Genomic DNA, 72,089 nt, shown 5'->3' with positions numbered 1-72,089 from the left:
TACAAGCAAAACTTTTTCCAATGTTTCCAACGTTTGCCCACGGATTCAGGTTTAGAGCCTTAGGAATACAAGATCTCTGCAGAAGAGTCTCTTACTCAGTCTTTAAGGTGAGGTATGGCAAAGTGCTATTCTGTGCTTATCACTCAGCTGAGTTTTGCAATTATGGATCACCAAGCCATGTCAAATCAACAAGCAAGATACCCCCAGAAGACCCCCGAGTTGTTTTACAACTATAAGCATGTTACCACCGCTTTCAAAACATATCCATCCCTATAACTGATTATAAAAGAGCGGGTAATTGTCTCTGTCCTCTTTTCTATTATATCCAGCATCTGATTATGGATCCTCTTAAAAGATGAGCCCCTTTCCCCTGCAATGATGTAATTAAGTAAAGACAGTTCTTGAGAATTTCTGTTTGTTTTCTTCAAAATCCCACAGGTTTTTTTTTGACAGCCTTCTACTTCTACAGTAAAAGAATTACTTGTAGTTTACAACTCTTTAGAAGCCTCATTCTGCAGTCTAACTCCTCCATTTTGTAGCTTTTTTTTTTTTTTTTTTTTTTTTGGCAAAATGGGTATCTCAAGTTCTCTTTGCGTAGGAGAAAACAGGAAGGGAGAGGAGTAATCTTCTGAAGTCTGCTGATTTCCTCTTCTCACACCACCACTGAACTACCTCTTGCACAGTTTCAAGAGAATCGTGTGCAACTGGTTCCGAGTTCACTGTTACCAGCCTTTGGCTGGCAAAAAGAACTGGGATTTTCCAACACGAGTAAGGTATCTCCTCTCCCACACCATAAGGAGCAGAACAGATCATCGCTATCTACAGCTGGCCAAATGAAAACTACCTATATTTATCAAGAGATCCAATTAAGGTTTTGGGCCTAGCAGCTTCCCAAATTTCTCCTAAAACGGAGATAAATTCATGAAGAGCAGGTAAATCCCTATACCATTCTTTCTGCTCTCTACTTAAAAATGAATTATGAAAATGGCTTAATTTTGTACTTCTGGATGTAAAATGGGCTCGAACAGTAATGAGTGAATAATTCAGATGTACAACTATAATGAACAGAATTCTGAGATTCCCAATTTAATGCAAATTTGAATCACATTCTAAATGGCACTTGCTTCCTGCCTATTTCCTTTAATGCACTTTTTTTTTTTAAGTGGATAGCAGTTCTTGTGCAAAAACAGTGTGAAGCAGCTGCAGACAGTCTTGATAAGAGCACTCGAAGTCAGGCAGGGCCCACCTGTGCAACACTAGCAACAGACCCTAAAACATTAGGATCAAGGGGTTTTTGGCCTTTGTTTTTGTGGTTTTTTTAACCATACATCCCCAGAAATCTGTATGCATAATTATATTTTAACACACATTCATACTTCTAAGAAAACCGAAGTTAGTTAACTCATTCAAAAAAGGCTTGATAAATCATTACCCTTCCTCTCAAGATCAAATACCTGAAACAAGCCTCAATGCAAAATGAGATCACAATTGCTGATACAGAGGACCAACCCCCCAGCATTAAGCAGCTGGAAAGCTGGCCTACATGCAAAATCAAAATTTCCTGGTGAAGAGCATTTATACATATTACTAGACTAAAACAACAAAACTCACCAAGAACACTGCCGACTCCAGCATCTAGTCAGGTTTCTTATCTTAAAGTCTATAAAAATCCCTGCAAATTCAACACCTCCTTTGCTAAAAATAAAAATCCATAGTACAGCTCATGTTCAAAAATTCAAACAGAACACATACATTGAGTTTTGTGACAATTCAAGAACTTACAATTTTAAATCTGCTCACTATTCTGGCAGAAAAAGAAAAAAAATCTAAAAGGTGCTCTCATATAACATATGAATTTTAGCTGACACTTGGAAAAGAACATGCATCATCATCATCAGCAATAGATACTATTCCTATATTCCTATCCGTGCAATAAGAATTCATGTTTGCAAGCATAATTTTGCTACAGATGTCTATAGTCAAATATAGAACCTCTGAATCCAAATCGTGAAAGATATGAACAGAAATCAACACAGCGATCAGTTAGGCATTTTGCTCCACCAAGCAAGCTATTTACTGCCCTATCAATCTGAGAAACAACACATTGTAGCTGCATTAAAACCCACAAAACCGTAATTTCAGGCTAAACATTAGCATGCTATTTTCACTTTTCTACAATTAATATCTAAATACCTTACGTAATCTACTGCAGTCAGAAATAAGAAGGTTCCCTTGTACTGTCACTCTCTGATGCAGGCACCCTGCCTATCATCATCAGCCACCATACAACTTACCCACTGTCCACAAGCTTTCAAGGCTTTTAAGACTGTCTACTTTATTCTGCTAAGCACAGAGGAAAAGACCCTCATTTCACACTACAACAGGTAATTTTCAATGTTTTGCCTCCATATTTATCTTGATTGTAGACTACCAAACGAGCTAACACAGCCAGGTTTGGTCAGACGTTTTTTAAAAAATCATACTGGTTAAGATTCTAGAGTTGCTGATGTCCTGTTATAGGAAGTAACAGTTCTAGCAAAAGAATCCCCAGGGCAAAATGTTTAGTGTTCCAATGTGTAAGCTCTAACAGCCTTTGTTCTTCCCTTTGCTATATTCATTACTGCTTTCTTCTCTCTCCCCCTCTTCATCTCTCTGAATCCTTCAGCTTTCACTAAAAGATACCAATGCCAGCTCAAATCTAAGTACATATTTCTTTTTTAGATGAGAAGGGGAAAAAAATATCTTATCCATTATCCATTGCTTTGAGTTAAAAGTAGTCATCTCTCAAGAGCTGATGCACTGCCCATCCGGTTTCCTATTCTTATTTCATTACTGCACAATATTATAATTCATGCCACTAATAACCCACTGGACCTCCATCAAACCTTTAAAATACATCTTTCCACTTGACTGCTGCAAAATTCTCCCTGGGTTACAACAGTTTAAGAAACACCATCCATACTACTTATTTTGTATGGTGGTTTGTTGGGTTTTTTTTTTCCTGTGTAGGCTATATTAAGTACATGTTTAACACTGACGACCTTAATTCAGAAGTAAGTATCGGCTTGCTCAGATATGGCCAAACAAACACCCTTTGAATAATTAGACAGCAAATTCTGAATGTGTAATGCTGTAATACAACACAGAACAGTTCACTGCCATGTGGTCCATGATTTATGATTGTCACTCAGAGGCCTATCCTGTACCACTACATTGTGAAAAAAAAGGTATACCTGGATGTATATTTCAGTGAAAATACTGTATTTAGCCAAGATATCAGTAAGTCTTTATAAACAATAGCTTTAATCCTATTAAAACTGGAGGACATTAATAGCATTCCTTTACTAACACTCACAAACAATTGTCTCCTTACTGATGTGCAAAGTGTGCAATCAGGAGGCAGATTTACTTTTCACCCGCATGTACCTTCATGCTATTGTTAAGATTCATATCCAAAACACCACATCTCACCTTGTGAACCTTGACCTTTGAAAGATATTTTTTTTTTAGCCAATGCTTAGTTACTGCCACAGATGCATTACCTCTGCAAATATGAAAGGGTTAAAGGCAGCCCCAATCAATAGGCCTACAAGGAGAGAGAGAAGAAAAAAAAAAGGGGGGGGGGGGACCGAGTATGCCTTACAGCATCTTTGCAATGCTTTTACACACAATTCTACAACAACATTGTTTCCTTTTGGCCTTACAGAAAGGCACAGCATACCCCCCCCCCCTTAACATCTCCTAAAGAAGAAAACCACAAGACAGTACCCTGTAAATAAAACAGCATGCAAAGCAGCATTCTTCAGTCACAAGCATAACTACAATTACAAATCATTCAGTCAATTTTATTTAGTTTAGTTTTAAAATAGACTGCATAGCCAGTGTCCCACCCTTGCAAAGCAAAAATATTTTATATAAGGGTCATAAATCTCAGCTCTTGCCCATTCCTTAAGCATAAAAAGGCATGAAAAGCCAAAGTAATCTCAGTTACTGCAAATATGTACATTTATATACAGAATCCTTTATGACTATATTAGCCACATACCAGTGCTGTGTGTCTAAAGTGTGCATTCACATACTGTTTTGGGATGGTATCTTTCTGCAAGCTCCTCTGCTTTTGGCTGCCATGAAGGGAGGAAGCTATCCCACTGTAGTAGCTCAGTGACTGCATTGTGTTCAGGAGCTGATCTGCCTCAAACCAGTTCCAGCCGGTTCTGGTCACCCTACATAAAAAGCTATGGCAACCCTCGCTGAGTTGCCAACAAGTCACTGAAAATCGCTGGGGCTCTTTTTTCTGTGGTTGCGGGGACGGCCGCAGCCCTGTCCCCCTGCTCCCCTGGTGCCCGACCCACACAGCCCCCTTGCTCCCCAGTGCCGCCCACGCGCTCCCTTCCTCTCCTCCCCCACTTACCTCCCACAACCTGGCTGAAAGCTGTGAGTGTGTGCGTGCCTGTCTGTAGCTAACAAAGAGACCGCAATAAAAATCCTCACAGGATCTCTCTTGCAGCACCAGGCAGACTTGGCCACAGCACTGGGAGACAGACTGCTAACCAAGGGCTGCTCCCCACAGCATACGGGGTGGCCGTGGCTCAGAGTCACATCTGCCCCCTCATGCCCACGGCCGTGGGGTGGCTGAGCAGGGGCTTCTCTGCCTTGCTGCACCTGGGGCCGCTTGGGTGGCATTTTCTCTCCTCTGCACGGCGTTACCACAGAGATTACCCACACACCTCCCTACCCTCAAGAAATCCATTTCCACAGCAGCAAGATGCCTGCAAAATAGTTCCCTTGCCCCCTCCTCAGGGCACCGAGTTGGCTACTGGGCTTCAATTTATTTTTTTTTCCTCTTTAATTTTGCTACTCAACTATCCTTGAGGCGCTGAAAAGAAGAAAGCTGCAGACCCATGCCTGACCAGCCCCCCTGCCTTCCCACACCTGCTGCTGCGGGGGAGGCCAGGACACGCTCTGCGCAGCCTGCTCGGCTCCAACCCTGCAAAGATGGCTGCTGGCTGCAGCTGCTTGCTCGGCCCCACACCTCTCTCTGGGGCAATTCCTGAGCAAGGTCACGACTCCCTGGCAATGCCCGAGTCCCTCGAGAGCAGGGGACCGCGCCCACCTGTGCCATGGCAGCTCTGTTCCTAGCCCGCTCCCCCTCCTTCTCTGCCACCCAGGGCCTTTCTCCTGCATGGCTGCCCAGTCACCCCAAACCGAGACATCGTTCGCCCCGCTCTTCTTTTGGCTACTCACCCTCACACTGGCACAACCAGTAACTACCTCCGCCTACGCGCCAAGCCCCATCCTCTCCAGGATCAGCCGTGAGATGGCTCTTCTGCAAGGATTTCCTCCGAGCCAGCTGCCAGCTAGGCTACACCAGCCAGCCCCTCTGCTCTCCAGGCTGCACCTGTAACTGTTAGCAGAGGTCTCGGGCACAACCCTTCACCCCCCCTTCCCCTGTGGAGAGAGTAGAGATCTGGCACTTTCTCCACATCCCTCATCCCCACCCCATTCTGGGGAAAAGGACCATGTTCTTCCGCTGCCTCAGCCACGTCTTCTCCACACAGGCAGCTGAGGCCGGCCCTCCCTCAGCCCCTCAGCCCGGGTGGGCTGCTTCCGCCTCTGCGGGCCGTCGTGGCCGCGGGCACCTCAGTGACGGACCACGGCCCCCTCCCCTCAGCGCGGCGCCCGCGCCGCCCCCGCCGGGCCCGCCAGCCCCGCGGCCCGGGCTCGGCCCTGCCCGAGCGGACCCTGCCGAGGCGCCGACACGCGGGCGAGAGAAGCGGCCCCCATTACGCGCGGGGGGCGCCCGGGAAGGGGAGGCCGCGGCCCCGCCGGCGACAGGGAGAGCGGCCGGGCGCGGGAACGGGATGGGGGGTGGCGGGACGGCCACGTCCGAGCGACACCCCCCACCCACCCCGCTTCCCGCAGAGCCGGGCCGCGGGCCCTGCCAGCCCCGGGGCTCCGGCGGCCGCCGCCCGGGCAGCGCCCCAGCCCCGGAGCGGCCCGAGCCGAGTGAGCCGCGCCGAGCCGAGCAGGCCCGGCAGGCCGCTCCGCCGCAGCCGGCCCGCGGCGTGGCGGGGCCTGCGCGCAGGCGAGGCGGGTGCCGGGCCGGCAGGAAGGCGACCCCCACCGCATGCAAACTCCGCACCCCCATGCAAACACACCTGCTGCGGCCCAGCGGCCCGGCCGCGGCTGCTCCGGCCGGCAGCCTCAGGCGAGCATGGCTAAGGTCCGCGCTGCCTCGGCCGCCCGCGGAGCGGCCTGGCTAAGAGATGGTGGAACATAACGGCAGGGAGGCTCTGCCGGGACTGAGGAGAAGGTGGGGGTGGGGGTGCCTTGGCTTGCACAGATGGGGGAGACGCTCCCGTGTGATTCCGTGTGAAACGGCTCCCTAGAGTGTGCCGGGGGCGGGGAGGGCTGCCGCTGCCGCCGAGCGCTCCGCAGGCAGGGGCCGGGGCCGGGGAGGTCGCGGCCTCCCGCAGCCCGGGGCGGGGGAGGGGGTTCCCCGCTCAGCCGGCTGAGCTCACCGAGCCCAGGCGGCCGGGGGATACCGCCCCGAACGGGAACGCGCCGGGCCGGTTCCGATCCCTCCTCCGGGTCCTTGCCGCGGCCCTGCGGGTAGGGACGGGGCAGGTGCCCGGGAAAGCCCTGCCCGGGTGCCCTGCGCCTCGGGGCCCGCCGCAGCCGCCGCGCCCTCCCCGGCCGCCGGCTCTCCGTCAGCAGCGGCAGCAGGCAGCGCTCGTTGCCGGCTCGGGGGCTCTACTTGGTTCGGCAGGGCGGCCGTGCTGCACGGCCTCTGTGCGGGCTGCGGGCTCTGGGCGCTCACGCTATGGCGGCCACAGGTGTGTCGGTCTGGCCTCCAGACGGGCCGTGGCAGGCCGACACCTTCCCCGCCATGTGCTTCAGGGGTGCGAGTCATAGTGTAGCACTAAAAAGAAAATAAGTATCACTGCCTAGGACTTTGTCCGCTGCTGCTGCTCTTGTACCTCACTAGGAATGATGAACATGGCATGACTAGGGCCTTCCTGGGGGTACTTTGGCAGTTTGGGCTGTTGCCTCTTGTGAGAACCTACATTTGGTAACAGACTTCTGTGTGCTGCAAAGCAATCTGGTATTAATGCCATTGTCACGAATTTTAATAACAAAATTTCTTCCCTTTCTGCTGTGAGACAGCATATTTGACAGGTGTGTGGCAAAATACCTAGAATTCAGAGTTTTGGATGTGAATTGCTTTATTGGCTCACATCAGTGGCTTTGAATATGTTAACACCTACCTCAAGTTTATGCTATTAGCTTGTTTTTTTACAGACCGTGTAGACAATAACTACATATTATGGTTGAAATAATGATGTTTTATTCACATTGCTTAGAAGCCTGTTGGTGAGGCGGCAGAGGCCTACTGCATTGCCGTTAACACGGCCCCCCATGGGCGTGTGCCCTGCTAGTGGCTGTGTGTGCAAGTATGGGCCGGGCAGGCCTGTGCCCTGGCTCCCCGCGCCCCAGCTCCCACACCCCGGCTCCCCGTGCCCCAGCTGCTCACACGCCAGCTCCCTGCACCCTGGCTCCCTGCACCCCAGCACCCTGGCCTGCACTGGGGACCAGGCCCATGTGCTTCCAGTTAACCAGAAGAGCAGCAAACTGCTCTGCTGCCTACTGTGACAATTGGCAAGTCTGACAAGTTTATGGAATTTGAATATAATAAATTGATTTGGTAATTTATATATAAACAAATGGATTTGTGGTCTGCACCAATTTTAATGTTTAAGAAGGGCCATGAAATTTAGCTCGCACAAGTCTAGGGCTCATCCTGCAAGTGACTTGTAGAATCAGGCCGTAATATTTGTAACACCCTATTTCTTCCCAATTAACTAGTAAACTGATTTGACTTAAAAAGTGAAAACTACAGTCTGTTTTCTTACAATGCGTTTCTGTGGTCAGCTTGCACAATAGTATAAAGAAGATGGCAGCTGCTGCTACTACTTCGGTAGTAATATCTGAAATGTTAATTGATTTCACAGTTTATACGTGGCATAAAGGTCCTTGTGCATGCTGCCTTTCAGGCAGATTTACTTGTTTGCCTTCCAGCCAGGTGCCCCTGACATCTCCATGGCAGAAAAAGTCTGTCACCCTAAGTATTTGACTTTCAAAAACTAAAATGAAGAGAATTTTAAGTATTTACAAGTGGTGCCAGGCTGATAGCTTTTCTCCAATGGCTTTTTAGTTCAAACACAAAATGACAGGCAATTGCAATGCAAGTGTCCCTACAATGTCCCTTTTGCTTTGTGAGGGTTTGGTAGGTTTTTTAGCATGTTGACCGTACGTCTTAGATCTCAGAATTTAGTCCTTAAGTGATTTCAAGAGCGTTTCAAGACTGCAGGTAAAGCTGTTTCACTTAGCTTCTGGGGAGGCAACGGGTGGTTTTATGTTACTCCAGCATTTCCAGAGGTCAAAGATGATTTTGCAGGTGGATTGACACCATAAAAAATAAGGTGAATTTAGATTCAATTTTTCTATGTCAGACTAAATGATGCCCTTTATGTCCACTCCCAGTTTTGTTTGTTGGTTTTTTAACTCAATAACAGAAAGTTTTCTTCCTGGCTAGTGAAATATCCTTAGCTTAAGCAAGAAGGGTAAGATACAGATTCCATATTTCCAATCCTAAGTTTCTCTTTCAGACTAATAGCTTTACAACTTTGGGCAAAAACTTAATACTGTCTATTATATCAGTTGCTTTTCCAGGTTTTCACCTTAAAATTTCCTGTTTCATATTATCCACAAGACCAGAGCAGAAGCCTGCATTTCTTGTTTCAGAATACTTGTATTTTCCTTTTTATCACTGTTTAGAATGCAATGGTACTTTTCTTTAACCGCTACGTTTACATTCAGTATTAAAAAAAGACAGCTTACAACTAAACTTCCCCTTTTCAGATGCTTCTATTACTATTCTCTAAATATTTTCTTGGGGAAAAAAGAAAAATCAATTTCCTTTCCTGGTTATTAAAATAAGCCTCATATTATATTTTGGACTAAAAGCTCTAGGATTGCTTTTAGAAAGATGAGATTTATTAAAAGAAAGGGATCTCTTATGATATAAGATTAAGGACTTTGCTAAGGAGAAACTAAACCGGACTCAAAATACATCTTAACTACTATTGAGGTCAAGTAAAAATTAAAATCTAGATTTTGAATGAAAAATGTCTCTCGTTCTAGTAGACAGACAAATATATAATAGATGCACACAAACTTGCATCAACATCTGTAGGCTCTAAATTACATGTTTCTTCTATTCAGATAGCTTCTGGCCCAATAGCATGTTAAAACCTACGTTTGTCATGCGACGTGTTTATCGAAGCACTGTAGCGTTGTGGCACCTGGCCATCTGGTAGACTCTGGAGTTCTGATTTATAGCCAAGGCTCGACCCACAGGCGGATGGGTGAGTTAAAATTCACCTAATTCTTGCTCTGGATGCCTGGATCTAATCTGCAATTTGCCACACCATCCCCAGCTAGCTTTGGGGGGCTGCATTAAACCCCATCTTGTGCCTTTGCTGCAGCACTGCTTGGAAGTGGCACTGGTCTGCATCTGGGCTGAAGGGCACTCGTGCAGCAGCAGCGGCTGAGACCTCCCTGTTACTCGGTGGCTGGGTTATTCCCAGGATATGGGGGGTTCAGGTTTGCTCCTTTGCAATCACCAAACCTTCATTTCCTACCTCCTGCGATACACACGGCTGGAAGGATATTCTGGTAGATGGTGTTTTGCTTCTGCCCTTGTCATCCTGCATCAAAGAGAGGAAGGAGGGGGAGAGCCCAGACCCTGCCAGCAGCAGTGTGAGCTGGTCCCTCCTGCTGAGCAGCACTTGAGGTCTGTGGTGAAACCACCATTCTTTGAGGCTGGGTGCCACCAACAACTGACCCCTGTGCTACACGGAAAGGTTTGCTGCTCCCTGGAAGGTGGAGCCTGGGCGGTCACCCAAAAGTAAACAGACTGAGGATGGATGACTTGTTTTTTAGCTTTCATCTTTTAAAACTGAAAAAATTAAAATGTGTGCCAATTCTGCCAGACTTTTGAAGCACTGCTTGGCAATTCTTGTCCAGAATATTCTGCAGAAGCAAGGCAGTTTGCATTTTCCACTGGGATTAGCTCAGGAAAAGAGCATGGACGTGTCAGTGATAGCAAAACTACAGAGAAAGAAAACACGTGCAGACATATTCTAACTCCTAAGCCTTGAAGTGTAAGCTATGGTCTGATGAGAGAGGTCTTACTATTTAATAAATATGATTTACAAGTTAGTTTTAAATCTGGTGGGTAGTGAAATGGCTTTTACTCTACTCATTAGAGGTTAATGAAGAATGTACTTGCATAAATGTATGAATAGCTGCTTAATTTAGGAAGCAAGAGGACGTTTAATCTGAAAATTGTCCAACTCCATGTGGATAATTTTGTGGCAATGCCAATATTGCAACATAAAAATTAGAGCTATTTTTCCATTGGAGAAGATTAATTACTGGATCCATTTTTGGTCTTTTCTAGGGTCTGCTTACACTGTGAAAACTGCCAAGCATGACTGTTCAGGATTTCCTCCTAGTTATTGAGAAGCTGTCAGCTAGTTTTGGAACAGCAGCCACTGGCCACCATAGACTTGGAGTGGACGGTCACAGAGGTAAGCAAAGACAGGGGCATGGCACGGGGAGAGTCCCTCCCGCTGCTCCAGTCTGTGGGGGATGCTTCCCTCCTTTGGTGGGTACCTCTTTCAGTGGTCCCTGTTGCTGCCTTTGCTGGCTGGGTGTACACTCAGCAGCTAGCAACCAGTTTTATATCACTGTTGCTCTGGATACAGGCACTTACCAACCAAAATAACCAGCACCTTGCTCAGAACAAAGCCAGTTTTTACACACAGTTTAAATTCAGTGCAGGCCACAACAAACTATAGTTAAAACCCGCACAGGGCAAGTGTAACCCATAAATATTTCTATATATATGCCCATGTAGAGCATACACGTTTGAAAATGGTGCTGAACTAGATTTATGGTCGGAAAGTGAGAAATCTGTTGAAACCCATTCCCAACTACAGATTTTTTCATCAGTGTTGAGCTGTCTTCCATGGCCTTTTCTCCCTGTTAGAGCTGGCTTTGAAGATTGTCTTTCAGAGAAACGAGACAAAGAAGAGGAAAAGATGAGTGCCTAAGAAGCAGACAAAACCCAGGATAAACAGATATAGTCTCAGGGCAGGGAGAATGCAAGAATACAATGTTAGGGCACTCTCCGTGGGGCAGACAACATTCAGGTCACAACTGCTGTGTGATCTGTGCTTGTGCCTCCAGCAGACACTGCCCACAGCTACGAAACATCTCCCTAACAGGCAATTTCCCCTGCGTTTAAAATATGTGTTGGACAAAGGCTGATGGCTACACAGAAGTTGGTAACTCTTGTTACCCATCTGCAGAAGAGAATCTCTAACTACATGGTGAATATTTGCAGTGCCCAAGTAGCATGAAGAGTGAGACACTGTAGTAACTCTCAGGATGTTAAATGCTGGAAAAAACAGAAAACGGTAATGTCTTGAACAGCAAGAGACTCAGATTTTTAATCATCTGTAGAAGAGATGCTGAGTTCTGATACGACGCAAAGCCAGGAGGATTTGACAGGGCTTAACAATTCTTTTTTTCTGGCTGTTGACAAGCCAGAGCAAATTAACCATTATCCAAAGAAATCACGGTTAGTTAGCAAGGATCGTGGGCTTAAAATGGTTCCTTAAGGGTGGGCAATACAGTCAATACCCCAGCTTTTCCACATACACTGAGTGGTATTAGCATAATGCTGTGCTGCAGAGGTCACAGCTCCTCTGAACAGCATCTCTGAAAACGGCAGCAGCACAGAGCTTCCCACCGTGGTGCTGGGGCAGTTTGGCCTCTTCCTGCCTCAGCTGGGACAGCCACAGCCCTTGGTCTCCAGGCGTCGGCACAGGCAGCAGCCGCAGTGGCCAGGCAGCACTGTGCCAGCAGCTCTGTCCCCGCCGCAGGCAGCCACAGCTGACCTGCTAGGGTGGGCAGTGGGGTGCCCTGCCTCAGCTGCAGGCACAGAGCAGCCCTCCCTGTGTGTTTGCTGTAGCCAAAGGCACTCTGCTGTGGAAAGGCTTTGTGGCTGCCCTTGGTGTTGTGTCTCAACAGCCTTTTGGGCCCCAAGCACCAGCTGGAAAGATGAGCAGAGGTGGCTGCAATGCCATAACCCATGCTGGCACTAAGGACCCTGCCTGGGAGAGCCCCTGCGATGGGGACAGCCCCCACCCTGGGGCTTGCATGGAGCCCGTGGGAGTGGCCCCCAGCTTGCTGTACCACCAGTATCTCATGGCTGATTTTCTGAGCACATCCCCTCTGATGTGCTGTGTGTAGGCAGGGGCTGCAATCACCTTGCTCAGGCCAGCTGGCCAGGCTATTCTAGCAGGTGTCCCCCACCTCCGAGGCCAGGGCTGCTGTGCCCTACTGGGGGCCCTTCCCGGCTGGCTGCAGGCTGAGGGGCAGGCAGCTGCAGGCACAGCATTGCCGCGGCGTCCAGGGGATGTGTGCAGCGAGAGCCGCGAGCAGGACAAGGCCCAAAGTGGCTGCGGCCCTGCGTGCTGGAGGGCAGCCTCCACAGCTGGTGGGAAGAGCCTGGCCGCCCCTCCAGGGACGCATGCCTTCCCTGTGGTGAGGCACGCTGGGATGAGGCCTTGTGGGGTGTGACTGGGTGCGACTGAGCAGGAGAGGTGTTCTTCAGAGCCTGTGCGTGCCCTGGAGCAGTGCTAGGTTCAGCCATGCCTGCATTGCCAGCCCCAGCAGCAGCACCCGCTTAACAAGGGCCGGGCATGGTGGCCACCCCACTCCTCCCAGGGCATCCTGCGGGCACTATGCTCACTTCTATGGCAGGAATGGTCTTTTGCCCAAATAAGGGCAAAGAGAAGAACCTGAGCATCTGTAAAATGCTGAGTCCTCACAGAGGAAGGGCAGAAAATAAAGGCGAGGTGTCCCTCATTGAAGAGGTACCCCACACAGGACACCCAGATCTCCAGATCCAGGCAGTGCCCCCCCAGCAGCCCTGGTGCCTTCACGGTGTGACTTTCTACGTAGCGCTCTGGCTTCTCATCTGCTGCTGAGGTTTGGTGCAGCCCCTGGTTACGTCAGTACTGGACACAGACTTCTGGCCAGAGTGATCTGGTGATGGTCAGGCCTTCTGTTTTCACAAACAGCTGATGCAGACTGCTTTTGGATCTGAAGGGAACATGGATCTTACTCAGACCAGAAGAGCAGTTTTCCTGCCACAGGGAGAGCACGTGCACCTTGGGCGCTCTCACACCTACACATGCACTATAGAGTGAGGTCCCAAGCATATTATTAGCAAGAAAAAATGGTTTTGCTCAAAATATGCACATACACAAACTGTCTCTTCTCCACGCTGAACAGTCCTAACTCCCTCAGCCTGTCTTCATTGGAGATGTGCTTCAGCCCTCAGATCATCTGTGGCCTCCTCTGGACCTGCTCCAATAGGTCCGTATCTTTCATGTGCTGGGGATCCCAGAGCTGGACGTGGTGCTCCAGGGGCGGGAGGGGGCATCTCACCAGAGCAGAGCAGGAGAATCACCTCCTTGGATCTGCTGGCCATGCTACTGGTAACGCAGCCCCAGACACAGTTAGCTTTCTGGGCTGCAAGTGCACAGTGCCAGCTCACACAGTCCTGTTTTGTTCCACACTAAGATAACCCTCAAAGGAAATTGCTTATAGCACCTACACTAGCCACACAGAGCCCCACTGAACAGTTGTCTGGTGGCTGGTCAGTATTGTGAATGTACCACACCATGTATGCCAGCAAAACAAGTAGTTAAGGGTAAAACACTCTGGTGGAAGGTGTGTGAGCATGCAGGCAGGAGCTGTGTGAGGAACCGCACACACCTGATAAACGAGTTCCTCAGCGGGACAGAATGCAGAAAGCCAGACCAGAACCTGGGTTTTCCCAGCCTCACAAACTCAATCCTCTGCCTGTATCACCAGCAAGTTACACAACAGGACCACATGCATATTGCAACATGTAAGGCTAATGGATTTTCCCATGAGCACTACAGTCTCTTCCGCTTACTAACACCTTCCAAATGCTGGGCCAGAAACCCCTCAGTCAGCTTCCTCCTCATGCATTAGCCACCTGCGTGATTAACATCCAGTACAACAAAGCTCATCAGCCTAGGACACATAGAAAAATGTCTGTTTTGTTCCCGTAACGTGCCATATGTATGGTTTTTTTTCCTTCCTTCTCCTGATATTTATTCAAGTATATGAGGATTATTTCTGAATTATTCTTTGTACAATATCTGATTAGGCTGTGGCTGTGCTGGCTCCCACTGCTTAATGAATGAGCTGTTAGCCTTTTGCAGATGGTGCTATCAACAGCTATTTGAATGCTATGTGTTCACCTGCATTTATGCAGCACTGTGAGCAAAAGGATGGAGCTGTACGTAAACACAGGGCTGCAAGATGATTTGTTTACTGTAATATCCATTAAGTGCCATGTCATGTACAATGCTCCCTGGCTCACTCACTGTTAAGAGTCCATGGGATGGCCTCACTAGGCACTCCCTGATAGGAGCTATAGGTGGCATTTCCACAGGGCACCTTCTGACAGTGGATGCACCTTCGCTCAAGGCTGGAATCCTACAAACTGGACAGGGAGAGAAAGTATTTTTGCAATGCTTAAATTTTTAAGACAGTATCTAACACAATTTTCTCAGAATAGAAAATCTGTGTAGTTTGAGTATATATCCTACTAAACTACTGATTACCTCACTTCAAGCAATGAAGTATATAAAAAGAAATTGCTAGCATTGCTAGTTGTGATCATTTATGTATCTTTCTACACCAATATGTCCTGCAAGGTTTGGTCACTGCTTCCATTTCAGAGCCATGGCTCAGCTGCATGGGCAGAGGCAGATGTTGTCTGTGTGCTCCAGATATTTCTTTCTCCTAAAGTTAGAAACTAAGAAGTGAAAGAAGACACTGTACTAGATAATCCAAGCTAGTGGACTGAGAAAGGTGTAACTGGCACAGGTGCACCCTTGCTTTGGGAAGGTCTTTGCAGATGTTGGAAGACTTTATTGAACTGGGAATGCTGCATAGCTCACGGAGCCAATGAGCTTGAGAAATTCAACCCAGAATACAAAGCATGCTCATACATGCCTGCTTGGCAGGGCTCCTGCTGGTGCCCTTAGGACCAGCCAGGCAGCCTGGCACCGAAACAGCTGGGGACCGGGCACCCAGAGGTGATGCCCTGCAACAAGCAGCCACCCGCTGTCACTGGTAGCAAGGCATACCTGCACCTCTGTAGGAAAGTTCAACCAGGCATTTGGTACTGGCAGCAGCAGTGCTTTTACTTCTGTCTTTCCACAGCCCACCCTGTAAAATGGAATAAGCACATAATAAAATAGGGATAAAGGGGAATCCAAAACATCCAGAGCTGGACTCTGAGCAAGACATCAGAAGAACTAAGTTGAAGACCCTAGCAGCCAATTAAGAAACCTTTGCAGCTGGAAAAAGCTCAGTCAGGTGCAGTGTTGTTTCCAGCAGCAGCGATTTTTCTGCTCCTTTTCCTCTGTTTACCTCGGGAAACGCTGTCCTCACGGAGGAGGACATCAGCAGCAGCTCAGCCTGTCTGTGGTTGCTGATTTTGAGCGGCCCGTGATGTTCTTCCAACAATCGAAGCAAAAATAAAAATAAAGGTGGCTTGCTGATTCACAGCTAGCACAGCTTGGGAGTCTTTCAAGCAATCTCAGACTTTCGGTGCTGGTACTTGGTATCTCCTGCTGGAGGAAGGACATTGGATTCATTGCCACCAAAAGCTACAGGAGATGAGTCAGGATTATACAAATTCCATTTAGCTTGTGTAAGAACACTACTTTTTGTGTTGAAAACTTCCTTTGCTGCTGCCACAAAAATACCTGCTGAACAAAACCCTAAATGCATCAATTAGCAAACTGTCACCCAAAGTGTGCGACCGTTTTTGGGTATTTGTGTGGTCTGGGCTGCAAGGGAGTGTGGGAGCAGTGGGGAAGGGGCCAGCTGGAGGGGGCTGGCGTTGAGGAAAGCAAACAAACTCAAGCGTCAGAAAAGCTTGTTGGCAGAGAAGTGTATCAGGTTGATGAAAAGCCTTCCAGAAATGGTAATAGACACCCAGACCCTGTGATGAGTCAAACCAAAAAATAACTTTGATCACAGCTTTTCATAAGACATGAGAAATGCATGTATAGTTTTGCATTTGAGTATTAATATGTATATACTGATGTAAACCCTTGGATTAAATCCAGAATATTTAAAATATTGGCAAGCTCATATTTATGTTAAACAGTTAATAATAATAACAACAAATAATCCCCAAACCCCTTAACAAGCAAGCTTTGCTCTTATATACGTAATTTTCCCTAGTGATCATTTAAGGAAAATACGATTTTACAAATGGCTAGGAGACATCTAAATTCCTCAAAATGCTATACTGACTGTCGAGAGGTCCACTTAGTTCACTGCCTGCAGCTTGGCTCAAGGGGGGAAAACGATTCCTTCCTAGAAAAGACAGGTGATATAATCACCATTTCCATTTTTTTTTAGACTGCAAATATTGCTGCCTCTATGGTGATTCTTCCACTGAACACCATTTAATAACAACTGAGCTGGTTTCTGTACTAACAGCTGCCTGGGAAATAAATCAAGAATGAGCATAAGCCGCAGAGTTTCAGCAATATCTGCTTCTGTCCCAAGAATTACTGACAGCAGGAGGGTGCAGCAAAAAAACTGAGTCTCTCTACACAGTTGCCACTTAAGTCAATGGTGAACTCACCACTGAAAATAATTAACTTTTCAGTAATGTGTAAATGACTACTGTAAATAATTTTTACATTTTAAAAAAAAGTAAGGTGTAAATGTTTACTGGGCTTTGGCATTACCCACATATGCACGCTCTGTTCTCGATAACTTTGTGTGTATTAGCATGGCAAAAGGGAACAAAATTGTTCTGCACTGGAACCACCTGCTCCCTGCCTGGTGAGCATGCTACTGCCCTACAAAAGCCTTAAAAACACCCAACAGTCTAAACCACTAAAAATGCTTTAGAACACATCTGGGGTAGGGAAACGCTTCTGCTCACACAAGGCATCACCTTGTGGCATGCCCCACTGCTAATCTGAAGTACCTGGTGCTGGAAACACCCCTCTGCGGTTTGACAAATGAAGGATGCAGGAGGATCAAGTGCTACAGAAGAGGGAGGGGAGGAACCAGGGCAGCATCCAGACCAGGCACAGACCCAGCTGCAAGGGTTTCAAAATTCAGTGTATTTGAGCCGAACACAGAGCAGCCTGTGCTCACGGCTGTATAAACCTTCCTCGAGACAGATTAGCAATCTCTGCTGGCTTTCCCCTCTTTTGTACAAAAGGGCAGGCGGTGAGGCTCTTTTGGTTTGTTTCATGTGAAAGAAACAGATACAGGATAGTTATCTCGTGGGAAGGGGTCCCCTAGTGACAGAGAAATATTCCCCTGGGATGCAAGGTGGGCTGGCAGCATACCCCCCAGCTCCAGCTGCTCTGGCCTGGTCACCTCCCCGTAAAATCAGCATGTTTTTCTCATGCAACGTGATGGCTAACCATTATCCACAGGTAAGACAACCATTGCTGTCACTGGTGACAATACTTGGGTCTGACTGCACCTGCTGCAGCCTTGATTAGATTGTGTTTAATGGCAGGCTGCTCAGGGAGATTACAAGCACGTCGTGGGCACTGGCTCCTCCAGCATCTGCACACATTGTCTACAGGGGCTAATCCACCATTTCAGACTTGGGGTATCTTGCCTCTTTGTCCCTTCACCTCTCAAAAACCTCTGCCTCAGAAATCATGCTCCCATGCAGCTGCTGCTCCCTCACCGATGCCTGCCTACACCAGGGGCTCAGCATCTGTGGCTTCGTTCCAGCCTGGACCTCACCATGGTGCCACACCACTCCTCTGCATCACCTCCATCACATGCCCACCGGCATGTCCCAATGTGGCCAATGTGACCCAGTGGTGGGTGGGGGATGCCGTTGCCCTTGGGGCAGTAACACTGAGGAAACTCTTCAGGTTTTGGCTGCACAGAAAGACCTTTTCACAAGATTTTAGTGGAACTGAAGTTCTCTGCAGAAGAACGTTGACACCTGGTGGCTGCTCCAGCCAACTGCTCAGGTGGCGGCCTGCAGCCCTGCCGAGGGCTTCCGTTAACAGGGAACTGAACAATTAAACAATTAGAGAAAGAAGTACAGCTTTACTCGCATTAACTATGTGCTATCCTGTACGTATCTGTGTGACAGAAGGGGTGTATGTGTACACACTTGGAGGACCACCAGAACCAGAGTTTCTGTTAATGAGCCTTGACGGACTTGTCCCCAGCCTCAACAGGCACAATGTGTTCAACAAACATGCACGCACTAAAAGCAGCCCTGTAGGCAAGGGCAGGTGGAGAAGCAGAGCAAGAGCTTCCCAGGGTCCCATCACCTGGGTGAGCCCTGCACCTCTGTGTGCAGTTACACATGCACAAGAGAGTTACATACGCAACAGACCTTTGCTTGCTTCCTCCCAGATCTTGGCCTACAGAGTCCAAGGGAAGAGAAGGTTTCACTGCAACATCCCAGGTGTCAGGGAGAGGCACGGAGTGGCACCAGACTGTAGCAACCTCTCCACAGCATTGCAGCAGAACCCGCGGCAGAGGATGGAGCTTCCTCTGGCATGGCCTTTGCCTTGGGTCCTGCTCTTGCAGCTGGTGGCACATTGCAATCACTGTGAGCCTGGTGAATACTTTGAAGGAAGTATAAAGGCAAAAAAAACACCCCTTGTTGAAATCATACTGAAAATTAAATAGCTGAATAAAAACTTAAGTTTGATATGAAAGCACACAGTATGAGATAGTCTACTGAATTCCCACCCTAAAGGTTCAATAGGCATCCAGTGTTTACACTCACAGTAAAGCAAGGTTTAAAAAAACCAAACATCAGGAGGCAGTTGTAGAAGTAGCTGTTGGGGTGCAGCAGGGTCAGGGCTGGCCACACCGGGGGCTCAGGCCAGAGGGGATGTGTGGGGGACCCCAGCATGGGCACTGCCCTCATCCACAGGCACAATCCCACCTCTGACCCTGGCAGGCAGAGCCAGGGCTGGCAGCAGGGTCCACTTCAGAGCCCCTTACAATTTCAGGAAAGAAAATAACCTCACAGCCTTATTTTTATCATTCTGTCCATTAAAGATGGATAAAAATTATTCAGTAAGTGAGCTGTGGACTTGTGATAACAACAGAATGGTAAACAGCAAAACCTGATCTGAACCCTGTTTAGTCTGTCATTCCCATGAGCTAGGCTCAAAAGCCACCGCACAATCTCTGCAGGCAGAGAAACCGTGACCCAATTCTGAAAGCCTTTCCCCACCCTCCCTTCTGTGGGAACAAAACAATTTTACAAGCCCAACGTGTGAGAAATGGCTTGGCTTCAGATAAGGCAAAAATTTACATTTTGTACTGCATGCACGCAAATAATAATCTAGGTAGCAAAGTCAACTGCTGAGCACCATCTCTCTACTCATTATGTTTTTTTTATTACTTCTACTTAGAGCTGTCCAAAAATGTCTGTCTTACAGGATTAAAACCAACTCCAGTTTTTGATACATCAAAATTCTAATTATACCTTTTCTACCTTATATGCACACCATAGTTTGAACATCTTCAGATCTGGCAGGCAGATAGAGTTTAACAGGAACTATTACATCAACAGATGCTACTACCTAGTTATCTTTGCTCAGCCTGGGAATAAATTGAGGAGTAAGGCAAGAAAACATGTTTTCTTACAGAGCCACCATCTGCTAATTTGAGAAGCTGCTGTCACTGATGACTCAGTATCACTTGTATATATGGAAATATTACTAATATCATTCTCAAGGCAGCTATTATTATACGTTAACTTTATTAGAACTATTGACTAGCACCAAGATGATAGCAGTAAGAAAATATTTCAACTAATGAGTCTAAAAGGAAAATAAATAGAATGAGTTGAGAAAGGGCAGTTATTTCTCTTGGGAACCTTTAGATAACAAACCTGTTTTTCATTCTTTTTTATCATATTCTGTTCAGATAGGGAAATGTTTGTTGCTTGACACCAGACAGAGCTTTTCCACTTGTGGAAACTTACAGTCTTCACACACAAACACAAGTTTTGTTTATCAGAGTTTATAAAGAAAAGAACTGCCAGCAGCAGAGACAAAGAGTCACAATTATTTGTTTTATAAAACAAGCTAATGGAAGACCACGAGGTATAAAGGTGTTCCAGCATGCATGGGGCACCAGGGGCCTGCTCAGCACATGCCTCATCTCATCGGGATTACAGAAGGTAAAAATAAGCTGATGGGAAGATGACAACTGAGCAGAGGGTAAAAACCCCCTCATTCTTCACAGCCGCTAAACAAGTAAAAATGACCCCGTACACCAGGAGGGCTTGCATGACTTGAATTCTATTATACATACACATATAACCAAACCACAAGCCAATCCTGATTTTACCCCAGCAGACAGACAACAAATTAGCCTTAGCTAATTATTATTTATTTATTAATTAGCACCGCTTTTCCTTCCCACTGCCCAGTGCACTGCACCTCTGCACACCAAGTACCTACACTACTCTTCCCATCTCACTGGCTGGATTTGGTCTTGTTTCCTTGCACCAGGAAAGTACCAGAAGACTTGATGTTTTACAACCAAAAGCAAAGATACATTTGTGTCCCAAGCAGTTACTACCCTACCACCCACAAAGAACCAGGTACGCTCAAACAGCATGCCTGCACACCCTTAAATTTTCCTAAAGATCATGAATATTTTCTTATGTATGAAAGTCAGATGCAGCCCTTAGACCCCTCAGGAGCTGTCAGACCAGTCTGTCTTGTCAAGCTGTGTCAGTTGGTATGAGAAGATAGCCACATCCTCTGCTCTTCAGATTTTGCCAGCTCTGCAGTTTTTCTCAAGTAGCTTCACCTGACATGAGCACCTACTGCCCTGCCCTCCTTCATTCTTCACAAAAGGGATCTCCTGCATTTCAGGTGGCATACCTACAAGCAGAATTAGACCCAGCATTTCTTTTTCACTTCTGTTTTCACCTTTCCCTTCACGTCCCACTCCATCCTCTCAGTCTTGCACCCTTCAGCCTACTCCCCACAACACATTCTCACCCTGAACCTGCAGTAGGGTCAGCAAGTCCCGCCTGGCTGGGAACCATGCCCTACAGAGAACAGGCAGGTTTGGGGAGGGGCTGAGCTCCCTTGCGGCCTGCTATCTGCAACAGGTGCCAAAAAATATGGATTTAGCATCACAGCTGGTGAAAGGAGGCCCCTTACAGGTCTGTCCCTTTGGTCAGCAGCTGTACACCTCTGTTCACCCACTAGAGAGCATGTGGCTGCACAAAACCCACACAGCAATGAATTCAGTCTCATAAAAGATCATATTTTTCCAGAGACATGCAACACCGTGTATTCTGTGAAAAGAAAGGGACTGTTACAACCCCACACACCAAAAGCACCTCTTGTTTTAGTGAGCTACACAATTCCCTAGGACATCTGGTCCCATCTCAAGTGGATGCAGGTACCCTGACTCCCAGGCCTGGGATTTTCCACCAGGATCTTGCTGATATTCTTAGAGACAGTGACAGAACACAGACCTCTGCGCAATGACACTTAAAACAGCAAAGATGGAAAGAAAATTCTTGCTTTTGATGTACAAGTATGCTATCAGAATAATTTCACAATTGGCTCTATGAGGCAAATTTTATTATGTGACTGTTTCGGGGATCAAAATCTGCAGGAGTAGTTTTGCAACACAGTGAAATGGAGAGTGATATTTTAAGTTAACATGTAGCAGCATTTACTTTATATACCATTTAGGGCATCTGTATCTCTTGGCATTTATTTTGTAGGCACATTTAAATGCCATGTACTCTTAAGAATGATGGGCTATTAAATTATACATTCACAGACACAGTATAAAACAAGTCTTTTTGAAAGCTTATTTAAAAGAAGTGTATCAGGAAAAAGGAAAAATGTTCTGGTTAATTTTTCTGCAAGCTGGTTGCAGTGGTATTAATTGTCTCACACTGGCCACTTTTCACTGTTTCTGGTCTCTGATGCCCAGGGTTGAGGGAGCGGGGGCAGAGGCTTTTTGCTGCTGTTACTTCAGCCTGGCTGCTGGAATGCTGCTTGTGGGCTCTGTGCTGAAGACATCAGTCAATTAGGATTAACAGTCACTTCAAATGACTAAGAGCAACATGAATGGGCAATGCAGAAGTGAGAAACTCTCCAAAAAGATACCATTTGCTGGCCTCTGCCATGCAAGCTGAAGAAGAGAGCAGAGCTGTGGACCAGTGCAGACCAGGGTCCAGGAGCTTTCTTTTGTGAAGTGCTGCAGCTTCAAAACTTGCTATGATGGGAACAAAAGCAGTTTTGTACTTTAAATCTTCAGAGAGGACATGTAAGATACAGAACACAGTGTCATTACTTAACATAGCAGTAAGCAAGCCAAATGCTCATTCAAGACCCTTCTACAGCCTAGGTATCCTGGACACAGCTAAATCCAGCACATGAACTCTTGGGCGAGTACAACCTCAGTGGGCAGCTCCTTAGGCCCTAGCTGCCCAAGCCTCCTTGCAGGCAGCAAGGTCTCAGAGAACTGGACTCAGACTTCTTTGTTCAACCTGAACTATTCTCTCCCTTTACAGATATTTGCTTTTGGGTTGAAGATAACGACAATTTTTCATCACAAGCAATATGTTTTTTGGCAGAACACAGATGTAGGCAGAAATGTCTGTTTGATAGAAAAGTTTCTTGCTAAATGTTTTTTTTTTACTAGCTCTTGTCTTCATCATAAATAAATTCATAAATAGCAAAGTAACTGGTGTCAACCTCAGTAATACAGTCTGAATCTGACCAATTTATTGGTGCTGCTTCAGGGAGTGTTTTAGTAGTAATAACTTTCTCACATGAGAACTAAAATAAAAACTGCTACATGCTAAATAGAATGTGCACTCTAGAAATATTTTTTTGCATCCCAGAGAATGAATGACCTCACAAACAGTTGTAAAGTTGAATGGAAGCCAAAACCCCAAGAAATTCCACATAGAAATATCAGTCCAAAGCTAGAGGCCAAATTTGGAGGACCATCAGTGAATGAAAAATTACAGATCCACAAAAATTTCAGAGTTTAATTTATTGTAGATTATTTGGTGCTGAAGATGTGAGCTGAATGTGGCCAAATCAAAAGCAATGGACATCTGTTTATCTATTATCTTTATGTAAAGTAGCACTACATCTGAAAGAAGATGCTAGAGAATAAGGTGCAGATGAATTGCGACCTCTTCCATCCATCCATGATCTGAAGTGTAGTGAATATAACTACTTTAGTCAAGTGTTTCTTTTATGCAGGAAGACCATAAGCCAAAAAACTTCTTCAGCTAAAGCCTATGCAGACAAGTCTTGTGGAAAAAGGAGTGTTCTAAGTGCCATTTATTATGAAATTAAATGGCAGAGTTTAAAACACCAGACAGACTAGGGTATTTTGTAACTATTCACTAACTGCAGAAAACTGTCTCCAGCTCAGCCTTAGAAGAAGTGGTTGCACTGCCAAATATTCATGCATCCACCAGAAACAGAAGATGACATACAAACTCTCAAGCAGGAATTTGAATGTAGTCCCTGCAACGTGAGCCCAGTGTGCTAGACTCAAGAGTTACAGCTGGAGAAAGAATGTCAAAAAGAACTTGGAAACTCAGTGGATAAACAGATCACCTAAAGGTGTCCTGGGGCTTCTCAAATGGAACAGTGCTGGTGCTTGCTAAATCAATGAATGCTTTGGCAGCAGAAACAAACTTAGGTGCACAGATGTGAATTCTGTAAATTAAAAAAACAGACCATGATGGAAAGGATGATGAGAGTTCGGTGGTTGTTCGCAGTACCCTTCTAATACTCTACATCTCATATTACATTTTCTATGCTTCCATTCAGGGAAAATATAGTACTGTTAAGGCCCATTTAAAACAGTGAAAATCATACATGTATGTGCACATAAACTTCATACTTTTAAAGAAGCATGGTATGCAGTAACTAAGAGTTATAATGCAAAAATATTTCCATAATTTTAAATTTAACTTATTAACAATATACAGTGCTCCTCCCAAAGCATCCTTAGAATTTATGGCTTTAGTTGGTACCAGGAGATTTATTTTATCACTTTGGCTCACCAGGTAAAAAAGTTCATGACTTAATTAGCTCTGTGCACTCAAGTATTTATTTCACTTATGTCCCTCTGCTAATCATGCAATTCTGCCAGCATTTTTCTCCTGCTGTGTTTAACAAAATCTGGCTCCCAGCAAGCAGGTGAGCTCTAGCACTTGCAATTTTTGTGCCTCCAAAGTCAGCATTTCTAGTGGGAAAGTGTTAAGTACCTGTTTTTCCATCACTCTGAAGGCTGCCCTAGGAAAAGCCCAGGAGGGGCTGATCTCAGGCTAAGGTTAGAGCAGTTTCCAGAGGAATTGCAGCCTGCACAGGTCTGAGCTCATCCCCAGTTTTATGCCAGCTGGGTGTTGCCATTGCTTCTGAAGGGCTACAGCAACACAGGTTTTTTCTCTTTCTATACTTCATAAAGTACAAAGTATTTTAATGTGGGTTTCACTGACATTTATAAACTACCTCCATTGGGCTTACAGTTGTCTCATCTGACCCCACAGGAACAAGAAACACCCCTCAAAAAAGAAGAGCCACACAAAATATATTGTGCGCAGCTAGGAAATGGTTTGCTCCCAATATATCTCATCAGGGGAAAGTGTGTTTTAACATGACGGGGCTGCCCTATTATAACCAGGATCATGCCAGTGAAGATAGTATGACAAATTAGCAGGGAGTCTCCCACTGTAATGTGTAACAAGCCCCATCTCTGATTTATGTGCTGCAAAACCCACTCCACCTTTAACCAGCAAATAATTTCTGTGATTACAGCATAGTGTGCAAATGGCTGCAGTTCTCTACCTGCCAGGACAGGTAAGTGGCTTGGCATGAAACAGCTATTTTCTGATTAAAATGAACCCATTATTTCCAGTAAAAGCAGAGCTGATAATCTAATAGATGTTTCAAATAAAATATTTTCTTTGCAGCTACAACATTGAAACAAGAGTCCGCAGCAGTCTTCTGCGTATCACTAAGGCAGGCATAAAGCAAAACCTACAGATCTCTGAGAATCTGCAAATCACTGTTTTATAGCTACTCTGTACTTCCTTGAAAGACTGTAATGCTTCTTACAAGAAAAAAAATATCAAATTTGGTACATTCTGACAACCTCAAAGCAGTTCTTAGGAATTTCTGGACCAATCCTCACTTGGTCCTGTGAGGCAAGTATCATGGGTACTACTGGCATTCAACAGAAGGGAAAAGAAAGGAGAAAAGCTGGCAGACATAAAGAAGACAAGATGTGAATAGAGAAGAATCCCAGGACCACTTTAAATACCTACAGCACTGAAAACCACCACATTCAGAGAGAAATTAATCTGAGCAGGTTCAGCTCTGCAGAGGGCAGACAGATAAGCTACTCTAGGTCTCTAGGCTGCTTGATGGTAATCAATAGGAGAGGCACCTGCCCCCACAGGGTAACTTGTGCTGTCCTACCATGCACACCCAAAGTACACCCTTTTACAGGATATCATAAAGTAGAGCTGCCTCACTCTAGAGAGGTGAAATAAATCCTAACTGCCATGTAAAGACATAAGAGCGCCCAGGAAACATTTGAGAGCTGTCTGATCTTAAGCGTAGTACAGTCATTTGCATAACAGGTTGAAGACTTTTCATACTAATTTCGATTGACTTTGAAAAATGGAAGCAGGGTGCTATCAAATGACTGATTCTGTCTAAAGAACGGATGGGGATGTCCTAGTCACTTCCTCTGGCATCCACTGCAGATGCAGGTGTGGAGGCTGGTCACTGTGGTAACACTCACCCACATGGATCCTGGTCCCATGCTAACAGTGTGTGGCAACAAGGATGAGAGACAGCATTTTTTCTTATTAGCTCTTAAAATAAGCCTGGTATGGCTAAATTGCAGCAGTAGTACCTTAGAAATTAAGTAACTGTTTAATTTCCACAACACAGAGGTGGTTTTACTCCATTTCTAGACTATTGCAATTACTAAACTAAAAGGATGGCCAAACTTTCAAACCAAATTCCCAACCCCTCCTCCCACACCTGATACCCTAAACCCATCTCCAATTCACAGCAAACACCCTGGATCTCAAAATGCCACACTCCAAAAAGCACGGAGATCTTACTACGGTCGAATTAAAATTCTGTGCAAGGAAGGAGTAATACAGAAATGCATTATACTTACAGCAGTCAGGAAAATATATCAAGGTGAACGTAGCCCTGAAGCTTAACATATGTGAGAGCTGCCAAAGCTATTAATTAGTTGACAGTATGAGGGAAAGTAGTTGATGCATTAAGAAAAAACAGTAACTAGAATGACAGCAAAACCAGCCTTGCAATCTTAGTGAAGTGTTAACACAGTGCAGATGGTCTTCTGTAGCCAAAGAGACAGTTTAAGGACTCTCAAGATAAAAGGGGATTTTACTGAGGAGGTAGCTTGCAGAGCTTTATATAGATACAGAAAGTAAATTCAACCCTACCATTTCTCTGGAAGGTATTTCTTCGATGCAGTATGAACAGTGCTATGACTGGATTGCAAGAGGAGATTGCTTGAGCAAGTCAAAAGGTGGCACTATTCAAATACCTCCTGCTGTTCAATCAAATAATTGCACTTTGAGAGAAATAGCCATGCTTCATGCTGGGCAAGGAAAACTTGAAAAACTTCATTAGGTCAACGCACTACATGAACTAGACTGAGCATAAACTTTTACCCATGGTATCTGGCTATCGTCTTCCCACAATCTTAATGTTAGGTATGAAGTTCACTGGTTTCTGTGACCTCTGGTGTTAAATAGTGCAATCCAGCTGATCATCTCTACTGCAAGAAAGATTCAAAACTCAGCTGTACCAAAAATCAGGTCAGAGAATTACGTGGCTTAATACTTCTAGCTAGGGTAAACTTGAGTTCCAAACCAATATTCTAGCTGTTTGATACCTTCATGATGTAACTGTTCTGACGTTCTCACAGCGTGACAAATGGTTAACAGCACACTAGGACAGAGTTATGCAGGACTGTAAAATCCTTCCTACCAAACCTACCAACAGCATCATGATTTTAGAGTGCTATTCCAGAAACACCTCAAGAGAGAAATCTTCTGCCTTACAGAACTCATACAAAGTGGAGAAGACAGAGAACAAAGTGGAGTGGCAGAGAAGGATGCTCATACAGGACTATACGAATATCTTACTGCTTATAATAGTATAGATCTCCTTTGGTGGTTTGCCACAACACAGAAATACACAAAAGGATGCTCACCAAAAGCCAGTGGCAGTTGCTGCCATGGTAAGTCCCAGCACTGTCTTCTATAGATCACAGAAAGGCACGGCCAGCATAGTTAGCAAGGCCAAGGATACAAAATTCAAAATGCCAAACCAAAAGACCAAAAGAATTTCAAGCCATTAATTTTGGAGACCTCTTTTGTTAAAAACCTCTCATGCTCCTCTATTCCTATCACTTGCTAGAAATGGGATCACTCTCAGAAATCTAACATTGCATTAACAATATCTTCTTGCATTTAAATTACCCCACCTTAATGCAGTGTGGGGAGGGAAAATGGAAGTGTATTGGTCTTTTGGAAGCACAAGAACTCTTCCTTTACCAGAGACGCCTAAGGTTATTTGGATTACCTCAAAACCTTTCTTCCAAGCCTATTCAACATCCAAAACCAAGTAACAAAACCCTAAGCTATACAAAAACCTACAGCTGTGGATAAAGCAGACAGCAAAGTAACTTAGCCTAGCAGATACTTCAAGCAAAAAGTAAGTATTATCCCCAAACAATTGCACCTCAGGAAAAAAACAAACCCAAGGCTTTGGTTCAAAAAGAACATCTCAAGCCAAAGAGAGCTTTAACAAATGCCTAGGTTTATTCATGTATTTTAATTCCACTGATTTCACTGGAATTTAAATGCTGGTTTAATTTATGCATGCTGATCTTGTAAAGTGCTTTACTGGATATGGGCCAAAAGAAATGGATGCTTCTTGCAGCTTGCCCTTAAGAACCAGAATATTTCCACTTAACACCAATGAATAAAACAGTTAAAGCGGTTCCTGAAGGCAGCAATGCAATATGAAAGTGCCTTTCCATCACCATTCCCTTTTTAAGGAGAGCTCAGAACAATACTCCTCCACATACCCTACTGCCACAGGTAGTTTTGTCAGATGTTCTGAAGAAGTCCCTCTCCAATCTCTACCGTTCTTGTGATGTTCTCTTTACCATGTTCGTATACAGTTACATTTCAAGCATCTTAGGTACAGATCCACAAAGTTTAATCAGTTCCTACTTAGGCTGACAAAGACTACCATCCAACAACATACTAGACTTGAGAATTAATCAGTGTACGTTAGAGCTTTCTAGTAGCACCAAATCCACTAAGCACTGACCAGCTATTCTGCTATACTTGCACCAGCTGACTGCTAACAGCCAATTTAAAATTACGCTGGGAGACAGCGACTCACACATCAGCACTGCTGCTCCTGGAAGCCCTTCCTGTGCCATGAAGGAGTGCACCTACAAATAGACAAGCAAATACAGTTAGCAAGTTCCCCTACCTTTCTCTGGACATCTTTTAAGGTTTAATAAAATAACGGGATTCTTTCTCTAACCACATTTCCCAAGGAAACTGACAAAATATTACCGAAACTTGTTTTGAGTATCTTTGTGAGACAATGGAGAAGGATCACTTAGGTATAGCTAGCAGCAAAGTGAAACTTGTGGGGAAAAAAAAGTAAATAAAAATCTTTGAAGTGCATAGTTAGAAAGCTGTATAGGCCCAGCGTGCAGATATGTTTAACTTGAGCTGAAGCTTATGATTCAGATTTCCCCTTCTTTTTTGTTAAGAAAATCATTCTACTATATATATTGCTTTAATAAAGTTGTGGGCTTTTTAAAACTGGAAGGAGTAGGAGAGTATAGCAACTACGTATGCACAGCTATATTGTTTTGTGGACAATTTATTACACAGTAAGAAAAAGAATAAGCTTTTATACAAGTCAGGAAACTGCAAAGTATTAGCTAAATGTTACAGTACTAGACCATGTCTCAAGCTATAATTTTTGATTTATAAGTCAAATGCACAGGATAGTTAACGCACAGGTAGATCTCATTCACCAATATTTCACTATTCAATACCCTCCAGAAGAAAGGAGAAAATCAGAAACTCAAGCTCATTTCCAGATTACTTTGAGCATGGCTGTCATTCTGGAAATAACTACATTAATACTCATGTACATATATCCATCTTTCAGCACAGACGTATGTGAAGATCAACAGATCTAGTTAATGATGTGTTAACATTCCCATCTGAAATCTGTTATGACCACATACAGCACCTCCTTCTGTGTCCAGTCAACATGCTATAAGACTACCAGATCCCACCAGAAGGCAGCACTCTCAGCTGAAGTTTTAAACTGGTCTATCCGCCACATCAATGAGATTCAGTTATTTTATTTTTATTTTTTGCTACCTGCTTCATGAAAAGATTATGATAATTTTGCTAAAATAAAAATGTATTTAATGATGGGGATCTTAAAACAATACTGCTTATCAATATTACCAGGGCAGGAGAGGCTACTACCCATATCTGAAAACTCCCTTGAATTTTCATTACCTCACACCCCAGTATTTTCATGCTTTCAAAGTATCAAGACATTTAAAGACCTAACAAAACATCAGCGTTCTCACACTTATCTGCAGATATGCATAGGCAAGTCACAGATTCTTCAGCATTTTTAACCAAAATCAAACATTAAAAAAAACCCCTGATGTGTCTTTTTTGAGCAAACTATTCAACCTGAATATGCAAAACAGTTTGGTGAACAAAACTGCCCTTTCCCAAACACAAGATCAATACATTGTACATCATGTAAAAAGCTTGGCAGTTAGCCCAAGCTAGGTCTATCTATTCCCTTTGTTCAATGAAGCAATAAAGCACCATATGAAAGTAGCTGTTTGCCTTTCAGTAGAGGATCAGCTGTCTTCTGAAGATGCCTATGCCTCTAACTCCAACAGCAAGATTCTGGGGTTCAGAGGCTAAAGGACCTAGAAGACCAGCTTACTTCTGGCATCTAGTCTGTGGAGAGGCGAACACCACTTTTGAGCTCCAGAGCAAACACACACATGTAGGGCTATATAAGAAGTGTCAGTTTGTGACATGAGGCAAACATCCCTCACCTTTGGCACACTGCATTTAAAGTTGCTTTATCTTTTATAAGTTTGTGTGTGCTGGAAGCTTTACTTTGGATTTTCACAGTTTTATGGTAGACTTCTGGCACTTCTATTTGCATGAATATTAATTAATTTGGCCTGAAAAACAACTCAGTAGGGGGTTTTTGTTTCTTAAAATCACCTCAGAAAAGCAGTGTCTGGTGCCCAGGAAAAACCATTCTACATTTCAGCCTGAAGAATCCTCAAATTTTTACTCATCTTGCTCATTCATTTTTAGCCTTCAGCATGCCTTACTGCATGACTAACTATACAATACTTTGCTTGCTATGAACAGGCATTTTTCTTCACACATCCATTTAGTGTTCTTCCAGAACATGAAAAAACTACCTTGCTGGAAATCAGATCAGTAAAAATCTTACGTGTGTTACATAGGAGAAAGATTATCATAGTAAGAACAATGCACCACAGTATGAATCTCTGAATTGCTCCCTCTTGACTATTTGTAGTTCTCTTAAAAAAACAAAACAAAACCCTCCAAAAACGGATAACATTAGTTTACTAGCTCAGTTCAGGTTTTGTTTTCCTTGCACAGCTCTCCATCCATCTGTCAGTTGCTGCCAGACACTGAACATCTGACCATGAGAGAGAACGCAGTCAAAGCTGATAATTAGCTACATCCAAGGGACCGGAATATCAGTTACTGATCCCAATGCATACATGAGGAGGGAAATAAAGTGAAGCTTGAAGAAGCACTGGAGTATTAAACCATGGCGTCTTCACTTCTGTAAAAGCTCCCTCTCTGCTCAGTTAATTTACATTATGTGTCATCTTATGTACTCAATAGGAGGCTGTTACAATATATATATATAAACACATAAAACCTTATTTTAATGTAGTATGTAAAAAGAAATCCCTGGATATTGAACAACTGAAACTGAAAGATGGAAAAGAGAAAGGTATGGGGCTAATGGATTTTTTAAAATCATGTTAAATCATAGAGGACGTGGAAATTCATCTTCTTGCTTAATTCTGTCACCATTTTTTCCTCTGAAGCTATGCATGTTTATCTTGGTCTTGTATAGGATGAGCAATTTCTCTCTGAAAACAGAAGATGTATGAAAAATGCATTTACAGGAAATCTTGTAACTCCCATAGGTACTAGAGAAGTAGCTGGGAAGATCCAAGGCTTTACTATCTCAAGAGAAGCTCTGACACTATAGCCAGGCTTTCATGCATTCACGCCCTAATGGAGATAGGCAGCTTCCTCCCAGAAATGCATGACTGCTTCTGTGTGTTGGCTACTTGACTGCCAGAGAGTGAAACAGAAAACTCTGATCAGAGTTCAGGTTTTTCCCGTATCAAACATCAAATGGTAGGAGGAAAAAAATGAACCAATCATGCCTTTTTTGTTCCTAAATCTGTCAGTCCAGTTCTGTCTCTTTGGATCTGAAAATTTTCATCACAACCTCATTTCCAGTACCACCTCTAGACTCTTCAATCCCTTTGTCCTGAAGCCCCCAGACTCCAGAGGATGGATAAGCAGTGTGGAGGGTCTGCTACTCAAGGATGATACTCTGGTCCATTCTGAACAAATCACAGCTATGGCTGTTTAGAGAATCTGAGGTTGTCAGACAGAAGGAATTCCAGTTCAACAGTATCATCAGTGGTCTCTACTGGTACATTGCTCTTTTCCACAGGGCTTGAGTAATTCTGTACTTCATGTCTTGAAGCCAATATCCTTGAACTCCTATTGCAAGAACATGCTTCTGGTTGTCTGATGCTGTCTGAGCAAATATGGTTAGGATGGTAAATGCCTGGACAGGAAGTTGTTTGGTGATGACTAGGGATGTAGTATTTAGTTGTCAACGGACTTGAGTCTACATGAAAAGAATCATTAGCCATGCAGCAAGTCTGGAAATAGTTATTATTTTTGAATCCATGATGAAGTCCTAATTTAGCAATAAGGGGCTTCCCAACATTAACTTCCTTTCTTTCATCCATTTTATCTTCTATTCCCGGATACTCATAGTGCAAGCAAACAGTAAAGATCAAGTGTTCCTGCAAAAGAGAAAACGGGGGCAGGGGGTGGGTGGAGAAAAGTTACACTTCCTCCCCAGATAAACAATATAGGAAACACTTAAAGAGGCACAGTCTACTGGAGAAAGACACTAATCTTTTTTAGGAGCTAAAGACATATATTAGGGAAGACTTGTTTACTGAAGGCCTCTCTTGCTTAATACCTGCTCATCTGATAGTCTGTTTCTAGAAGCACTTGTATTATACCTGCTGCCAAAAGCACTAAGGAAGAGATACCAAGTAATGTCCAACACAGATGTTTGTGATACAGATACGGCGATAAACTCAACAGTGCCACAGTATGTTGAAGTGAGAACCTTCCAGAAACTGCATGCCCAAGAGCACAGATTGGAATGGAAGGCGATGATACATAACATTTTCATCTCCTATGAATGACTTTGTAAGATGCAGCTCTGCTTCAGGTCACATCTCCACAGTGTGCAATACATGATCTTTTCAAAAATAATAATCTTGTCGAAATTCAGTATGGGCCTAAAAAATATAAAGTATCTTGCACGATGGTATCAGCATCACATATGCATTGATTCAATTAAGAAACTAAAGTCACTGAGTTGCACTACTAGCCATTTTTCCCATCCAAAGAACATGTTATTATGCAGATAATACACAGCTATCTCAACAGAACTGCAAAGCAACGCGATCGATGTAAATTATCTGAACAAACTTGTGAGGAATAATATATATATTAACCCTTAGTTTTTGCAGTGAACTTAGCCTAGTGTAGAGGCAGTGTTTGGGAAGGTCCTTTGATACTAAATAGCTTCCGGTTTCCTCAGGAGTTCCTTTATTGGCCTCTTTAGGATCCACATCCAGGTCCTGTTACAAGAAAGAAATGAGAACTCAATTGAAGGTACAGAATTTGTAGATCATAATAGTTAGCAGTATTTCTTTTTATAAAGTCAGCATTTTCTTCTTCTTAAAAGGAAATAAAACACCAATCTTAGATTACTTGCAAAAGCTGCTGAAACTGCTGTTAGTCACAGGCAGCAAAGGTTACATCTGAGTAGGTTACCCTCTTTTGCTGATGGTTCCTGTCAGGCTTGCTTCAGGGCTGCTTTTTTTGCATGTTAACTTCTACCATGAAGTACAGTACTATACCACTAATTCTATGAGCTAAAAATACCTGCATTTATTATGCACATTAACTCAAATATTTTATTCATAAAGCATCAGAAGTGTCCTGTTTGTTCTGTCTAAAAAGGTTTCCTGCTCCATGTCCTCTTTCAGAGACATCAAAAAAGACAGTTTTTTGCCCCAAGGAGCTTTCTGTTTTAGTCTTATCCTTCACTTCACTGTGATCAGCTAAGTAACATCAATGGAACTGGACAGGATCACCCAGGTGCAAAGAACTGTAAAACTAAAGCCTAAGAAACCTTGTTCTGCAAGGCAGATGTCTCCTCAGCTTACATAGGAGCTACTGACATTTAACTTCTTTAATTAAATATAACAAATATATGATAAAAAAGAAATGAGACTTTGAAAGAGATGACCCCAGATTAATTTTAATGTATTTTATATATTTAAAAATATGATTTCAAAAAGTCATTTTTTTTTAATGTGTGTGTTTGTACAGCAAACATATGCAAGCACCTGATTTCAACATTTGGACCTATTTTATGACAAAAGATGCAGCCTGACATGGACAGACCAGATAATTTTCAGCTTCAGTGGAGGGAGATCACTGAGACCAATAGGAAGCACTTACAAGTGCGAAGTCTGTAACGTAGGCTCTGCAAACTACTATTTCAGGTGGCTTCTTTACTATTCGTGTGTAGATTATCATGACATTTGAAAACTCAGCTGCAAACCCCAACTGAATCTGAACACCACATTTGAATTCAAGATACATACTTTCTGGAAGCTCTGCAAATAAATAACACATCATTAAGTTCTAAATCAAACTTAGCATATATATTTTCTATTATTTTTATTTTGGTTTTAAATTCAAACGTTTTAAAAGGTATAGACCTCTTCCTGTTGCCCTCCCACTACCTATCACATATTTACACTGAGGCAAACCAGGTTGGAAGCTAATCAGGCAGCAACAGTGTTTGCTAGTATCACATGGTAACCTGCAGACACTGCCAGAGAGCTGACTCAACTCCTGCTTCATCAGTTTCTTTCCAATCTCTGCAACTAGCAAGGTAACATTTACTTTAACTAGGGTATAGCTTACTGACCCAAGAACTTGTTTAAATATCTGTAATCCAACCAGTAAGGTTAATATGGTCTATATTCAATGAGACACAGCTATAGCATTGTAAGAACTGAATCTGACAGCAGAACAAGTTTCAGGTTCATTTTTTCCCTTTCACGAAGCCTATGCACACATTCCCAAAGCCTAGCCCGCAGCATTTTTCTTCTCTATATTTTGGTTCTCTCTCAATCCATAGTAATATATCTGAAAGCACTCAAGAGTCAATGACATCATTCTGTGTCTGTATGCTTTGTACTGATTTTTCTACTCCCACTGGAAGTGGATTGTTTAACATTATCATAGACATACGTTTATACAAATATAAAGGTTATTCTCTTCCCAAATTCCAAACACATTCTCTTCTATGCATGGCTTAAAACAAATAAACCATAAGATAACATTATACCTTTATAATTTTTGTTTTGCATTTCAATCATTTAACAACCAAGAATTAAGGGCTTGATTCCACAAATAAAAATCCACATCTGTGAAAGACTCTGCCTACATGACTAGTTGTCTTAAAAATGCCACCCCTGACCCTCTGTCCAACCTTTCTAAGAAATTTGAAAACGTACTCCAACCTGTTTAGGTGAAAAAGATACAAAGATCATAACCTCACTGCCCTTCTTAAAAGAAGTCTAGAAAGCCTGAAACCAATCACACCCTATTTTAGTTTTCTTAGTTTGTATACATGGAAATCTCCTTTTTGTCATGCGCTTTCACCATACAGTTCACCTGGCTATTTTAAGTGATGGCTTTAGAATGAGATTAGCGATGTCTTAAAAGCATCATTGTTAGACCCAAACAGACTACTGGGAAATTATCCCAGGAGGTAGACATCATATAAGTCTCCCAACAGCGTTTGAGCAGTTTTAAATACACTTACTCAGGGTGAATTCTATATGTCACCTTGTTCATGACGATCTCATGTAGAGGTAAACCCCAGCACAAAAATTTTGAAGACCTGAATGTACTAATGAAAATTCAAATACAAACTTGAATTTCTTCCATTCAATATCGCAACCCACAGACTAGAGATTATTAAGGAAGTATGCCCTCTAATTTTTTCCATCATGCCAGCAGGACCATCCAAAAGTAGACTGTACTATACCATGAGCTTTAGCCCACTGTAGGTTCCGGGCCAGAGACTCTGCAGAAGCTGTCGTTTGTTGAATGGGATCAGTTAATGCCCTTTTCTCAGACAAACTGCTGCGGATCTCCAAAGCTTGCTTGCCTTTGGTAAGGTGACACTTGCCCATATCTAAAAATAAGATGCATACAGCTTCTTTCAAAACTCAATGCTGCTGAAATTGTAACCGAATTAAGTACATCACTGCATTGCTGTGTGGTTGCTATGGTTATGCCAGTGTCAGCATGTCCATAGAAACTTGTAGCTTTAGAAGTATTCATTGCTCAGCTATTCATTCAGTTAAAGCTAAAACAGCATGCCAGATGCCTGCAGAGAATCCTGAGAGTTTTGCACGTGTCCTAGTCAACATGCTCACATGTTATTCAAAAACCAGTTCAAGCAGGTCCTTCTGAGGACTCAGTTAATTGCTTAAACAAACATGGCAATGACTGGACTATCACCAGCAGCTGACACAAGACAGAAGAGTAGTTTTTGTGGATGGACAGATCAAAGCTTCATGCAGAAGGACACTCAGAACAAGTGAGGCTCACTTTTTAAAAAGGAGAGTATAAAATCGATCACTATTAAAGAAGCTAAAATCCCTTTATAATACCACGATCTTTGTTAATGTGCTGCCCAGTAGCACCTGCCTCTTGATAAAAGCTGCTATTTTAACAAAATGCAACAAGAAAGAGCTTAAACATGTAACACATTCACCATGAGAAGAACAACATTTAAAGAACTTTTTAGTAATGCAAGCTGTGAAGACTGTGAGTACAGTAAGCTAGAGTTCACCTTCTGCAACCTCATCAAGCAGTACAGTAATCTTCTTGTCTTCTAACAAACGGTCCTTCAAGAACTTCATGAAGATTCCATTGGCCATCCCCAGCTGCTGAATTTCAAAAGCTTCTGCTCCTTGGCACCTACGAGATCACCAATATCAGACAAGAGAAAACCACTGAAACGTCTGTATGATTAACATCAACATGAGGACAAAAGGAGTAAAGTTATGTTGGGAATGGGGGAAAGAAACCCTACAATTTGAAAACCAGGTTATGTCTAACACCAGCTGCCTTTTCACATTCATTTGCAAGCAACCTATCCTGGGAAGATTTCACTTACAGTCAAGCCACAGACCAGAGTTGATGTCAAACTGCTTATATGAGGAGCTCAAATTTCTTATAGAAGACTTCATTAAAGCTGTACTACTTTTGTTCAACAGCTTTTACATTTGAATTGAAAATTGATAGAGGTTATTTAGCTTTCTGCTTAAGTAGTCTCTTCAAATAGTTTAAATTGCAGTCGTAACTTTATCCTTTACACCAAGAATAACAAACACAGGGACCAATCTATATGCTACTTCTCCCATAACTCTTTAACTTACATTTCTATTTTTTTCTATAAATTTAACTTGCATTAACACATGACCAAAGAGGGTACAGCATGTAGGTTATAGCTCATAAACTGCTCCACAGTACTTGAGTTCACAGTGCAGTAAGTACCATTAGAAACACACAGGACATAACTCCCCCTTCCCCATCAGCATAAACATAAAAAAAAATAATAAAATCAAACACTATGGTCTGAGGGTAAAATTTGCTTTTTTCTTCTCTGGGTTTTTTTTCATCTCTAATAAATAATACTTTGACGAGTAGAGCACTCCTACAAGTAACCATTAGGAAAAGATCAGGAACACTGTCCAGCAGTTTCTGGTTTGCTGAATGCAGTTCTCTCTCTGCCATTACCCCACATATGAATGGGAACATTAAATACTGGGAATCACTACGTACGCATTTCCACAGTCAGACTGTGGAATGATTCAAAGAAAGAAGCAAAAAAGATAGTGTGAGGACACAGATACGGATATGAAGTATTGGTCCTTTAACACCACAGTTAGTATTTTGTCTGTAAAAAATTAGCTATACAATCTCAGTGCTCAATGCTGGCTTCAAAATCCCTGTATCACAGCAGAAGAAAAATTTCCTTACGTTGCATATCCAAAAACGATGTTGGCCGTAACCTTCAGAGCATCTAAGATAGGAATTGTGTCATCATATTCATTTCTGCAATAAATGGAAAGACAAAAAAGAAAAACAATAATGTGAGAACTAACAATGGTAACAAACTCTAGAGTTGTTCAAAATATTGAAACAGCATATTTCAGAAACAGCAATTTTATTCTCTCCTGCAATTGTGGAATGAATCCTGACTGCTAAAAGACAAAACCCAGCATCATCATCAGTCTTCATGAAGACAACGCAGACATAGTCAAGTGTCACATGTTACCCAGCTGAGGGCAGGCTGTATTAACCAATATAGAGTTTGGTTACAATTTCTTAAAAAACGATTTCTGATAACTAGCCATTTGAGGTTATAACAAAACCTGTATGAATTCCGTCACCCTCCTCTCCCCCAACATGGTGTCTGTGTAGTTAACATGAGGCTTATGTAGCTGTACTTTCTATGTGGACAGCAGATTGTAAACTGAACTGGGTCACTGGCATTTCATTAGCAGTGACGTTTAGAAGCTCTACAAACATTAAAGCACTAGCAATTTTCTATTATGAAAGATTCCTTAGTGACCAAATTTCAGACGTGCTGACTGAAGAGTTGGTTTCAAGTGCAACTTTAATTGGATATAGTAATCTTTTAACATGGAAGGAAAGCAGTAGTTTGCTTAGAAAAATCCAGTAAACCAGTTGATTTTTAGCTCCAAATAAAGATACAACATCCCCAGCATAAAAGCAGTCTGCAAAATCCATGTCTTTGAAGAGTTCTAAAATAAGCACTTCACTTGAGCCCTTCTTTCAAATTAACATGCCTTTCATCATGGATTCTCCTTCCTCCCTGTAATGATGAAGATAATAAATGATGCAAGGGGGAAGGGTCATTTTCCTTTTTTAAGATGCCTAATTTTATTTTTATCTAAGAGTGACACTTCATAACTTTTAAACTTTTAACATTAACTATAACTTTTAAACAAAAGAAGAAGAAATAAGTGTCATTCAAATCAAGAGGCAAGTATCTACCCATCGAAACAGAAAGTCTAATTGCCAGCTTCACATTCCCATCCAAGGCCAAAGGCAAAACAAATCTATGAATGAATCCTATTAAAAGTACTCAAGTACAGGCTGTGAATTCTCAGAACCATGAACTTTCAAGTACAGTGAATTCTCAGCCTAAAGTCTTCTCCTCAGTGTGAAGTCCAGCTTTCTCTCAAGATCTCTTGCTATTCTCACAAAGTGGCTGTTCAGTTTTATTTGTTCATTTTTAAGATATGCTCAGTTTCAATCTGTTGCTGCAGCGAATGAACTGAACTTCACAGTTGGTTCTCAAAACCACAGTCATACCTTTCCTTCTATCATGAAACAAAATAATTCCTCAAACATTTAATGTCAGTTTGCACTATTCATGAGTTATGAGATTATACCTTTTCCGACACATATCCAGTAGGAATATATTAAGTCCCGTCTCTTTTTCCTGCATTAGTTTGAGGATGTTCTGCACGCACAGACAGTTGGCAGATCGGTAGGGATTTGGAGCATCAATAGGAACCATAAAACTGTTTCCATAGTTTTCGTAGCCATGGCCAGCATAATATAACAAACCTGAGAGTTCAAAATACACGTGACTGAAAACACAATTCAAGAGTATATTTCTATAAATTATAGCAGAGTCAAAAACTTAATGCACTACATCTACACTATGTGTCTGTGGGAGATTAAGATCATTCAAGCTACTCCAAGCAGTTGTGGGTTTTTTTGGTATCAATATGCCTTTGCTAATACAGGAAGAAAGGAGAGACAGTGGGGGAACCACGTTATCATCAACTTCACAATACACAGACACCACACATTTTGAAAAAAAAAAATATTTAAAAAAATCACTCATGCATACTGGCATCAAACACAAAGTTAAATACTCTTTAAATGCTTTAAGTAGAATTACAACCTGTAACAGAAATAATCTTTTATGTATGATATATAACTCAGAGACACGAACAAGGAAATGTGCCAACTGTAAAACATATTCTCCACATGTGCAATCACAAAGCTTGGAGCAGCAGCAAGTCATTGGAGATTTTCTAGATGGAAAAAAAAAAATTACACTGAACAGTATAGATGGATTTTTAATTTTTTTTAGATGAGAGATGCTGTCATCTTTAAAATTATTCTCCCTTAAATTTTGGCATTTTTTTACTTACCATTAAGCACTGGCAGTTCTTAAAAGAACTTCAAGTAGAAAAAAATCAAGAGAAAAACCTTGCTTGCACTATGAGAGCATTTTGCAAGTTTTTTGTTTTGCTGTTTCCTCTGTACCGTCACTTCCTACAGTTGTTTTTGTCTTTTTTATAGAGAGGGTAAAAAGGGATAAGAAAGATTTTTAAATTTGGGGGGAGGGGGGAGGGAAGATTATTCCATGAGCATGTTTGGTAGGATTCCAGAGCACATTCCCATTACTAAACTACCAACAACTGATTTTTAGTTGATTGTATCTACATCTCTGTACAGTTACAGCCTTGTGACTCTTGAGGTTCTATTAAACAAACAAATACTTTGCACGCTTACCTATATACAAAAGATTATCCTATAATCACCTCCGTCAGGTGTCAATACACAATGGCCTACAGTATTTTAAGATTTAAAATCCTCAATAAAACATGCAATGTTTTGTATAAAGAAAACATAATAATGAAATTTTAAAAAGCTTTTCTTAACCCTGTAAAAGGGAACCGTAACCTAGGGCTTAGATTTTACTTATATGACTAAAAATGTAAAATATTAAAATCATATCAATTTGCCTTAAGATTTTAGCATTAATAACCTCCACTGCTGTAAAATGCAGTTATGAGACACTTGTATGATTAAATGCAATTTTCCTATTGTCTGCTCCCAGTACTGATTTTGCATATCTATGGCAAGTTCCATCTTCTAAAAAGAATTTTTATTTAACTGTACAAAGTAGCCTATTGATCAGATATTCAAATAATATATAGTGCTGCAGCTGAATAAAATTCAACAGAGATATGACGATTTATGCTAGAGAAATGGTCTTATGTCATTACTCTTACTAAAAATAGCTGTGAAATTTATGTCACTAGAAAACTTGAATATTCAGAAATAACAAAATAAGGCCCATCCTAACATACTAAAATGATCTATATTTAAATCAGGTTGAATGGGTAGGTATGCTAGATGTTTTTACCTTTTCATTACAGATAGCTACAACGAATGAAAACACTTCTCTCACACAGCCCTGTACTTTTTGTAAGGGAATATAGCACTTTAAATTAAGCCTTTGGTTCTCTTACTTGTAAGCTCTCAAGTCATTAACAACTATGCCAAGACCTTGCAAACTGCTCCATTCAATCAACAGCGCTGAATTTCTTTTTATGGGAAACACGCATAGTCAAGATAAGCACACAGCAAGTGCATACAAGGTAAACTCCAGGATACAAGGTTTCACTTAAACAAAGAGCCTAACGGTTATTCATCTGCCAGAGTCTTGGAAAATGGCAACAGCTTTATTCAGTTAAAAGTCAGATTTCTAAAGGGCACAGAATTGAAAGTGTATGATTAAAAACCTAAACAAATAAAGGTACTATGGGGCTATTTATAAGATATTGGGCTATTTATGGTTACCTGAGACTAGGTAGTTTCAAGAGAGTTAAAAATGAAGTGCCAAGTGGCTGACTCCATGTTAGGTCCTAAGTTAAAAGGAAACGCTTATATTTGATTTCCACAGAGTTTGGATCTGGACCTAAATCAAGGTCATATTTGAAATTATATATATATATATGAGTGTATGTTAGATAAGTAATTGGACTGACTGTTTCTTTAATGTAAAGCATGATTTATCAGAGTATTTCCTCAATGAATAGAAATGTCTCAGAAATAACAACCACATTTCTTTTATATCCTTGGCAGATGACTATGCTATGCTTATTTGATGAGTACCTGCAACAGTTAACATGTTGAGCTCAAGACCAGAAATAAATCTCTGCATACCCAGAGTAAGCAGAGTAAACATGTTTGGAGTGCCTCATTAGACACTGTGACACAACAATTTTAAGTAGGCTCAAGTTCCTCGTAGATATCAGCATTTAAGCAATATCTGCCCGCCCTGCCCCCACCCCCCTCTTTTTTTTGTAAAAAAAGAAAGCAGCCTAACTATTTCTAGCCTTTAAAACATATGGGTCTATGCTTTTACCTTTTGTGGAATACAATATTAATTACACCTTACATCTAGAATAACATAAACTAAGGTATCAGAGGAGACATCATCACTGCGTTTACTGCTTCTGCTCTTAAAGAATGCTATCTCAAATGCCACTTTCCTGGTCACAAGCAAGAATTACACAATGTCATATTAGGCACCACGAATATGTGTAACAAGGACTAAAACAGAAGTAGCCACTGTGTGTCTTCTATTTGGAGCTATGCCTACTAAAAATACAATAAATCATTATCTATTTGTGCACTGACAGCATGTTTTATATGCTTTAAGCCATTAATAGCCACTATCCAGAAAGAACCAAGTGACCATTTAAATTGAAGTAGTTATTGCCAAACACTGAAAGAATACTCTGCTTACCTTTCTGAAATATCAACTTGCTGGAAAAAAACACCTTCAAAAATAAGCCTTATAAAAGCTTTCATATGGTGCTGGTGAGAAACTCTTTATAGATTTTCAGTACTGTACTTTCTAAATTCATGTCAACAATTATAGAAAAAAATTGAGGAAGTACAAGAATCTAAAAGCTCTCTCAAATGTATAAGCACATTATTTCCCAGAGAACAACAGAAGAAGAAAACTGCTATCAGAAAGTCTACTAAAATTTACTGCCATACTTAGTTTTCATGTCATACAAGTTTTGGCTGTGATATTAATACGCAAATGTCAGATCAGCCAGTTCTGCACAGACAGAGCATCAGGTAACACACCATTAAAAAAGTCATTCTAAGAAATAACCTGACCTTGTGTTCCAAAAAAGAATCAAATAATGTTTTCTTGGGTGGGCATTACTATAGGCGTTCTGCAATTTAAGTAGGGCAACTGGCAGAACTTTTTGGTCTCTGCTCTAAAGAATTTCTGGAGCTATTTATGCTATCTTAGCTTTTAGAAAAATGACAAAAACAGTGGCAGTCGGTAGCAAACTCCTCAAAACCCACAGCAGAACAACTGTTTCTTACACTCCAAACCAGGTCATTCTAGTCTTTTTCCGTGAAAGACATGAAAGTTTCTGTTCTGTGTATCAATTCCACCATGCCCTCCCTGAGCTAGCACACCACCAGTTCTGTCTTGTGTTTGTCCCTCAAAATCAAGTTTATGCAAGACAAGGTATTCCAATACAAGAGTAACCATCTAAGAATCAATGCATATCAGTAGTAGCAATGCATACCGAACCCAATTGGTTAGTCATTATCCAAGCAGAAGGCACCTCCTGTGCATGTGGAGGAAAGCTTAAAATTTTTATTAATATTTTATTACAGGTATCTTATAAATGGATGTGACTCAAATGACAAAAAGAAAAATGTGTTAACCACATATCTTTTAGTACATATACTTTGCTTAATTTGTCTTCCTATAACTTAAATCAATACTAACAAGATGCTGCAGTACAATTATGAAAGCGATGCTGCAATTTAGAGGTGGGAGTCTTGGAATTTTGTGGGGTGTTATTTTTAAGTCTGAAGAGTTTAACAAAAAAATAGATAAGGGTTGCTGCCTGCTTAAGCAGCATAACCCCTATTAAGCTTTCCATCTAATGTGCAAAGACACACGGGAAGAGTAAATTTTTACTATAAATTCAGATCTTCCACAGAACTCAGAAACAATAGTTGTAGTTCTGCCTGAACAGGAATCTTAGTATTCAACTCAGTGAAAAGTTCTTCATTATTGACGACTGCAGCCAGTCAGAACCTTAAGTCCACAGCTCATTAATTTCTCAATTAATGCCTTTCCTTAAGCAAGGTATATTCTGCAAAGGATAATGTGAATTCCCCTCTGTTTTATTTTAGTTCTTTAAAGTGCACAGACATAAGAGAACTACATTTTCATTTCACATAAACAAACTTATTTTCAATTTTCTTTTTGAAGTGGAAATCCAGGTTTGCATAACTCTCTCTCATTCCCTTTCAAGGACATTATGAAAAACTGTGCTTGCCAGGCCAGTATCACAATAACTGAAAGGAAGCAGCAATTCAAAATAAGAATTTCTACTGAACCTGAAAACCTGGCGAAAAAGAGGGCAAAAAAGATGTCCCACTCTCCTCCCCCGGCAACACACCTGGTATCAGAGTGCAGCTCACTGTCAAGGCAAAGGAAAGCACTCCTCTTCCTCTGTTCTTTACAGAGCTGGCAAGTGAGGACTAAGAGAACAGAGCAGCCCCTCCCAAAGAGCACCAGAAGGATGGAAATCCAGAAGGAAAAAGCACTCTGCAGACATCCAGTAGAAAGACAGGGGATAAACAGAAGGCAAGCCCATAACATTCATGCTGTGCTTAAGGCTGTTCCCCACCTCCCCAACAGAAGTGCAACCTAACAGTCTAAGTAAGCCAAGGGACTGGCCAGTGTGAATCAAATCATTCATTTGCAGGCACAGAGAAGAACACAATAAAAGTTTACAAAGAAGATGTTTAAAAGGTCTCCTAAAGGCACCAAGGACTGCTGCCCAAGACTACAGGTAGTCTTGTATACTGCAGTTACACAGTTCTCAACTACCAGCTCATTTCCAGAATACACTAATACAGGTAATAGAACAGATTATTCTTGCTCTTGCTTCAAAGACTAATGACTTCTAGTACAAATGTGCATCTTCTGCAGAGCATGCAGCAGGTTTTAGCAGACAAAACATATCAGTACTACCAAACAAGGAAGTGCACTGCAGTTTTAGGCAGAAAACAGTTTAAAGAAAAAAGTTCAAACATTGTATTTGTTCTAAGAATAAAGAAAGAAAAACACTTTAACCAGTCAAAAGGCATGCTGGTGTGCATTCTTCACTTTTCCCATTCTACATACATGCCATTTACCATGAAGTTTGTTTTGCTATTGCATATGGTGAGCTGGCAGAGGTAAATACCAGATGTTTGTGTACTTGATGCATCATAAAACTGACCTACTTCAGAAGGGATGTCGCATGTTCTTACCATATACTCCTTTGTCCAGGAGAAGTAAAAATTCATCCACTGCATTTCGCATCTCAGACTCAGTAAGATCCAGCAAAGAAACAACTTTGAAATCCAGCTGTCTTAGCAAATTGGTCAATTCATAAACATCGACCATTGGAGCCTTGAGTTGGGGGTGATTCCAGTAGCTCATATTTCCTATTAACAGAGCTACCTTATCTGTTGCTGCAAAGACAAGGGAAAAACAAAACCACATCAGGTTTATATATTCCATGGGTTCAATACCTTTACATTTAATTTCTTCCAAAGTGAAAATAGCATCCAATCTCACTTCAGCCACAAGATTTTATACGATTTTAGAAATCATCCTACATCAATAATACAGGTCAACTCTCTTCTCATCCAAAAAAACATTTCACCAAGGTCTGACAGTTCACATATCTGACCTGTGACGCATCTCAGGCTGGATAATCTGTCAAGAAGTGAGTCACTAAGGCTATCTCCCATTTCTTTCATTTTTCTGAAAGTACAATTATTGAATTCCCCCATGCAAGAAGAAAGTTAATAAACATGAAAAATCTCATGGCAAGTGGCCAAAGCTACAGCCCGTATACTTTTCCAATAGCCTCAAATTTTCTTATGGTTCTGTAAAAACAAACAAAAAACCCCACCACACACAAAAACACACTTTCACATGTCCCGTCTCTCTAAACCACAGTACATTTAGGTGGAAACTTTTACAGGTCAGAAGTTAAGTCTTTTTTCTGTTTGTTAAGGTTTCTTTTTACTGTTGCTTTGGTTAAAAACAATTATACAGAGATATAAGAAAGTTACAAAATTTGGAGGAAAGTCTACTCCTTCTGTGAGTATATTCTCTCATAGTGAGATATGTTCATTTTGATTTTAATATAGTCTAAAGTAATTCTGTCATAAGTAAACAAAGCAGCAATGAAACAGGAAAAAAAAAGTCACATGAACAGAAATGCTTTAGAGACCACTAGCCTGATTTTTATGCAAAAAATTCCAACTAAGTTACAGAAAGGCACTTATTCAAAGCAACGCATTTCCTCCCTGGTTTGTTACTTCTCCTCTCCAATAGGTATTATAGTCCCACAGCTCTGGTGGCAAATGACGTCATATGAACGCCCAAAATCATCTTCAGAATCAGTAACCCTTCACAGCTAGATTCAGAAGAGCACGTCTGTCCATAGCTTCCAAGTTTAACATTTCACCTCCTTCAAACAAGATGTTTCCAACATTTTTGCAGCTGGAAAACCTCCAAGGTTTTGAACAGTGTAAACTATTTTAAACAGCAGAGACCGATTAACAATGGCATACTGTCACTGAAAAACACTTCTAAAAGTACAGGCTTTAGAAGTGCTTTATAAAAGATGAACCAGAACTGGGGAGCACTTCTACCCCCTCTCACACAGCTGAACCTGAAAGAGTGGTAAAATTTTGACAGAGGCCAGCAGCCTTTCCACCTGGTTTAGCATCAACAAGACAACATGCCTGACCATAGTCAAGTCTACCATGCAAATTTAAGAATGCAGTTAAACCCCAGCAACTATTCTTCATAACACATCCATCTTTATGAGCTCCAGTTCAGGATCAAAACATCCTCACACCGTGCATAAGAGCTAAGCTTGCAGGGAGAGCATACCCTTAGCAGACAGACTACCAATCCTTTTCAATCCTATCATCCTAATACCTCTATCTCCAACTGCCGAAGTAGTCAAAGTAATGGAGTAACACACTAGCTAAGGTTGTGGCCAGAGGAATTTGAAACAGTAAACTGAAACAGATGAGAAGTTGTAGACGCTCCACTGAGTCACTAAAAATACTGGTGTCCTCACCACAGTTTACTACTGAAAGGGCAGCCAAGCATTATAAAAGGACTATAAAAATACACAGAAGTCTCCCTCCCTGCAGCTATTTGAATGCATTACAGTTATTTCACTAGCAGGGGCAGAAGAAGCAATATTCAGAAGCTAAATGTATTACCTAGATATGAAATACATATGTTCATTACAGCTACACAAAACTACTTACCAACAGATCTGTGATTTGATTGTTCTTGTAAGCCTGCTTGAAATAGATTGAAAGAGCAGATCATCAGTAACTACAGTCATAGTTGCCAGCATCAGAAGAAGAACTGCATGTTCCATACAGCCATAGTCTATTGGTACTGCTTTGCTTAATATGTTACTAGTTTAAGAAAAAAAAAGCGTGCTTTTTTTTCTGGTGAAGTTTTAGGGTGTTGTTTTTGTCATTGTTGACCTGATTTCTGTCACCCTCTTCCAGCATAGCCTAACAGGATATGAATAGCTAGTTCTACAAGTCAAGAAATGACAGATGATTACAGTATAATTTTGAATCTCATAAACTGCACATCAGCATTTTTAGTAACTTCCAAAACAGTTCATCCTCTCCAAATGAAAGCAGACATGTAAGATGGGAGATGTTTAGCAGAGATGACCATCTGTAGGTGAAAAGTCTTTTATTTTGTACTTGACAGAGGGCTGGTAGAGCCAATGCTGTGCCAAGAGGAACAGGTAAGTGATATGCCAAAGTGGTACACTTTGGGTTACATGTTATGTGTCATGACAGTACCATTTCAGTGACTAAAACTAACTCTTGGCAAAACTAAACATATCTTTGATATCTAACCTAGGAAATTATACGACCTTTGTGATTCAAGATTTTGGGAACTCTATATCTGGGATAATCTTTTATGGAGCACTACTCCAGATCTGTGTTCCTATAACAAACATCAAACAGGCTTCAAATCACATTAGCTCACTCCAACATGAATTTAGGAAATATAGCAATTCAATCTATCGTGTGACAGTCATCTTACATCTTTTTCACCTTAATCATCTGAAAAAGCAACAGCATACTAAAACTTAGAATCCAAAGCAGCCACAGACAAGAATGCAAAAGATAATTCCTTCTATATTTGTATAAGTATACATGCAGTATAGAAGACCAGCCTTGTGTGATTTTACAAAGATAATAGCAACCCTATGATTCGCTATACTCTTCAAGTTAATGTATTGGAACCAGAAAGCTGTGCTGTTCTTAACATGATATGAACCTCTATTAAGCTACATACTGTAACTATATATTAAACTATATATTGTAACCCTGCTAGGCTTCAGTGATTTGTAACATAAGATGAAGATGCAAAATTAAAGTTTTTCAAAACTTATCACTTACCTGGTCTTTGAAGATCAGTTAGATCTTCTGTGAAGAAATACAAGTAAAATCATAGTTTAAATGAGAAGCAAAAAGATACAGTTTTACTAATAAAAATATAATTGTCTTGCCATTATTAATAGAAGCTGAGCGTTAGAAAACAAACTACCTTTCTAAAATACTTTTGGCTTTGCATTTCTGTAAATCTAATCTTTCATATATATTTTCATATATATATTTCATTATATTTCATATAATCTTTCACTCAGAGAGAAGAGAAAATCCTGTATCAGTACACGAAGCTATCCTAGAAACAGCATTATAACATAGCATATATCAAATCAAAGAGAGAAACTCATACTATGCCCCAGTCCCACAGACATGCAAGCAGCTGGAATGAACAAGGAACAAGATAGCAGAATCACCCAATTGAAAAATAGATGTTTGAAGGACTGCTGTAAAAGCAACATCCTGAGCAAGAAATCTTACTTTGTAAAGCCATGTGTATTCAGAAGACTTCAGATAAAATTTTCAAACATTCTAAGCTACGACAGGTTTCACCTGTTTATTCTGAAGACATTAGAAACTATGGAAAAGAAAAATAATTTACCTGAAGCACCAGAGGTCTCTTAGAACAGGCCTGCTCCATCCAGCAGAGCCCTAGGCAGACCTCTTAGCCACAAAAAGCAGGCTCATATATCCACGTGAGAGACTGTAGTAACCCAGGGCAATATTACTGTAGGTGTTAATATAGCTTAGTAGCAGAATGATGTTGCATCCAAGCAAACTGTAGTTTGGGTGTAGACAACAACAAATATGGTGGTTACCTTCTGCTTCAAACAGTGGTTGAATCACAGGCAACAAGGAGGCTTCTGCATAGCGCTCTACCAGGTAATACACACACCCCCAAGCTAGAAAAGATGTGAAGGCTCAAAGAGACCACCAGTCACAGAAGCTATGCCATGGAAGCGGCTGATACCGAAATGTGTCTCTCTTGCATGTTCCAGCAAGTGACAGTATACAGTCGCCTCACAATGTTAAACCTTTAACAAAAGAGCTAAAGGGGAACATCAGCTCTGAGTTCTGGTTAAAATCTGAACAAGAAATGATGCAGAGCAGTTTGATTCCAAGAAAATTCTACAATTCTATGAAAAAACTGGGTAGAGTCTCATTTATTGTACTTTGCAAATCCATTTGTTTTTTTCATTGTTGGTGGATAAGCTGGGGGGTTGGGGGGGTGGGGCAGGGGGAGGCTGCTATGAGCTGCCTCACATCTTTATACATGATCCCCCCATGATGTAAATATTACAGGCTTTGAGATGCTTAGCAATCAAGGGATGGCATCAACACTAAAGTTCACAATGCACTTCTTCCTCCCCACTGCAGCAATGCAAAGGAAAGCAGAAATTGTCCTAATAAGGTTGCTAGAAATACCTCTTGCAGACACAGAGCTGACAGTGGAACTAGCTCTATCCAGCTCTCTAAGGTCACCCAGGTTCCTAAACACTTTTAGGTTTTCTTGCAAGGATGTTGCCTCCTGAGCCCAGCAAAGGAATCTCTAGATCTTTACATTTCACAAGAAACTGCAAGCACAGGACAAAAATCAGTGCAAAAATCAAACAACTGAATACTACAGAAGAAGGAAGTAGTTTGCTTTTTCTCCCATGTGCTCTAGATCATGATATCAAGGCAAAGAAGACAGAAGCACATGCAGAAGGAACGTTGTATCACACGTCAATGTTTTAAAAAAGACTGAAGCTCTTAACCCACACATGCTTTTCAGTAACACACTCAACAATCTATCATCCCCATCACTAATTTTTAAAAATCAATTCACAACTAAAGATTTACTTTACCTTCTGTGCACTCCACTGCCATAGCTTTCCTTCCTTGGGTTTTAAGACAGGGCGGGGGGGGAAATTGGAAGACAATTTCTCTCAGTTATGAGAGTTAGCACACAAAGTGGAAGACAAAGGTCACGTCCAAGCTTCTCTACAATCTGGCTCATTTTATAGCAGTACAAATCAGTACTGACCACAACACTGTATAGTAATTATTACTACAACTCAGGAGTATTAAACTAGACTATTTCTTAGGATAGGAAACACCTTTTCATATGAATTATGTAATAGTATTCCCAGCTAGATCTGAAAGCTATACAAACAGCTCTTTTCTTTAGTATATTGCAAATATACACACATACACTAAACTGTGTTATATTCATTTATTTTGCTTGCTATGAATAATCTCACCTGTTCTGATTGCTAAAGGACTCAGCGTAACACAGTTCACATCACCAGCAAGGGTTAAACCATATTTTAGTTGTCAAAAAACACAAAGAGATCAGCTTGCAATCTGCTGACAAGCCACATACATGTTAGCAGTGCCAAAAAGTGATAGCATTCCTATGCTGGTTACCATAAAAACTCAAAGCCCTTTATAACTGATAAAGCTCTAAAATTCCATTTGCTGCAGGCAAGCACAGCTATTTTAACTGGATAAACTAAAAAAAAAAAAAAAATAAAAATGCAGAAAGCATGTTCTTAGCTCAATACTGAACGCTTCAAAAGTAAATTCTAATGATAAGAAATCGATAAATCAGATGACCCGTATCAGAGAAAAACTCCTTACCTATTACAACTTCTATCTTCTTGCTGTCTTGATCTTCCTGGTCATTGAATACATGACACCAATACGTCCCTTGATGTTCCACATTCACATGAGTTACCTATGCAAGCATCATCATAGTCACCCACCAGACCCCAAAAGAGCACCCGTATCAGTTTCATTTAAGCCCACATGCAGGAAAGAGTAAAAACTAAAAGCAAAGCCTAAACAAATCCAAAAGCTACTGAAACCCTCATTCTTCAGTAAGCTGGACAGCACATGTGTTCTAGAAATGCTTTCAAGAATTGAAGACAGATTACAAATCCACAAATGCACCAGCTCATACAAATCTGAGTGCTTTGCAGGGCAAGACAGAAAGAGAAGATTAAATTTTTACTGATACTTTGTTATGTCAGTATGTCACACCAATCTAAAATACACTATAGACTTACATCTCATGACTACTACCTGAAACGTGTTCAGGATTAAAATTATGCACCCGAGCGCCTCAGAACAGTATGAGCAAATAAGTAACAAGAACAGGAGTACAACTTACAGGGAGCATTTCCACATGAGGTTATCAGGGCTATAAAAAAGTTATTTTCTTCAAAGAAGCTTTATGTGTAAGGTTAAGGTTGGTTACACATTAGCTCCCCCAAGGCTGCCACTTTGCAGTAACTTACCATGTAGACATTTTTGCTCCCATTTGCCAAGGGAAATCCATTCCTGAACCACTGGTAACGAGGAATCGGGTTTCCAACAGCTCCACATTCTAGTACCAAAGCATCTCCCACTGTCAGGTTTTGTGGCTGAGGCTGAACACAAATGTGCAACTTATTTTCAGGCAAACCAACTAAGCTCCCTTTATCAAAAAACAAAAGGGGAAGAAAAAAGAAAGTGAGACAATCTAATCACATATAGATTAATATGAATTGATGACATATGGCCACATCTTTCTGGAACTACAAGACTGTTTTAATGGCAATGAGATTAAGTTGTTTTTAAGAGTAAGCTAAAAATGAGTAGCTACAGCTTTCCAGTTCTTCAGCTGAAAAGCAAAAAGCAATGGACATTAAATATATCCCAGAAGTAAAAAAAAACCAAACTTAAGCCCTTTTTGCGTTATTTATTCCTGCCCGTAGGATTATAAACAGTCCAGAGAAAAGAGCAAGTACAAAGAAATATGGCTACTGAAGGACTGATTGAGGATCCAACTTGTGTGCAAGTATATACACAGGAATAAGAATTCCAAAATTGAAATCAGTTAGATCTAGCATATTACTAGTCTTCTCATTGTAAACTGAGCATCAAACCTTAGGGTAAATATAGTAAACTAGACCAAAGCTAAAAACACTTAAGAAATATCAGCCACTGACATGTGCCCATATAGAAATGTCACTGGAAAAGAAACCTATTCAGAAAACCCTAAATACATTAAAAACTTGTCCAGCTTATGAAATCTAAGTTTATATATGATAGAATTTATTGAAACAGTATTGAAATTAATTTTTAAAACATCCACTAAACACACAAGAGCGCTACACTGAAAAGGTTTCCAATCTCTGTGTACTGAACAGTTCCATTACCTGACACATACCAACACCAGCACAGACCTACTTGTAAAGGTCATGCAAGTGATCTTTTATCTCAGTTGCAAGGTCACTCATCTTTACTTTTAGATTACACATGTAGACACTTTCTGTCAGCAGAGCTATTCATGACTGACAGTTAGCGGGTGATGACATTTTCCTTTGCATAGTAAAATAAAGGGAGACAATGATACAGGTATCTCTGTTCTAATAGTGTCTGAGCTTCTTGGAGCATTATAAACATGCATTTCAGAGATTTTACAAACAGAAGTTTCATATTTATGATCAATGTTGACTCGCATTTTTAAAAGAAAGCTGTGACTGACAGATGCATGAGTAAATACTCTGGTTCTATGACCACTGCTGTATGGCATTTCAAAAATAGAGACCCTGGCTTACCATGTTCTCTATCAACTTCTGTAATGGTAGTGTTTTGGTTTTGGTGTTGGGTTTTTTTTTTTCTTACAAGGGGATTTGTTTTATTTAATTTCTATCATAGAAAACATTTTTAACATGTCAAAATAAACTTTACTTGCTTTCACTCAGCTGTTTACAGAACCTTCCCCCTTTCTCCCTCTCAATGTTCCAGTTTGATATCAGAATCTTTCAACAAAACATAAAGAATTAATTTCCCTTCAGGGCAGAAAGAAAGAAATAAGATAAGATGGAAAGGAACTGCTGTTGTAGTCAAATTAAACAGGGTTGGTCTTTAAGACAAAGAATACAGAGGTTACAGACAGTGAAAGAGAACGTAAGATTGAACAGTAACATTGTTTCTGTCTCCAGTGGGGCCTCTTAACTGCCAACTCATTTATAGGGTCTCGTTGGTACAGTCCATTAGTGTATTTTGTGAGTGGTACAACAACGAACCTGTACTAGTATCCTCCAGAATTGTGTCTGGCTGCCTTACTGATCACAAGTTCACGACAGCTATGAAAGACAGCTTTAACAGAATGGAGAATGGCCGATCTCTCAACAAGCAGAAAGCAATGAAAAGAGAGGAGGAAACAAGTATCTGAAACAAGAAAGCAACAAAGGGACATGGAAAGGAAGAAAAAAAACTTAGCAGCTGAAGTAGAAGACTTCATACTTGGTCAACATTTGCAGAAATGGTACTGTCAGCATCATCTAGTTCAACTGAAACACCAGATCCCAGGCCACATGTTACAGGAGGTAGAGAGCATTCATTCAGTGCAAGCACTACATACCCCTTTTAGCTTTCTTTGTAAGGACCCTGAAAGCGAAAGTCACAGGAAGGAACAATCCATCCTATTGTTCACCCTTTTACCCATCACCAAGACCTACACATGCTAAAATTCACTGGTTGGTCAACAGTCATGGAACATACAGCAAGGCACTAGCCCATGGACACTTGCTGCCTTTTAGGCACCAAAACTTTTGCCACAAGTGTGAAACAACATACTGCTGTTTTTCTCAGATTATTATTTTTTTAAAGTAGTCATTACAATGTTATTCATCACCTGGTGCAATCAGCAAGATCTAAAACTGCAGATTTCTAATTGAACAGAACCTGAAGCAGGAGCAAAGGAAAAGCAGAAGAAATCACTGCTGAGATAGAGGACCAAAAATATGTTAGAGATTAAAATGTACAAAGGTCACCTCAAATGAAACTGCAATAGGTTTTGATCTTTTACTGGAAGTAAAGTTCCTCTAACAAGTGGGAAGATAGACTTCCGGAAGACAATGGTTTTGCCACTCACCATGAGATGTACCCTTGAGATCACAAACTTCAAGTTCTGCCCACTGACTGAACACAAAGGAAGATTCACTGTTCACTCGACAGATGTAAAAGCCAGAGTCACTTACGTTCACTGGATTCAAAACCAGCTCTGGAGAATTGCCATGGGGAACCTGAATGACAGGTGAACGAAGATATATTTAAATTTAGACTGATTTAATCTAAACCAGGATCAAACATTAGAATATGTATTTCAATGTCCAAAACACCAGCCTCAGCTCCTTCATTTACCTGAAACTTTTGGATGAAGAAGTTTTGTTCTATGTATTTAGCAGCTTTCCTCCAAGAATAATTCATATGCCTCTATTTAAGACAATTCTGAGCTTTTAAGCCAGCTGACAAGCTCTTCCTGAAATTAGTAATTTTTACCTTTTTCCACAAATAACTCTGAATAATTTCTTAAGCACTACGCCAACCAGCATGTGTGTTACATTCAGCTCTAGTCTTAAGATATATTCAACTATGACCGGGAAACTGTAACATTCTTACACAGAAAAATATTTTTTTACTACATTACATTTTAACTGTAATAAGCAGGAAATGACTGTAAACATTTTGTAAGCCACGTTTTGGATGTTCTAGATAAACTTTCAGAAGGTATAAGAAATGAGTGAAAAATTTCAGTCCTACCAGCAATTTAAAATACACAAACTTACTGCATTTTTTGAAACAGTACTTACAATAAAACAACATCAAGAAAAATGTGCATTCATCTTGTAGAAAGATAACCAGGAACAGAAATATGGGCATTAAGTGCTGTCATTCAAATTCCAGAGATACCAGCTCACACACATGCCAATATTTTACCACGTAAGTCTGTGGCAACACTGAGTTCAGGCCTTCAACTGTCCGTTCTTAGGAAACCAGTTTCCATCTGTCCAAGACCAACAGTGACTGGCATTTGTTCCAGTGTAGCAGTTTCTCAGTGGCCTGTGTTAAACTTTTTGGTAGGCTGAGACACAACTAAACTTACAGTTTCCTTACTGTCACATTCCAAGATCAGCCTCCAAGGATAAAGTGGTCTGAATATAAGTAACAATATTATTGTTTTAGCACACTGATAGGGTCATTATGCAGCATTTCTTAAACTTCTACTGTTACTCGTATATATAGTAATCTTCCCTCATTGTAAATAAGAGTAAGTCTTAAAAAAAAAAAAGTATCATCCAAAATCTTTACCTATTATTTTCACCATTTAAACCCCCTATATTCTGTGTCAACTATTACCTCTTTTTCCTGCTTGAACCACTGGTACTGCACAAATGGGTGTCCTGTTGCCCAACAGCACAGCTTGACAACCTGACCAGAGAGCACTGCTTGAGAGTCTGGCTGTACAACAATCTTTATACCTTTAAAAAAGAATTTACACATATGAAAGTTATTAAGAAATACTATTTCACAATTTAAATTTGGGTTCAAATTGTCCTTTGAGCGAAGAAGGTTTCTGTCATTAAATATACTTGAAAATAATTTGTTTGTACTGTGTACACACACAGTTCCAACTAGTTATGACTTTAAGACATTCAAAATTGTCATCCATTATACAAAACCCATGCTCAAACTGATCAGTACTCTACATGATTTATCAAAGATTTAAAGTAGATTATTCAGACATTTTAGTTTTAGATACTTCAATCCCTCTTGCTCTCTACTCACTAAAGCAAATAATACTTCCAGTGGCATCACTTCTGGGAAAAGTATTCCCAGTTTTAAGAGTTTGCTCACTCCCAACAATTTCTTTGAGTTATTAATCTTCAGATTAAGATTAGGCACAGCCTAAGGGATGGATCAAAACAGCAAGAGTTACCTTAACTACAACATAGTGCATTTTTCCATTATTGCTCACGCAACCTTATTAGCTGAAACATGGTTTCAGCTTTATGCCTTTGACTCCTGTAGAACACAGGGCTGGGGTTTTCTTTTGTCAATATACAAGGTCAAATTTTCCACTTCAAATTTAACTGCCAGGAAATAGCATGAGCGAAATTCTGACACCAGTCTGATACGATCCAGTTATTTTCTTAACCTAGACCATTCCAGAGATCTTGTTACACCATGACTCCAAAACCAGATTCACTGGTACAACCAAGGTCATCAGAAGAAAGGGGGGGTGGGAGCGGGGAGTCAACTGTAGAACAGAGTTTAACCTTACATTGCTGTCAAAAAATACACAGATCCATGACCAAGGTGTTCAGCAACACTGAGGTGATAAGCCACCAAAAAAATTGTCAGTTTAAATTATTATTTGCTATGGATGGTAAAAGACATTTAACCACCCCAGTGGGACCATAAGCAATACTACACATTAATAACTAGCTGCTACAATACTAGCATTGTGGGCTAACCCCCTGGGCAGATAAGCACCACACAGTCCCCCAACCCCATGGGATGGGGTAAGAGAGAAAGGAAGAATAAAACCAAGAAAACTTGCAGGTCAAGATAATATGAACAAACAAAAAATAATTGTTTAATAAGTGAAGGATGAGTGGAAGAATAGTGTAGAAAACAAGCGGCACAAAGGCAATCACTCACCACCTCCTGTGGGTAGACACAGAATAGTATAGAGTAAATCAGAAGCTGTGTAAAAAGGTATCTGCAAAGAGATCACAAGTACCCCAGTACAAGACTCAAGAATATCCTTTGGTCCAAGCCTTCTTATTACACTCTGTCAGTGGTTTTCTTTTTGTCTGCTTTTTTTGCTCCCTCCTGTTTAACAGCTTAGCTGCACATCAGTACTTTTTCCTAACAGAGAATGTTTGAGGAAAGAAACCATAACAATTTGATCAATGGGCTGAAACCTGAGCAGAAATCCACATGGTCAACAGACTGAAATAGAGATGACAACATTTGGAAATCACATAATCTTTGTCTAGCAGGGAAGTGAGCTATATTAACTTCCTTTGCACACAATCTTAATTCAACAATCTGAAATAGTTGATCACACTGGCAGCTACTCCAAGGTAGATACAGGACTGGTAAATTCCCAGCCTTTCCTTCTCTAAAATGACTTCCCTCTGTACCCTAGCCCTGAAGATTGCTACCTCAGTTTGTCATTTAACACTTCCTCTGCTGTTTTTCACAGTTACAGACAGTGCATCAAGTACAGTTTTTGAGCATTACAATCACCTAACATTAACCAAGCCAACAGGAATTATATTTCACTTTAAAGGACAGAAAAATTTGCTCTTTCCAAAGACTTCCACATTCTTCTTTTCTTCTTAAAATCTCTCCTGATTTGCATCACCAATATCTCTTAAGAAAGTAGTTGAGAAAAACAAATTATCTGAAATATTAGTGTTTTGCACTCCTTGGAAGCATTACAAACAAGTTCTAGGAAATTTATTCATAATTTCTTCACAGTCTCATTAATTTTCCTGCAATTCACTCAGCGCTATATAGCTACTTCCTGCAAGCATCACAGAATTCAATGGTTCAAAATCAAAACCTTCTGGCTCAATTTTCTGAATGATTACAAAGATACATAAAAACTTCGATTTTCCTTGGAAAACGCAAAGCTTAAGTTTTACCTTTGAGGATGGCAAGCTGACATTTATGGTTACCAGACTTTGAAACACCTAGTGCAAATTAATTTCTCATAATCTTAACTACAATCCAACTGTTCTGTTCTTAATTTACAGACTGGTAAATGTTCTCCACCATTTCTACAAACTCAGCCTCAGTTGTCACATTCAGACTGAAGTGCCTAAACTGCTGCAGTAAGAGACCCACCTGCAGAGGAAAAACACTTCCTTGCTCTTGTTTCAATCACCACAACTCAGTGAGGTTGCACAAGGACTAGGGACTAGACTGTAATACCACAAATTGTGTATAAAGCCTTTTTTTCCTCCCTAGCCTGGGAGAAAACTCTTTGCATTTCATTCATTTCCAGTAAGTTCACATGACAATATAACAAAAGTGGAGAAAAGGGACAAAGAGGTGACCCAAGGAACAAGATGTCTAGGCTTTCTCACTACCATAAAAGGAGAAATTTAAAAGTTTGTAATAACTACTAATTTGTGTCTTTACAGGAAGACAGTCTTCTGTAGAGTAAATCCAATGTGACAGGCAAGTCTCTAAGCTCTGAGAGACAAACAAGGTGCAGAACTTCTGAAAGTCTATGCTTCTCTGAGAGATCCTTTATTGTTGCAAACAAAGTGATGTCCCAGCTTGTAACAATACATCTCTGCCATACAGGTACTGAAGTAGTATCACTGCCAAAACAGACCACTAAGCAGCATCAAAACTGTACACCCATTAACCAGTACATTCATGGCTTTGTGAGCCTTTTTTAACTGGTAGAAAACAGTCTAACAAAACAGTACGACAGCTACAGAGGTCTCACATTAAACGATCTGTTCCTAAAGGAACATGAGCAACACTTAAGCTCTTATCAGTGAGTTAGAACAGTCAGTTATGAATTTGTACTTTGACTTGAAGCATCAGCCACCCCGAACATATAAATTCATTGCACACACCAAGGCCTACCACTTCTTTTTAAATAGTTTAAAATTCTTTTTGACCCAAATTGTCTTCAAATACCCTTTGCTTTGGTTTCTCTTGGTTCCAGTTTCTCAGTCTCTATTAAGCTTAGTCCTTAGAGGCTGAATCCATTCTATCACAGACCGTACTGTTCTGCAAGAGATTCATTTATAACAACACCATCTCTGCAGTTCCAAGGGGTCTTGACAAAAATCTACTTATCCTTGTATTGAGGAGAACAAGCCAATATTTTAGCCATCTATCTAGTTCCCTAGCTGATACCAGTATCTCACAATTCTGCTGTTTAACAAGTTCCTGGCTTACCCAGGATTTCGTTTTCTTTACATATTTCAAAACTTAACTTGACTGACAGCCACAAAAAAATCCTCAATGCAACGGCAGCGATACTTGAGATGATCACAGATCAGGCAAGCACATTTTGGCTCAGTGCAGGCACTCTGCAGTACAAATGTGAACCAGGATGTTCTTGTTTTCAGTACTCCCCCAGTAACCACCAGATTGAGAACAATAAAAAGGAACAAGTGTTCACAGTGCAGGACAGCATACTACTGCCTATGCTTCCAGCTCGACTCTTGCCCCTACAAGCACAATCCGCTCACACTGATATAACACCAATTCCCCTCCCCCTGCCAAGCCTACTGTGCTATACTTCAGCTAGACAAAGCTATCATGTAACTCAATCACACCTCATTCCACACACCATGGTGGTCCTAGTACAGTAACAAGCAGCAGCCTTAACTAGATGAAACAGCTGCAAAGCATTACCATAATTTACTTGAAAAATTCCAAGGTTGTCTTAACAATGATTCTGAGCCCATGGCTTCTTTCCTCACACTGTCCAAACAACAGGACAGCTATCAGTACAGCAGGGTGCCTGCTAGTCTCACCTCCACTCCCTGATCTGAAAAGAAGCTTTTGTAACTTTCAAGTAGGCTGAATTTCACCACATCCTGAAGGAGGAGGATGTAAGAAAGGGCCCTGCTTTGGTACTATAGCAAGAAGCACTTGGTCTACATGGTCTTACCTGTGTACTCCCTTGCGCTGCCCCACTTCCTACACCTTTTGTGAAGAAGCAAGCTGAATGTGTTAGTAGAAAATAATCCAGTTCTATCCTGTTAGTCTGTTTTTCTGTCCAATTAGCAAGTTGGACTGCATCCAATATGCACCAGAACTGGAACTAATTGGACCCTTCCCCTTCAATTAGGGTAAGCTATGAAATGCAGTTAACGAAACCTGTAGCCTGAACAGATGGCTGGAAACACTACATGTCTTTCTAACTCAACCATTTCAGTTCTGTAAGCATCTCCCAAAGGCATAGTTCGACACAGAACTCAGGTCAGCACCTGTCATATCCATGCAGCCAAGTCCAAGTCTACAACAATACTGCATTAAGTCTGCTTATCCACTTGGCTTACTCTTAATCTCAGAAACATATGAAACAATTACTATGGTAATTGTACGAATACAAATTATTAGCATTCAAACATCAAAGATGTTTTTACTTACTGTAGAAAACGAATACCTCAGTGTTTCCAGTGTAAAACACATGGCCGAAGTGAAAGCCCAAACCAGAACTGACCTGAATGGCTGAGACACTGGAGAGCCTCTGTATGCTCCAGGGCCTGCAAGAACTCCACAAGCTCTACCACTGTGCACCCGCGATCTCCCAGTAGTTTTAGGAGACTCCAGCTGGGACTTCCTTCTGGCTCCAGCACCTTGAGGGAACACTGTTCTAAATCCAGAGGGCTACAAAATAATGTGAGAAAGACATAGCATTACTTTAGTACTTTTTCCTCAGAAAGGAGCTGAGCTCAAAATCACTTGTAGACAAGCAAAAAGATTAAAAAAAATACAGATGGAAAATTCCTAGCTGATTTGGACATATGTGCAACATTTCCTTCAAGTTTCAGGAGTTCAGAGGTTATACAGTGACACCTCCACAGACAGAAAGTGGTAGCAGTGAGTTGCTTCAAAACAAGCGATGCTTGTACCTAACAATTCTGACCAAATGTACAAAGTAATCTTCTATTTTTCACTTTTTAAAGGCTCAGCAGAAAAACAAGTACAGCACCTTTCATTTTCATGTGCCTAATTCAGAAGCGGTAAAGACTGAGTCAGAACCTAACTTGAAAGTTCAGGAAGACATTGATTTTCAGAGTAGTTGTTAAAAGTGACTGCTGCTGCAGCTTAACTGATACACACATCTACTGCTACAGGTTAGTTAACTGCTTCAATAAATTCATCTCCAGGTATAAACATACATAGTTTTAAATTCTGGTGTTAAGCCTTTGTGTACTTTCAATCACAACAGATTAAAATAACACAGATAGTAAAGAAATGAATACAGCTATGGAAAAGGAATGCAAGTTTACGCATTCCCACTAAAAAGTTTCATCAATGTTTCTTTCATTAAATTACAGTGCCGTGCAAACCAAAGGTGAGATATTTTCACTTATCAAGCAGACCTTCACAGTATTTTATTGGATAATAAAGAGAAGGCCCTACAGAGGGGTCATGTTGTAGTCCTCAGGCTCTATTTCTCTATATGAATAAATACAGTCATAACAGAAAAAGGACACATCTGCATAATGTACATTCAGTGCTGCACTTGAAATGCCCGATTCTTGAGATACGCTCCTCTAAACAAAATCTTGAAAAAACACAGGAAGTAAAACGATCAGGAAGCAATCTAGAGAAAGCGACCTAGGAAAAAAGAGTTGAAGAAAAACAATACTTTTACCCTAATATAGGCTGGAAGAGCCACAGGGAGTCAGCAAATATTCCCCGTGTTCCCCGCCCGGGGGAGGCAGCCGGCGCCGAGGGAAGTTGGGTGAGGTGCAGGGGTGCTCCCCAACTAGAAAAGTGGCAAAGCGAAAAGCCGCGCCACTCGCACTCAGCTACTCTTCGCTGTGGCTAAGCAGACATCTCCCAGAGCCGGGCCACGCGTCCCCGACCTCCCCTGCCGCAGCGCAGCGGCCCGGGCGGGGGCCGCCCCTTCCCTGGCAGGACGCGGCAGGCCCGGCGCGGGCCGGGTAACGCGGGCTGCAGCGAGCAGCGGCGACCCAACAGCCGCAGCGTTCAGCTCTTCGCTCGAGTACCGGCTCGCGAAGGAGCGGGCAGGCAGAGCCGAACCCGGACCTACTCTGCCCTCATTGCCCCGCCACTGAACGGGACCGACATCGCCGGCCGCCCGCGACCCCGCTTTTTAGCACGAGCAGCCCTAGCCCGCAACCTCAGGGAAGGCTCCGCGAGGGGAGCCCAAGGCCGACGCGCCCCTGCCCTCCACCCCGCCGGGACACCATGGCTTCGGCTCCGCCAAGGCGCCCGGCCTCGCCACCCGTGCTCCGCCGCCTCGGCCCCGCGGCTTCCCACCGCAGGAGCCCGGCCCCCCGCGGCCCCGTCAGCCCCAAGCCGCCGGCCGCCCCGCAGCCTGCTCCCGCCGCCTGCCGCGCTCCCCACCCGCTCCCGCAGGCTGCCCTCACCTCAGCCGGACCCTGCCGTGGCTCCCTACTCGCTGCGCCAGGTCCCGCCAGCCCTTGCCTGGCGCTGCCCGGTCCAGCAGCTCGCTGAGCCTCCGCAGCAGCGGCTCGGCCAGGCGGCTGAGGGGCACGGACCCCACCATGCTCCGCACCGGCCCCGACATCGCCACCCTCCTGCCTCCTCCGCGGCGGCGCGCCACGGCCCACCCGGGGCGGCGCCCCTGGCCGGAAGAACGCGCGGAGCGCAGCCGCACGGTGCGGCGCGGCTGCTCCCCTCGCGCGCCGCGCGGCTTCCCGCCCTTCCTTGAGGGAAGCCTCGCCGTGCCCGTTGCTGGAGGGCTTGTGGCACTTCGGAAAGGGAATTGTCTTCCCTCAGCCCGGGAGGTCACGCTCCGGCGCTGCTGACAGTGTGAGGGAACCGGTCAGGGTTTTGCTTTACCCAATTGAAACGGAAAAGCTGAGCATCTGACTCGGAGGCAGAGACCTGCTGCCGGCGTGAGCCCCTGGCTCTGAGGCAGCCAGAGAGCCGGGAGCAGCTCTCTGGTGGGAGAGAGAGGAGTCGGGTGGGGGAATAAACCCTGTAAAAATCTTAGAACAGTGGGAACAAGGCCTTGCTTTGAGGAGAAACATTTAACTACAGCCAACACAGCCACGGACTCCTCTGTGACACATCCTTTCCCACCTTTTAGCCAGGGAGAGGCAGGACTGCTTGGGAAGAGACTCCTGAGGAGAGATGTTTCCATCGCTGCTAACGATCAGATAAGTGTAGCCATTATCTAAGGACAATCCTCATCTCTCTGGAGTTACAGCTTGCTCAAAGTTGACTGAGAGTGCCTTAGAACGTAATTTAACTAACACTTTAAACGAGTGATCAAGCATTGAAATATGGCTGCCTGTAATTAAGGTGGGTTTTGTTATGTGACTGCAAGCTGTTTTGCCTTCACAAGTGAGCAAGCTGGAAGTCAGCTGGCTGCAGCCACACAGCATTGAGACCAAACTTGTAAGTGTTGCTGTAGGGTCTGTTGTCTTGTGGGTTGTATTGCACTGGTCAAAACAGGCTTTATGTCTACAGAGCAGGTAACAGTACCGTATCTCTCCTGACTTCTGTGTAGCTTGGAATCTGAAACCCAAGCCATTTAGTTAGACTTCACTTGAAGAAATTGCATTGAATGGCTTTTTGCTGTGGTGTTAACCAATAGTTTATTTCTCTTAATTTAGGTGGAAAACCAGCCTGGGTGGCAAAATGGATACAAGTGAGACAGTAAATTTGACTTTCTGCTGATAGGTAGCTACCCACAGCTGTGTATAATTTAACTGCTAGAAAATCAGGCAGGTGTCTTTCACCCACCTCAACCTGTGGTCTGTGCTTGTTGGGTCTTCCTAGAATATTACACAGTTGAATTACCTCAGGTTCAATATGGTCTTAAATACTGGTTTCTCATTTCTTTGGGGATTATTTTGGCTATTAGGCCATTATATAAGGCATAGATAGCCCTGCTGTTATTCCTCAGTGAGGGTGGTTGTAGGTGCTATATTTATTGCTGAACACACGAGTTTCCTATCTGGGTCTAGATAACACTGAGAGCAAGAAATATTTAGCACAGTAGTAGCTCAGAACTAGTTTTAGCTGTGCTTTCAGCAGAATGCTTAAGAAAAAAACTTGGCACAAAACTTGCTTTTCAGTCTTTTCAAAATCACTTGAGCTCAGGGTGGTTTGTGCATTTCATTCAAGTTCCCCCTGTGTGAGACTTAGCTTTTTGGGTAACAGGAGTGGGAATACTTTCTTACTTCAGAGTTCACTTATTTGCCTTTAAGGAATGTGAATCATTAGGTGAGGTTTTATGTAGTTTGATTGTTGAAAGTTCACTATCTACCTTTGGTTTCCTCAACCTACTTGTTAGGGATTGCAGATTTTCTCATGTTCAGCAGAACTTTTGTGTGCTTAACTTCAAGCAATTAAGAAATTCCCAATGTGCCTAGCAAAGCACTTAAGCACACTTGGGCATGTGCTTTAAAAAAAGAAGCCAGTGCTTTAATATCAAAAGCTGAGGCCAACACTTCCTCTTTCTTAAGATCATGAGGAAATTCCCCTGGACTTCTATGGAAGTAGGATGTACCCTCTCATCACTGCCAACTCTTGCTCTGGCTGAGGTTTTCCCAGGAAGAGCCATCTGCTGTGTGTAATGAAATAGTCTCTCTTAAAAGTCAAACTGTTCTGTGATCAGACTCACTATAGTAAGGTCACACTAGCAAAACAGCACTGAAGCTTCCAGCTAGCTTCTCAGCTCTGAAACAACATGCATAAATTAAACGTCTCTTGTCTTGTAACACAGAATCAAACCGTAGGCTTGGCCCACTTCTAGAACTTAAAGAAAGTGCACTTAAGGGTAAGTGTATGTTTATGGTTTGTGAGGTCAAATGGTTTATACTTCTAAAATTACTTGTCTACTTTTTTCTCCTGTGTGCAAATAGAATGTGTATTGTAAAAGATAAATAAATGAAGAACAAGTTACTTTATTTTTAATGCACTACCTGATTATAGTGATTTATACCGTTACTGAACAGGAAATATGATTTGTAATTTGCTTCTGCTAAAGTATAGCAATTTCTGCTCATCTTAGGAGACTGGGGTTTTTTTAAATGTTGTATTTAGAATTCTGCTAAATGTTTCTGAAATTATACTCTGGTACTATTTCCACTGAGTTTCAGGAAGAGAAACAAAATTGCAAAAATGGTACAAAAGCAAGCTTTCCTCTCTAAACAATATCCAAGTGATACTAGGTATCCCATAATACATTTTTTTTTTTCTGAATATATATTGCATAGCCTAATACTCATTAGGTAAAAATTTCCTCCATTCCTGAGAAAAAGTCTGGTCACTTGGTAGCATGTAGATGATTCTCAGACAGATGATTATCTGGCAGTGTCAGATGCTTCACCTAGTGTTAAAAATAGATTAAGATGGATTAGTGTTAAGAGTTGTGCTGTGATTACTTATTTTAATTACTCTGTGTTAAGGTCTTTTTTAGAGAGATGCAGAGCCAGTCATTTATTCTTCTTACAGTTAGCCAATGAACTATAGCTGTGGTGTTTTCTTTATGCTGTGGTGCTGTTTACAATGGGTAGTATGCTAATAGTAAAGTTGTCAAAAAGCCTCAAATGTTGGAATTTGAAGAAATAAATATATTACAGTATATTTTGCAAGGACATATTTTCCAGATATCTGCTTTTTGAACAGCCAAAACTTCACTGATGTTTTGCTTATCCAAACCTTGTTAATACAATAGATATATGGTAATTGGTTTAGGTAATACAGTGTTTTGCTAGTTTGATTTCTGACATTGCATGCTCTTTGACAAATATGCTGCTTTCAATGTTTGATTTGACTGCAGTGTCTTGAAGGATTTATAGAAGAATAATATGGTTATGGTTTTTGTTTGTGTTCCAGAGTTAGGGATTCCAGACAGAAATAAATTTGGCAGAAGTACTGTGAGATACAGAAACAAATAGAAAATGTACTCATTGTAAATCCTTGTGTGCATGGGTTCTCATTACTCTTACTCCATCAAATGTTAGGTTCTATAGTAAGCAAACTTCTGTATACTTACTATAGCCCTGTTGTGAGTAGAGTTCACAAAATTAGAATCTAATTGTAGAATTCCAGTTTCTGTTGTCTTGGAAATTTCAACTTTTACAAGGTAGCAACATTTGAGAATGTAGGCATGTTCACAACACTTTTGGAAAATGTTTTTATGGTTGTCTGTGGCAAACACTTTGCAAGGTTGTATAGGCTAGGGGTGGAGAAAAGCAGATCAGAAATTTTGTGTGGAATTTGATTGCATCAGTACTTATGGATGCATGCAAGAAAAAAAGATTCACAGAAACACATCAATATTGATGAAACTTTTAAAGGAAAACTTTTAATAAAAGTTTTGATTTCTGTTACAGGAGAAGTTTAAAAAAAGAACATGAAAGCAAGCATTTAAATATGGCAAAACATGCATGGCAACATTTTTGGAAAAAAAAAAGTTATATGTTTCCAATAATATAAATATATTGTATGTATTTCTATACAGGGAATGGAATACCTTATCTAAGAAACCTGAATTGGTGTACAATATCTGTGTTTATTACATAACTGGAAAAGTCTACATTTTGTTTTGTATTAGAAGAAGAAAAATGCTAAACTTACGGAATTTGCTACAAAATAAAAAATCTCTGTTGAAAGATGCCCTGGATAAGGAAGTGAAAAAATGTGTCTATTTCCAAATGCAAAACAATTGGCAGGCTGGGAATGGGGCATGGATGGAATTACGGCTATTGATTTCTTAGAGGAGCATTGCAGCTATATAAACCATATGCAAACTCTCTGTAAGAAAATTAAGACATATTTGAGAAATATTTCCAGGGAGAATGGAAAGGGAATTAGCATTAATCTTAGGACATAATTGCGTTTAAGCAGGACACTAAGATTTCACAGATGACTGGATGACAAGATGTGTATATACATATGGTGCCATAGCTGGTCATTCCGAAAAGGATCTGGAAGGTTATTTGAGTGAATGGCCTATTATGTCTTTGTATCTCTGCAAACCAAAAGTCAGGGTCATAAAAACGCAAGCTTTGTTAGCAGTAGTATTTAATTCTAAGCTACATTTGCTATTTCAAGTTATTTGCTATGCAAGCTATTGGAGTAAATGTTTTTCTTTCAGTCCTCATATACATATACTAGGAATCACTGTGACTTTCCGTCTGTGGTATATGGCTTTTCATGCCTAATTTTAAACAGTACAGTCATATTTATTGACAGAAATACATATGAAGTCCTGTTTCCCTGAGCACTGTAGGAATCAATAATTACATATACAAGTCTTGTGGTCAGCACTTCACCCCAAACTTTCCTGTTTATTTCTAAAATAAATTGCCTTTGCATTCCTCAGTACCTGATCATTCAGAGTGAGAACGTGGCCAGGCTGTGGCAGGACTCCGTGATATCCCACATGCTTGTTTGCTGTCTGTGCCAAATACAGGGTAAGGGAGGAATAGTGTGTATGCAGCACTCATTCCGACATGATGCTGGTGTGAGGCCAAGGCATGGATATAGACCCAGGTCCTGGGAAGTTCCACCTAGTCCCACTTTTAGACACTGCCCCTTTTATATTTTTCTTGGGATTGTGTGATTAATGGACATTCCTTTCTGGTTGTTGTTTCTGTTCTGGTTTTGCTGCTTTCTGTCCCTTTAATCAATATAATATGTATAATATCCTGTTGTCTGTACCATCTAGCTTTCTGGTTGGATCTGCGTTGTATGTGACCATTTCCATTCATTGTAAAGAAAGGTTTTGTGGTTATTAGTGTTTTGTTTTGGAGAGTTTGCATGTTTATTTTAAATAAAGTCTACTTATATCCACTAGCTTTCTTTGTTGTTGAGCTACCTGCCACTGTAACATTGCTATAAAGGGGTGTATGAAAATGTGTGTAGTATGCCCAGGCAAGTGGAGAAGGAGCTATTGATAAATCTAAAGTTTAGTAGGATAGTCTAGGGGATAATAATTGTTTTTCAAAAGGGCAAATCCAAATTCCAAAGTTTGGCCTGTGGGTGGAGGTGATAGTAGGAGACTGCTGGTGTTTGAGGAGTTTGTTGTCTCAGACCAATTATCTTAGCATAAACAATAAAGCACCTAAGGAAATACTCTACTGACTTGCTAAGCAAGATCAATCTGCTGGAGAAGCATTAAAAGAATAGATGAGGAGACTGTATTATGTATGCTTCCTCATCCTCCTCATATACACATATGTACAAAGGAGTAAGAGTGTGCTTTTTGTATGTAGGTTTGTGTGTAGAAGTTCAGTGAAAGTTGACCCTTGAAGCAAAAGAGATCTGCCAGATTTTGTGTGGCCCTGCAAGTGCGGACAGTGGCAGATAAGTTACTGAAGACATGGCCTGTGTCATCTAAGGCTGTTACACACATTATTTATGTAACTATCCATTTTTCTTGTGTTTTCAGGTATCCCAGACCCAGTGTCAACCTGGTATAAAGAGACCAAAATACTACTTGATGGAAGGATAATTCTTAATATGAAACGTAGGGGCGTTATCAGTTTCCTTCCCCATGTGTGTTTAGCTAAGATAACCCTTAGCGTGGGCTAATGCAGGTTCTTCCCACTCCTTTGGGCTGACGTGGGTGTAAAGTGGATCATTTGCAGAACCATACAGCCATACAGGGGTATTTATGCACTGATGTGGAGCTTTTAGCATACCTAGACAATACTTTGGTTGTTAAAGCACGTTTATGTACATTAATTGTACTGCAGTACTATACAAGGTTTAGGCATAGATCAGATGCCCATTGTGCCAGACAGCATGTGAATACATAGAGTGGTCCCTGACCCAAAAGGCTTGTGTGATAGTGATAAGGAGAGAGACAATACATGGGTATGGACTGATAGGTCCTGTGAAAGGCAGGGAGGAGCAAGTGCATGTGAAAGATAGGAGTAAATCCTATTGAGTAAGGGTGTGGGCTGAACAGGATGGTACAGAGAACCCAGATTACATGATGGATAGCAAATAAGAGGAGAAAAAACTTCAGAGATGTAGTAAAGGGAATTTTTTCTACTGACTCTAGAGGACATGAACCCCACAGAAAGACAAATTCCCTCCCAGACTGACTTGCAAAATACATCAGCTTTCTCTAGAAATAACTTCTTTGAATGTAAAATGGTTACAAAGGAAGATTTTAATTTTGGTTATAATGAAATAAAGTGGGGGAAAAAAGGGATGCAATAGAGGAAAATCAATGGCCACTTTTTAAGTCTCGTCAAATTTGTAGATATTGTCAGTGAAAAAAATTTTTTCTGACTTTTGAATTAAGCCCACAGTTCCTTCTGAAATCATTAGAAGAGGTTTTGAGTCCAAAACCATGTGCAAAATGGCTATTACTAAAAATTAAACTCATTTAAACATTGTTCCTTCCATATTAAAGTATAATTTTTCAAAAACATTTTGGTCTCAGTTGGAATAAATGATCAAATATTAAACATTTTTAATATTAACAGTAAGTCTCAAATTGGGGAAAATTGGCATTTCAATGAAAATAACTTTGAACAATCAAAATTTTTATTTAGAATTGGAACTTCAGACAATTTTTTTCACTATGAATAATGGGCCATGTATGATTTATTTAAAAAGGGTGTGCTCATGTTTATCTGAGGAGACCCTTATTGTTGACTTGAGGATGTACTAAATCCTTGAATGGGTGACATAGGGAGTGTGCGAATTGTCCAGGCACAAGATATGTTAATGTTGTTAACTTGAAGATATACTATGTCCTTGAATGGGAATGTTCTAATTGTCCAGGTGCAAGATATGTTAATGAGTTCCTGGAAAGTTAATGAATAGACATGAGTGACTTGTATAAAGAGGAGGCTGAAATGTTCCCTTGGTGTGCATGACTTTGGTGGAGCGATTCCCCGTGCACCCAGCACTGCTGAATAAAGATAACCTCTGCTCACTCGAATATTGGTGACTGATTCTTTAAATCACTATTAATAAGTTTTTCAGAGTCAGTATGGAATTAAGACAAAGTATGAATTTTAAATAAAAAAGCATTTTTTTCCTGAAAATTTATTTGAATTTGTTTTATTATATATTTTCCTTACAGAAATGTTGAGTGATTATTTTAGCTATTTTGATGCTTTTTCCAGCCATTCTTTTGCATAACATTATTTGAAACTCATTGCTTTTCATGAGCACTTTGATTATTTCCTGCTATAAAAGGATTTTGGTGAAGCATCTACACATGTCTTTGCTGCCTATTGCTGCCTTGTTAATCTGACTCTTCCAGGTTTTCATCAATTCCGTATTTCTTCTGAATCATATCCAGCCACAGTTCCCAGGTTACCATTTTCATGCTGCTGGCAGCTTTGTTTTCCCTTATCCTTAGTTCATAGGGCATTGAACTTAGGCAACATCAGACCGCAGTGATATGCCTGCAGTTTTCTTTGTGGGAGTGGAGACAGACCTAAGGACGGGTGGAGGAAGGGGAAAGTGTAGAGGAATGAAGGCAGTGGGTTGATTGGCATTGATGGATGCAGCTGTGGCCTTGTCTCAGAGGCAGTGGGTTGATTGACATGGACGATGTGCAGCTGTAGCTTGTTCTGCTAAGTGGTTAAATAGCCCTGAGGAGTGTGGGAGAGGGAGTTGGATGGAGGGGGAGTGGTGTGGTCTAACCTCTGGAGGAAGGAGAAACAGCACGGGACAGTAGAATCTGACTGAGGGTAGAAGCCTTGTTGCAGCCTACTAGTTTGTGCTGCAACAGGAAAGGGGAAGCCAACATGTCCAGGGATAGTGAAGGGGAAATTCAAATTATAGCTGCTCAGCAGTGATAATTCGTGACTGAGGAATGATCTGTCATAAAGGGCAAGAAAGCCCAACTGCAGAAGGGGTTAAGCTCACTGGAAGCAGGAATGCCAGAGACTGGAATTACTCCCTGTAAGGGGGTTAAATTTCTCTTGTTGGTAAGATAAGAAACAGCCCCAGGGTTGCCTTTTAGCCACCCTGCAATGTGAGTGCTCAGCGGCACCTGTGGGCAGCTGGGCTGGGGGATGGACCCACTGCCTGGCCTTGCTCACTGGATGGGTGCTGGTGTTGGCTCATACGTCAGGGATCGGTGCCTGATGATCTTCGCAGATGCCTTGTAGAACTTATGGTGGTTGGACTCTGCCTAATGCATTGTTCATTAATTTTCTTTTTCTTTTATTTAAGCACGAACGTGTGTTTAATTTGTCTCAAGGGGTACCATAAAAATTCCCAAACAGTTGCCATGGTTCTGATCAGTAGAGATGGAAAATACATTTACAGATCATCAGAGAACCAAAATAGGCATATTTCTTACCATTACCTGGTACAGGTGTTGATTTCTCCTACATGGCTCTGCTTCATTAGCTAGTATCTGATTCAACAAGTAGCAGCCTTAGTTTCCAGAGCAAGACTTAAGACAAGCAGTCAGAACACCCTCATACATTTAAATGTTTTCTTGTCTTGCCTTCTTTTCACCAAATGTTCAAAACCCAGTTTATTAGGAATTAGCTTGTTTTCAAGTTACTAGTCAGTAGCTGATGGTAAATTATCATGATGGTCCCCTTCATCTTTCCTCAGTGAATTTCATTATGTATATTCTGTCACAAGTTTTCTTAAGGAGCTGAGAGGTTATTATACTAAGTGTTCTCTTTCTAATTTCTGTCTAAAGTCAATAATTGTAATTATGGTTGTATGTAATATCTTCTATTTTCTCCCCAATTTTAAAAAAAATAATGTCTCTTTATCTTGGGTGGAAAACCAGCATTTATTGCAGTTTTCCTCATGGAACATTATTTTTCTTTAATTTCCATTGTTGGATCTAACAGAATGCACAGCAATCTAATCTAATTTTCACATTGAGAAATCTGACAGCTCTTTTCCCCTCAATGTCAAAATGCATCCGAACTAAGATAATAATTGTATTGCACAATTGCTTTAGTAAAGAGTATTCATGAGTCAATCTGCATAAAAAAATGTTGCCAAGGCTCTTTTCAGCTGGGAAAATTACCATGCTTTTAAAATAACTTATACCCTCCAAAACAGAGTAAAGAGGCATCTGGTCCTCTGAAAAGCAAAGATGAAAGCAGATTTGAAAGAATGCAGCAGGGAACATCAGGCAAATACATATTTAAGAGGAGATAGGTGAATCCTGGGGGCTAATTCCATGGCACTGTAATAAAATGGATGAGGAAAAGATTAATCTCTGCAGTTCCTTTTTTCCCCCCCTGTTAAATATTTATGTTTCTTAGAGTTGAAGTGGAAATCAAAATGCGATCAGAGATCTGAAAGGTTGAAGATAATGCCTTTTTTCTCCCAACTTTTGTTGCATGCGTGGTCTAGATTGTAGTTCAAAGGCTTGCATGAAACAAGTGTAGAGTATTGGACCAGTTGACAGGTGTCAATATTATTTAAAACAACTACAATATGCACT

At 41.4% G+C, this 72,089-nt stretch overlaps 2 protein-coding genes across 5 annotated transcripts in view; both read right to left on the bottom strand.

Annotated features, from left to right (window-relative positions):
* LOC119141509 (zinc finger protein 532-like) overlaps positions 1-5,528 on the bottom strand; it is a 38,430-nt gene extending 32,902 nt beyond the window's left edge. The window contains 1 exon segment of the mRNA XM_037373897.1: positions 5,245-5,528. The gene's annotated coding sequence lies outside the window, so the exon portion shown is untranslated.
* A 23,643-nt stretch (positions 5,529-29,171) lies between these two features.
* On the bottom strand, positions 29,172-62,304 carry MALT1 (MALT1 paracaspase). Of its 4 annotated transcripts, none has more exons than XM_037373932.1 (17): positions 62,083-62,304; positions 60,180-60,346; positions 55,328-55,449; positions 54,063-54,213; positions 51,436-51,614; positions 50,777-50,873; positions 50,002-50,034; positions 48,167-48,193; positions 47,000-47,035; positions 44,969-45,172; positions 39,250-39,427; positions 37,808-37,882; positions 36,615-36,742; positions 35,802-35,951; positions 34,199-34,356; positions 33,184-33,309; positions 29,172-32,454 (listed from the first exon to the last, which is right to left on the bottom strand). In XM_037373932.1, the coding sequence occupies exons 1-17, from the start codon at positions 62,241-62,243 to the stop codon at positions 31,996-31,998; spliced, it is 2,451 nt and encodes an 816-aa protein (XP_037229829.1). In that variant the 5' UTR covers positions 62,244-62,304; the 3' UTR covers positions 29,172-31,995. The 4 variants fall into 4 exon arrangements, with proteins under 4 accessions (XP_037229829.1, XP_037229830.1, XP_037229831.1 ...); XM_037373933.1 differs by having other exon boundaries at positions 47,000-47,032; XM_037373934.1 differs by lacking the exon at positions 50,002-50,034.
* Positions 62,305-72,089: the final 9,785 nt, after the last annotated feature.

The sequence above is a fragment of the Falco rusticolus genome, chromosome Z (genome assembly GCF_015220075.1).
Source record: "Falco rusticolus isolate bFalRus1 chromosome Z, bFalRus1.pri, whole genome shotgun sequence".
Lineage (NCBI taxonomy): Eukaryota > Metazoa > Chordata > Aves > Falconiformes > Falconidae > Falco > Falco rusticolus.
Note: the sequence above shows the minus strand (reverse complement) of the source record. Positions and strands in the feature narration are given on the sequence as shown.

Coding starts and splice junctions, on each gene's coding strand:
- MALT1 (XM_037373932.1), bottom strand. CDS start 62,243: ATGTCGGGGCCGGTGCGGAGCATGGTGGGGTCCGTGCCCCTCAGCCGC. Junction 48,194..50,001: donor GGCAGTGGAGTGCACAGAAG/GTAAAGTAAATC, acceptor ATTTCTTCACAG/AAGATCTAACTGATCTTCAA. Junction 45,173..46,999: donor ATCAAATCACAGATCTGTTG/GTAAGTAGTTTT, acceptor TTGTCTTTGCAG/CAACAGATAAGGTAGCTCTG.